The sequence below is a fragment of the Talpa europaea genome (assembly GCF_964194135.1).
Source record: "Talpa europaea genome assembly, chromosome: 15".
Taxonomy (NCBI): Eukaryota; Metazoa; Chordata; class Mammalia; order Eulipotyphla; family Talpidae; genus Talpa; species Talpa europaea.
Genome location: NC_140083.1, coordinates 23,424,909 through 23,496,997, shown reverse-complemented (window position 1 = coordinate 23,496,997; position 72,089 = coordinate 23,424,909). Strand labels below are relative to the sequence as shown.

General features: G+C 35.1%; 1 protein-coding gene across 1 annotated transcript; it reads right to left on the bottom strand.

The window, feature by feature from the left end:
- Positions 1–53,646: 53,646 nt before the first annotated feature.
- On the bottom strand, positions 53,647–62,050 carry MGAT4C (MGAT4 family member C; the record flags this gene model as incomplete). Its single annotated transcript, XM_084254523.1, has 3 exons — positions 53,647–54,788; positions 58,038–58,185; positions 61,904–62,050. The coding sequence occupies 3 exons, from the start codon at positions 62,048–62,050 to the stop codon at positions 53,647–53,649; spliced, it is 1,437 nt and encodes a 478-aa protein (XP_084110649.1).
- Positions 62,051–72,089: the final 10,039 nt, after the last annotated feature.

Sequence of the window (72,089 nt, the reverse complement as noted above, 5' to 3'; positions counted from 1 at the left end):
CTCTAAGTGTACAAACACAAGAATAAGTCGCATGATCCTCACACAGCCTCTTACCTCCTATCTCTACGGCCCTCAAGAGCACTCTCTGCATTTACAGTGATTCTTTTCCTTCTCTTCTTTGCTCACAAATCTTCTAATGCCATTTCTTCTACTTGGGGTTTACTTTTTACTCTTGTCCAATTGACCATGTCCATTCTTTTGGAAGAAATGCTACTTCTTGGGAGTATTTTCTAACCTACCAACTCACCACTCAAAGCTCAGTTAGACCTTCTTTGTGTTTCTCCCCTGCACCCCGATCAACAAATTGGTTCCCACTACTAGGCATTGCAACCCTGACCAGGAACAACACAAACCAGTTTTTCTCTGATTAAGAACATTTTAAATGCAGTTGGGCTTTCTGTGACAGAAAATCTTTCAGCGCTTTGAAGTATTTCGTAAATGACTGCATCTGATTTTTACCTTGCTCCCATTTAATTTACTTCAGACTTTTATAGAGCATTCAATATGTGGACTTTCAGAAGAATTGAGGTAAATACTGAAATCTTAGTAGCAAGTGAAACTAAAAAGGTTTTGAGTGTTCTCATAGAAGAACTGAGGGAAAAAATTAAGTGAGGGAATTTAAGCCAATTTGTGTGGTGTTAGTATTGGCAACTTTTAAGAGGAAGCAAGAAACATCCATAAGGTGTGGCTGCATGCACAGGGCATAGCCTAATGAAAGACAAGGCATCTGACATTTACAGGAAAGGCTTCATGTCCCTGGATTTAAATTCAATGAGTGTTAAAGTACACTTAGTCTCATGCTTGTAAAACTAATTGCTGTTCACTTAAGAACTTACCACCTCTGTAGGAGCTAGAAGCCTGCTGTTTAACTGTCTTTAAGGCAGCACGCTGACTCACTTGTGGTTCCTAACCAATTTTTAATCAAGAAAAGCTGTCTACAGACAGAGCAGCTTTGAGATGTTCACTTTATTTCTTCCCGAAATGTCTCCCTGATACCGAAAATGTGCCAAAATGAAACCGACAATGGGCTGCCAAAATATTTAGATGAACTCTCTGGAAAACCATCATAAAGACACCAGAGTAAGTTCCAGTGCCATATTTGCTCTTCGAGAACGTCATTCTTTTAGGGTTAAAGTCAACATTTTATTTCATTTTCAAAATATTTTCCAAAAACTCTGATCCTTATTTCATCAAATCAGAAAAGTGTCTACTCTCTGAGTAACTGTGCATAGCACTGGAAACACTATTTCTCACTGTGTACAATATCTTTCCAAATCCATACTATGTATATGTGACTAAATACATTTCCTAGAATCTCCTGGAACATATTACAGATGCAATTTTTTTGCATCTTATATTTGATATTTCCTCCATCTTGTCTCCTGGAACACAGACACCATCTTAGAAAAAGACTAAATGTGGCACAAAAGTGACCTGGCGGGAGTGTAAGTCCCTGAGAAGCTGAGTCAATTTTCTAGCTCTAGGTCATGTCCTTCTGAATTTTTACATGAGGAAGAAATAAATGTTTATGCTTTGTTAAACTGCTGGTAATTTTAAGGTTTTCTGTCACTGCAGTTTAAATCATGATCAAATTGATGTCCAATCTGTTCTGTTTTGTAAATTCTTCATGATGAAGGCCAGAAAACAAAAAGGAAAAAAATTGACAGGGAAGTTAAGAAATACAGAGGATTGAGAAAAAAAAAAAAAAAGAAGCAATGAAATATTTGAGATTTCCAAGAACTTAAATGAAGTTTAATGTAAAGGTAAAGTGATTCCCAAGATAAAGCAACATTTATATCTACGCAATTATTAGTGACACTTCCAAACACAAAGAGAATATTTTAGGGGTACAAACAATTCCTACCTCTACAAAATCTAATTCACTGAAAAAAGAGCTGAATTCTTGATAGCAACAATAGAATTTAGAAGATAATGAATGTCTTCAATGTACCAAAAGAAATAATTCTGGGCTAAACTTTCTATGCTCAATAGTAAATTTCACAATCAAGTTTGAAAAAAAAGATAATATATTTAATTTAGAGAACTTGGCACCATAGAAAATTATTTCAGAAAGACAATAAAAAGGTGAGTAGATATATCAGAAACTGTAAATGTGTAAATCAAAACACTGAGACATTATAAGAAGAAAAGTAGTAATATATATTTGAAGAACTAAAATTATAATAGAACAGAAATACTGGTAAACCATATTAGATTAGAAAGGAGGGGGCATGGGTTAAAACATTTAAGGTCCTTGAATCTTTGAGAAGTAAAAGAACACTGATAAATGTGCAATTTTATTAAAGTACACTCTAAGGTAATAGGTATAAGGAGGGTAACTTCAAAGCTGAATGAAAGGGGGCTTACTGAATGGTAGAAAATATTTGCACATCATCCATCTGACAACGGGTTAATATCCAATATGGACAAGGAACCCATATAACTCAACAACTAAAAATTTAATAATTCAGTCAAAAATGGGCAAAAGCTAAAATAGATACAAAGTAGGAACATAACACAGGCTGAACTTTACCCTTTTGTCTATTGTTATATGCCTTCTCTCTCATTCCAATAACAACTAATTAAAAAATCCATTTCATACATAACCCTGTGTGGCTAGAGTTATAGAGGTAAAGATCTGGAGTAATGGTATTTGAATGGAAACATGTTTTAAAACTTTAAGTAAATGAATTGCTGGACTTATTCCAAAATAATTTTGTTTTCCATTAGTCACCAATGAACTTTCAATTATGTGTTCAGTATTTCTGTTCTACTTTAGGAAATAATATAATAAGTAAACATGCTGAGACCAGAGTCAGAATCTCTAAATATTTATGAGCAAAGAACCAACATTTATTTTAGACATTTATATGACAACAAAGGAGCCTCAAAACCTCAAAAAAAATCTGTGATTTGATGCAAGAAACTGTTATGAATCTTATTTTTCCCTCTTCCCAGGAATCCAAACAGTCTTTGAAATAAGTACACAGTTGTATTTGCATCCTTCAGCAAAATACAAAGATGAAAGATACCCAGGACATCTTTGTCTACCTCTTTGAAAGGAATCTCTTCATCTTTCTCTGGTGGGTTATACTTGGAGCTCGTTTTTCCTGTGCTTTGGCTATAGATGATTTCTGAGAATCATTCTCACTGCAGTTTTTATTGAAGCCATCAGCATGCTGTACCAATCTAAAGGAGTAATTGGTAATCATGCAAAGTCTTCTGTAGCTTCCATTATTTGCGGCTAAAAGCTGGGAAAATGGCTCCTAAAAGCATTCAGTCTCTGTATATAGCAAGGTGTCACCCTCATTAAATGGAAAAGGGGTGGGATTATACATTTTGCTGAATGCTCTGGCTTGTGGGTCAGAAAGGTTGCCATAAATATGTAAAGGAAATAGTCTCTGTGATTTTATAAGGGAGTAAGAAAATGTATGACAATTTGGAGTGACAGTAAAAGGCTTTTTTCCTTACTATAGTTCTATGACAGAAAGTGATAAAATAATTCAATATCAAAATATCAAAAGGGAATATCAAATCAATGCCTAAAGGAAAATTTAGTGAAATATGATTTTTTTCCTTTTAGGTTAGGATGACCTGAATACCAAGTTAACTAATATGATGATATCTATATGCCACCTACATATATACATGAAAATTGAAACATTGTCAATGTATAGTTATCCAAGTTTTAAATAGAATAAATTTTCAGCAAAAATATTCAATGAACTACGCATTTATTAGATTGCCTAGCTGAGTGATCCCCATTTACATTAACACTAGTTCCCTGAGATATTAATTTGAAAATGAATTTTCTCGATGGAGTAAGCCACATGAGCCCCAGTGGGGTAACTGCCTTCAAGATATTGAGCAAAACAATTGCACATTTCCTAGGACTGCACATTGCATTAGAGGTTCAGTGGAATGACACAACCTTGATGCCTGGTCATTATTATAACTGACCTCTTACCTTACACCTGGTTCCATAGGAAGCAATTATAGCTCAAATCTGGATGTAAGATCCAGGAGCTACAGTTTGCAAAAGGGGTTTTTGCAACCATATATGGTGATTATACTCAGGTTTAACAGTGACATGTTTAGGAAGTAAGAGATAGGGAAATACCCACTGTGTTTCCTGTGACCTCAAGAACCTCTCCCAGGGCAGGTGAAATACTATAATGGTACTTCTTTTTGTCTTTTATAAGCAAATGAGAACTTGAGAAGCCATTTTTACCTACTATCTCCATAGCCTGATAATTCCTGTATGCTGTGTGAAGGCTTCAGGATTTATTGGTCAGGCTGCTTTATTATTATTATTATTATTATTATTTTCAGCTACTCTGAGGAAATATTTCATAAAATCAAAGTTTGGAAAATAGCCTGATAAGCATTGTTAAACGGTTTACCTTAGAATTCTTTATAGCCCTTAACGTGCTAATATACATGGAAAATTACCACAAGGAAAATATAACATATAGGGTTCCCTAAATTTATTGAACAAGAGAACTCCTTTTACTGGAACATTTCTTGCCAATGTTCATGTACACATTTGGAGAAAAATCATCTCCACCAAAACTAACATAATGATTTCCTACACTCCTAGTATATGCCAAGAACGGGTGCAGGGATTAGGACTGACTGGCTGTTCTGATCTTGTGTTGGGATTCAGAACTGCACATCACCAAAATGGCGGCCAAGCAGGTTGCTTAAGTCTAGCAGACCCACAAAGAGTTACATTTGCTGCCTTAAAACAGTAATACAACATCTTGCACTTTCTGCAATCACCACCTAGTTGGAGAAAGTGAATAATTCCAGAATGCAAGAAGCCACAGCCATGACATTTTTCCAAAAGGTAATCCTTCTGGTAATCACGTTTATTTTTTTCTTTATATCTTTATTACCAAAGTATGTTTCATTAAATTATATTGTACCTTTGCTGAACCTGTCTTATACATGGAATCACACACAAAAAACATGTGGTTATATGATACTATGATCCATTTACACTGAATTTATTACCACTTTCTTCCATATGTTTTTATGGCAGTGAAATTGGGTTAAAATGAAATCATGGATGTAGGGTAAGTAAATGATATCAGGCTTTTCTGCCCTCCTGCCATTAGGATTGTTGGTGGATCCTTGTGGTCCTGAATACATGCCTGATGGCGGGCACCTGGAGTAGGGTGTGGGCATGTGTAGATGGGATACACCTGGGCTGAGACTGGGCTTATAAGGGCGGTGTCATGGGGATGCCAGTAGAAGAACGAAAGAGAAGCAGAGAGAATGAGAGCGAAAGAGAAGCAGAGGCCACCAGAGAATGCCGGAGAGCCCAGACAGAGTGAAGACTTGCTGGGGGCTGGGTGGCCTGCCAGCCTCCCGGCACCCCTGCCTGCTGTGTACCTGGTAAATCCCAATAAAAGCCTGCAAAAGCCACTGAGGGCTCCAGGACTCTTTCCTCCTTTACTTCATCTGCTCGGATCATAGAGATCCTGCCCTGTGGCCTTTCCTGCCCTTACAATGGACAATTCCAAGGGGATAATAAACAATTCAAGTAATTTGAAGAATGTTGGAAGAAATGTGAGAACTATCCAAACATCTACTTTGTAGGTTAAGGATCTTCACGTAGGTCAGTTTAAAGCTTTGAACTTCTTGACTGTGGAGCTCAGTTGTGGGCCTCACTCAATTGACAGCTGTTTTGAATATTGTTAATCTTGAGGATTAATTCACAGTCATCCTGAAGGATCTCCAAGACACCCCTCTAGAATAAACAAGATGAGTTAAAGGAAAGACTATTCTTATAGCCTTTTAGTTATCTTGAGAATAGCCATATGTGTTTACTCTCTCAGAAACCAAAAATACAAACTTCAATTCTTTATCTTACTAGAAAAGATAGTCTGTGAGTTATCGCTACCTATTCCAGTATTATTTGTTAGATCATGATATATTCCATATTAGTATAACTTTCTATTTTATTGCATATATAAATAATTACATATTCCAATATATAAGGCAGATAGATGGTCTTTTTTACATATTTCATAATTTTAAGAACATGCCCAGAAGAAAAAAAAAGACAAATATGGCAGCATTAATTATAAGATCTTATTCTTGAATTAAAAAGTAAATTACAAGGGGCCTCCCTGGTGGCATAGGGTCTAATGTCTTTGTACTATCAAACTCTCACTAGCCACTGTGGCGTGAGTTCAATCCTCGGCCAGGGAGCTACCCACATGGCGCAGCAGACCTCTCCTGACTCTCCCGCTCCTCCCCTCAGCAGTGTATTGCAGTCAAATCCACCTATTCTGGTCCCCACTCTATCTCTGGTCAATCCTCTCACGGCTCCCCCCCAACACCTCTGGCATGTACCCCAGTTCTTATATGCAAAAATAAATAAAAATAAATCCTTGTTTTGATTTATGTATCCTTTACATCATTGTTCATTTTTAAACAATGTTTGCTTCCCCTCCCCCCCCTCAGGTGTAGTCCCCATAGACTTTCCTTCACCAATGCTTCCATGCACCATCACCTCAGTCCCCTGAGCTCCTCCCTCCCTCCCTCTGATCCCTCTCCCTCCTCCTCCCCTGCAGGATGTCTCTGGTTTATAATTGTTTGTTTTTGTTTTGTTGTGTTGTGTTTTGTATTGTTATTATTTTAATAAAAATAAATCTTAAAAAAGAAAATAAATTTCAAAGCACAGAACATATTCCTAAGACTGAGGAAAAGCCAATCTAGCAAATCCTGCAACTTTTTAAAATTTTTTGCTTGATACTGCCACCTCGTGGTTACAAGTGGTATAAAAGTAAAACGTTTAAAACACATTCACATCAGGATGTCAGTAAATACTGAAAAGAGATATGTATAATATCCAAAAATTAATCAAAGAATAGTTACATGTTTCCATATTTGTTGGAGAATGATTCAAGTTTAGACTACACACAAATACAAATATATTTATGAATATGTTACTGTGTGCCCAGCTCTTAACTATCATAATAAAACTGGATCCTTGAATCTTAACCCAATACAGGAAGGAGAAAGATAAATAGATTAGAGGAGGTTGAAAACATGGTGATACTGCATTTAAATTTTAAATGCTTTTCTGATCCTTTTGAAATACTACTTCACTCAGTGAATTGCCGTGAGCACTTCCATATTTTAGCAGAGAATGAAACACATTTTAAGATAAACTCAAGCATTCCCGTGGAGAGCATATTAGTATAATTAAAGCCTATAATCAGCATTCTGTTAACTTTTTGCATATTTGCCTTTTAACTTTCTTTTGCTTTGCATTTAGAAAAAATGTCATTTATGAACCACTGAGACTTGTATTTTAGCTTAAATGGACCTGATCCAAAGTTTTATGACAAATTGTGCCACAGAAATATTTTCACAGTTACCCCTAAGAGGATACAAAAGGGAATTTCAGAGAATGAGACTTAAAGATTCCCAGGCAAGGTCTTCTTTCCATGGGGATCTCTGAGATCCTTCTTGCTCAGCAAGATACAGAACTGACCCTATGGTTCACCAGCTGCTGAAGGTGAGCCCAACTCTGCTGCCTGCCTCACCCAGCCATTCCTCACAACTCTTCAATCATGCCATGGTCTTTTGAGTACGCCATTGCTCTTCACATCGTAAAATGGGACCCAGTCTCATGTTCCTCTGTGGGTCTGCTAGATTTAAATGGCCTGCTCAGCAGCCATTTTGATGAAGTGCAGTTCTGAATTCTAATACAATATCAGAACAGCCTGGTCAATCAGTTATATAGCTTAAAAGAATGTAGTATACCAGACCCTACAAGGATCCTTTCAAAAGAAACAAAGAAGGATGTTTGATCACCCTGGGATAATGGGCATACATCAGGAAGTATCACCCAGAATGCCCAGGGGCCTTTGACTGGGGTTGGCTTTGCATTCCAGATACTGATCAGTGGAGCAACTTGTTGATTAGATTGGAATCTTGGGTGAGGGTTTTGATTACAATACCAGATCATCAAGGAGATAAAAAAAAATACCTGGTCAGCAGACTAATGATCTCCCACTGTACCCCTAGATTACACGAGCACATTTTCAATTTTCACCCATCCTTTCTCCTTGTTCTTCTACTGATACCAAAATTTCAGGTTTTCAGGCCTAGTCTGCCAGCCAGGACTGGGTAGCAGCGGCAGCGCTGAGTTGCAGCCACTAGACACCTCGGGTTGGTGTCTCACGAAGCCACAGCAGGAACTTCGCTGATGCTCAGGCAAACAAGGGAAAAGAGGCAGATTTGTTTAGAGAAAAAAAGTTTATTGAGGAGGAAAGGAATAGAAATAAAGTGGGACCCCCAGCCCAGGGAGGGGCAAAGAAACTGGAGTCTTGTCTCAGGGAATATACACCTTCTTCCCTAATTATTCTAAAGCTCCACCAGTCCCTTTGTGATTGGTTAGTTCTCAGTGGTCTCACTCACTGCCTAAATGTTTCTGTGCCCAGAACTAAGTCTCTGTGTCCCAGCCCTTAATCGTCCTTGTCCAGGAATGTCCTGTTGCTCCTAGTCCTGGGGTGTTTGATTAGTCCCCTTTGGAATTTGTTGCCCTTATCTCTGGAGCCTTCCTTAACTCTCCTGAAGTCCGTGCACTGCCCTTGAAGCTGCCTAATTATCCCTAATTTCCCCTAGGACTCACTACTCATTGTAATGGATACTGTATGAAAATTCTATCAATAAAAAAGCCACCATCTTGTTCTTTTTGCAGCATCCTGAATTACACAGCTTGCCCCAGGATGCCCATTTCTTTGTCAGTGCAGTGTTGTCAAGGAAACAAGTTGCACCCAAACAGGGACCCCACACCCTATTTCTCCAGCCTGGAGAAGGGAATTGGACGTCCAAATCAGCCTGATCAAAAGCCCCGTAGACCCAGAGTCTGGGGCTAAGCAATAAGAAGGTATTTATATTTGCCACAATTAAATTCTCCTTTCTTTTGTGGCATCTGTAAGGTTTTTTCATAAATGTCCTTTTTCTTTCCTTTCTTCTCTATCTTTCTAAGAAACATGGGTAATATCCTCACATCTGCTCTCTCAGAGCAATTATGAAGAACAGCTTAGAGCTCCTCTACTAACCCAGGGATGTGAGTGCTGATAAAGAGCTCGCTCAGTTTTTTTTAAGGTTTTTTTTTTTTTAAGATTTATTTTATTTATTTATGCATACAAGAGCTGGGGTGTAGTCCAGACGTATGCAGGAGGAGGGTGAGAAGATTCACCAGAGACAGAGTAGGGAACAAAACAGGCAGATCCACTGAAATACACTGCTGAGGGGAGCAGCAGTCTTCTAAGGGACCTAACCACGTGGGTTAGCTCCCTGGCCAGGGATCAAACTTGTGCTGCAGTGGCTGCAATAGCTTCATAGTGATGGAGTTTTGCAGAGTGTGGGTTGGGGTCCTTGTATTCACTTTGGGAAAGGTTTCACCAGAGCTCCCGTTTCAGCATCATGCGGCGAGTTTCCCAGGCGAGTTTCTCCATGAGACAGAGATGTTAATGATTATAAAAAGGCAGGTTTGTTAGAAAAGGGAAAGGGACAGGTTTTGCTAAGAGAGACCTGCATGGTTGCAGGCAGGCGACCTTGAGGAGAGCAGCCTCCACTGATGGAGGTCAGTGAAGAGAAGCCACAGCATTTATAGGTCATGGGCAGGCAGGAGGCTGCTGCCCTGCAGAGGGAAAGAGTTGGTGAAAAGAGGCACCTACATAGTCACAGGTGGGCAGTGGGAGTGCTTCCCCAACCCTGTGCAGAGACTGTACTGATATAGTCCTTTTCTCTTTGGGAGGGGTCACTTCTCTGTGGAGTGGCTGCTTGTTGCTGATGTTGGGTAACAGGCAAAACTAGAAAGGGGCCAGAGATTCCTGGGTGGGCCCAATCTCCGTATCTTTCCCCGCAGGCCTGTGCTCCACTCCCTATAGCATCTGATCCTACTTGGGTCTCATGCCTTGTGATAAGGCACTGGCACCTAAGGGTCCGACCTCTACAGCTGGGTTAATGGTCATGTTAACCCACCTCCTTGTGTGAGTCAGGTTTTAGTCTTGCGAGGCCTCCTTTCCAGTTTTTCTGTTCTTGTCCTCCATCAGAACCATGGTGAGGGTCTTGGGGATGGTTTTGATTACAACACCAGATCATCAAGCAGATAAGAAATACCTGATCAGCAGACTCATCTCCCCCTGTTGCCCTAGATGACATAAGCACATTTCTAATTTTCACCCACCCTTTTTCCTTGTTCTCTTACTCCATGTAATTAATGTTGTTTGATTATTCTATCAATAAAAGGGCCAGGATATTTCTCTTTCTGCATCATCATGCACTGTGCAGCTTGCTCCATGATCCCTATTTCTTTGTCAGTGTGTTGTTTTCATCACAATGCCCCTCCTTGTCCCTCCTAATCCATCAAAATTAAATTATCTACACCAGAATTACAAGCCAAATATAACAGGCCGACATGAGTCATCTGCTTTAAAGAATGATGAAGGAAGTCTAAATATTTTTTTTAAAAATTTATTTATTTATGCATACAAGAGCCGGGGTACAGGCCAGAGATGAGTGGGGGTAGGTGGGGGGGGGAGAGGATTCACCAAAGACAGTGGGGAGCGGAGCAGCGGGTGTCAGGAGAGGTCTGCTGCGCCATGTGGGTAACTCCCTGGCTGGGGATTGAACTTGTGCTGCAGTGGCTGCAAATAGCTTCATAGGTTGCACCGTAAACCCTTGTGCCATCAGAGAAGCCCAGGAAGTCTAAATATTTTTGACCACTAGGTGGCACTCCTCACCCACAAAACTAATAAAAAGCTCTTGAAACATTTATTTTGGAGGTTTAGTCTTTTTATTATTTTTGGTCTAATTTTTATTTTATTTTTTTTTAACAATTTTTTTTTAATAGAGGCATGTTTTATTTATTTATTTATTCATTTGTTTGTTTTGTTTATACATGCACTGGGTACAGTCAGAAGCGCGGGAGGGTGAGAGAATTCACCAGAGCCAGAGCGGGGAGCAGAGCAGGCAGAAGGACCGAAGTACACTGCTGAGGGGAGCAGCGGGCGGCAGGAGAGGTCTGCGCACCATGTGGGACCCTCCTCCAGTGGCTGGGGAACAGCCGGGGATCGAACCGGCGCTGCAGAGGCTGCCGGCAGCTTCGCAACCCAGCGCTCAACCGCTGCGCCACCGGGGAGGCCCCCTGGTCTAATTTTTAATGGAAGATTTAAATTAGACAATAATGACTTATTACATATCTTGTCATTAGATTTCAGTATCACATACACATAATTTACTTTATTCAGCTTTGCTTTTAAAAATGCAGAAATATAACAGTGTTAGCAATATTTCCTCAGTTTTTCATTTTAAGTTTTTTGTGAAGTATCAAATCACTGTTACTTCAAATGATAATTATCTAAACTCATTTTAAAAAATATATAAACAAGTATCAATAGAGAAAAATTTATATTTTTTACTGAATGATATCCATGTGCCCAAATTTTCACACTAGTAATAGATCTCAATATCATTAAGCATAATGATTTTGTTGTTTCAAGTGACTAATTTAAAAATCAGACCATAAAATATATAGCATATTTTCCCAATGCTGTCACAGCTTTAAAGTAATACAGGACCATCATTTACAATAGGTCTTTGTACCACTATTAGAGCATTAATTATTAACATTGTATATATGTAAATTATAATAAACTTAGTTCATGCAGAGGCATTTAAGCTAACATGTGCCTTAGAAGTCAGTGCTTATCCTCAGGACTCATCCTAACCTTTCTTTTTCTTTCTTTTTTTAAAGGATTCATTTTTATTTATTAATGCATAGAACTGAGGTCTAGGCCAGAGGTGCAGGGGGTGAGAGGATTCACCAGAGACAGAACTGGCAGATATACTGAAATACACTGCTGAGGGGAGCAGAGGGTGAGACAGGAGAGGTGTGCTGAGGCTTGTGGGTTAGCTCCCTGGCCAGGGAATCATGACACTGTGGCTGGTGATAGCTTGATAGCCCTGAGACTTTTACCCCTGCATGACCAGGGACACCCCCCTAACCTTTCTTCTGACCATCATATCCATAACTAAACTAAACGCTCACCAAGATCTAACTGCAGAATCTGGTACCTGGACTAGGTAAAGGGTGACAGGGATATTATGCCAGAGAGACTAGCAGACAGAAAATATGTCTAGAAGTGGATCCTGGGGTGTTGAAACAAGGGGGCATAATATAAAGCTACATGAGAGAACTTATCATTATGTGGGAGTCTCTTATGCCTGAGAATTCATTGTTATGCAAAGGCCTAGCTTTGCTTGCAAAGGTCCAGGGTTGCTTCTAATTTGCTGCTTGGAGAATTCTTGAAAGCATGAAAAAAGAGATGGTTCCCCTAAAAGATAAACAGATGCCAGGACTTCCATGGGGAAAAAAAAAAGGATGAAATGCCTCAAAGAGGCACACTAACATAGATCTAATATAGAAGACCAAAAACCTCACCTGAATCAATGTTCCTTGAGATGGTGCTGAGAAGGATACACCTTTATGAAGGTGTTAAAGTACATTCTGTTGAAGAGGTAAAACATTCTAGCAGAATCCCTGAAAAGCTCAGGTTCAATTGTACTCCCATCTGGGGCTGGTAGAGAGGATACTGTTAGCACACACTGGCTCATAAGCAGCAAGGGGGATGAGAGGGTCCAGGCGTAATAGAGGCCAGGTGGCACCACTTAACTATTAGCAAAAGACTTGGTGTAATTCTCACAATAATCAGCAAGTCTGGAGAGGTGATTAGACGGACACATGGTGTCCATAAATAGAACACTTTTGGAATAAGTACTGGGGACAAAATAGATGAGAAGCCAACAGTCTGTTATTTGAATCTCAAAAGAGATTCAAGATTGGTGAGCAGAGCCTGAGATAGGATTCCACAATAAAAATTCATGATCCCATATCTCCTCTAGACCTCAAACATTTATCAGACCCAGAATCTGTCCCTAAACAAGAACCACATGGCAAATGGCAATGTATATATCTCTTCCCACCCTTCCTCAAAGGGTTTGCAGGCATTAATTCATGTGATCATTGGAAAAAGAGAAATACCTGACTTCTGCAGATGATTTGACACAAATCTGATAGGATCATGTGTCGAGGGTGTTCAAAGCACTATCTTTTCTTTCCTTGTTAGATAAGGATGTGAAGGGGCCTGACCCAGGATAGCATGTCACAGTGCGTTCAGTTGTTCATGTTGCTGGTGGTGCTTTTGCCAATTGTCAAGTGATAATCTCAGTGGGCACATTCTGCAGTTGGCAGAAATATCACATTTTTTCTTGCTTTAATGCAGTAGAAGTTATAGCAGCTCTAAATGTCTAGTGCATGCTCCTGGATCTGCAAAATCAAGCTGAAATGGCAAATCAAAAACAATATTGGAACCCATAAAAATGACACACATCGGTCCCACCCTCAAAGTCATAAAGAATACCAGGATGGCAATTCTCATCATAACTCTCTTTAATTCACCAGATAGGTCCCTGTAAGAATTGTATGGATTGTGGCAGGTAAAAGTGGATTATCACAAACTCAACCACGGAGAATCTTCGATCATAATTGCAGCTCTGGATGTGGTGTCTTAGCTAAAGTACATTAAAACAATTTCTGGTATGTCTTATTGATTTGTTATTTTCAATCAAAAGTTCACATTCACTTGGAATGGACAACCCAATTGCCTTTGGGTTATATTTAACTCACCTGATCTCTGTCATGATATTGTCTAATGGAACTGGAACAATATGTATGTTCTCTTGAATATTAGGTTTTTGCACCCAACAAGTAGTCACAAATACTCTGGCTGCCTTGGTAACACATAACTCTGGAGAGGGAGGGAGGTAAACCTTTAAAAGATTCAAAAGTCTGCCTCACTGATGATACTCTTAGGGGTTCGGTTATCTAGGATATACTGGGACCTCAATTCTAAGTTAAAGGCATATTACTGAGCCTTGAATCTTCTACTTATAAGAGAGACGTACAGTGACCGGTAGGTCTGTTGAAATTTGGAGTAAGCATACTGTATTCCTTGATTACCATATAACAAGGAAGGTTAATAGATCACTTACAAATTGGGCCTCCCTGGTGGCACAAGGGGTTAAGTCTCAGCACTATGAACATATCAGCAGCCACTGCAGCATGATCCCTAGCCAGGGAGCTAACTCACATGGTGCAGCAGACCTCTCCTGTCTTGCCTGCTTCTCCCCTCAGCAGTGTATTTCAGTCAGTCTGCCATTTCTGCTCCCCACTCTGTCTCTGGAGAATCCTCTCAACCCCTCCACCCCACTCTCTTACCCTCCACCCCCACCCCCACCTCCCCGCCACCTCTGGTCTACACCCAGCTCTTGTATGCCTAAATAAATAAATATTAAAAAAAAAAAAAGAACAGATCACTTACAACAACAAAGCATGAAGCGGCATGACCAGAAAGCTGTGTAAGCACTTCTACTACCTGGGTCATACAGCTGTGTGGATCTCCTGGTACTTGAAGTGCCTTTGTTAGAGGACCACAGCATCAGAAGCCTCTGGCAAACTCCACTAGGAAAATTGTAGATTCTTGGGCACCTATTATCCAGCAGTCAAGGCTTGATGTCCTCCATCATGATTACCTCCAGCTACACATTTGTAATTTTGCAAATCTTTGTTTTCTGTTCCTGTTTTGGCCTTTTGGTCAGAAAGTCCTATACCCAGGGAAGAAAGCTTCCAACATGAAACATAGTAAAAGTGCAAGTCAAGTTCTGATTAACAGGGCTAACTTTGGGTTCATTGGCTCAGCAGCAGGCAAAGTACATCAGCAGGCAATGCTGCCATATCATGAGAGATAAATGACTGCACTTTATGAGGTACCAGGGATGGATCTAGTTAATGCATGGTCTCCGTGGGACCTCTCAATAGTCCCTTGCCCAGCACAATGTCGGCAGCCATGTATTGACAGGAACAGGGGAATTAGGATCTTGGATTCCCTACCAGGTAGGTCCTCCTACCTAGTCATCCAGTCTGCTGAATCCAGCGAAGTGTCAGTAAAAGGGGAACTTATAAAGGTAGAAGAAATTAAATCAGTAACCACACTGACAGTTGCAGGTGACAATAAAAGGGAAAAATTGTTCCATACTTTTCATATTTGGATACCTAATTTCACTAATCTGCAATCATATGTAAGTTGAGAATATGAAGTTATGTTTAACAGAACATAAATGGGTTTATTTCAAGGTGGGGGATATCGTGAATTATAGGAAGATGGGTAAATAAGACTTGATAAGACATTTAAGTAGAGGAATAACATGATCTGGAAAAATAATATATATTGTGTTTTAAAAATAAGGGTTTTAAGAATCTTCTTATAGAAGCTTTTATGTCATTATTCAATAGCTCAACCAAAAACATCTAATGAATCAGTTTTAAAATAAAGGTCATATTTAATAAATGTCTTAAACATGGGATTTCATATTGCTGTGTAGGTACATGATATTCTAGTCTTGAAGGGAGATAAACCCTCTAAATACATGCCAGTAGTTTGAATAAACTGTTAAGACATTTTGGGCAGGCAGGGTGATGCCTAAAGAAAATTAAATGGTCAACTAAACCCAGGAAGCCAGGAAACATTTGTCAGACCTGATAACGTTCAGGGAGAGGCATGAAATATCCAGGGGGAAGAAAGGCAGCTCCCCACCCCAGGTAGGGATAAAGCCAGAGGAGAGCAAGAAGCAGGCAGAGAGGGGATTCCTTGAAATTAACTTGTTTTTGGACTATAAGGCATTTCCTCTATACAGGACAAGCAATACCTTAAAAACCCCTCAAAGCTTTCCCCTTCACAAGTGAAGGAAGTTGCTGTTTGACATCTGGGCAACTCAGACCATACGGTCTCCCTTGCCACAATCTGCTGCCTGGGCTGATAAAACTATACCCAGGGAGCACAGTAAAAGGGGGAGCGACTTAGAAACTGCTGCCTGGAGGAACCCTTGTGCAGTGCACCCCAGGAAGGGGCAGAGTGAACAGTTCTCAGCAGAGACCCCACAATTCCCTTGTAGTTGTCCTTCGGACTGTTCGCCTGCACCTCTTTCCAGGCGTCATTTCATCCTGTCTCTAGATAAACTTACCTTTTGCTTCTGCTAAAAACATGACTATGATTTCTTTTCACACCATAGTCAAGAACTGAGGAACCACTAAAATCCAGGAACCCCCAAACTGGCAACAAAACAATGTATATTAAATATTCCTGTCATTTCTCCTTTGAGCATGCATGACATGGTTTCTAGCAAGAGTATTTACTTCCCCTCACTTTGCTTAAATATTTGTTATTTAAAACTGTTATTAATATGCTATTTGAATCTTTTCAAGTGATTAATCATAATAGTTGTTAGACTAGTTAACTAAGGTAAAGATTGTAGTTGCATATGTTGAAATTAGAGTAAAATTCTAGATTTTATTCACTATCAGAGTTCACTACTAACCTAATAATTATCATCCACTAATTTGCAGTTTTATAAATGTAATGAGGATGTTTTGTGGATGATCACTCAGTAGAAAAAACACTGAGAATCTTATTACTTCAATAAGGCTTAGTTATTTAAAACAGCGATAACTAGAACAAATTTAATATTTTTTCTTCCTAGACTGAGACGTGGACATTTGAACATGCTTTTCTTGAAATGAACATAATTTAATATGAATGTGTAATTTACATGTCATTTCCTCATGTAATGACTTTGTCTTTTGTTTAAAATTTCAAAGGGAGTTTCCAAAGAGAATATAATTAAAACAGTGGCAATATTTCAAATTGAGAAGTAGGTCGGCTTCAATTATCTACATTTCAGGGTAGATGTGTAGTAAAAGGACTTGGTTCTCTAATCATATGTGAAAGATGGTGAACTGTCTCGGAAGAATTAGTGAATAATGAGGTAGAAGCTGTTTTGCTGTTTATTCTCAAGTGAGCTCTGTCTCTGCTATCCATAATTCTTGAACTCCTTTTGATGACTCGCTCCCTGCTGTATTTATTTTATTTTATTTTTTTTTAAAGATTTATTTATTCATTTACACAAGGACCGGGGTGCAGGCCAAATGCCCGGGAGGATGAGAGGATTCACCAGAGACAGAGTGGGGAACAGAACAGGCAGACTGACGAAATACACTGCTGAGGGGAGCAGCGGGCGAGACAGGAGAGGTCTGCTGTGCCATGTGGGACCCTCTTCTGCCCGGCCGGCTGGGATCGAACTGGCGCTGCAGATGTTGCAGATGCTTCACAGTGGGGTTCTCAAGTGCCTGTGCCACCAGGCCCTCCCTATTGTATTTAATGAATACTGAAAGCAACAATAATATCGAAAAATAATTTTTTGTTTGTAGATTAACTCCGTTCTGGTTAGAAAGTAAATTCTGGCTCAAACTCTAGACTCCAATTTGGTTAGACTTGATTTTTGTTTTTGTCAGCCTATTGTTAATTCAGTGAATGTTCCACAGGAAGTTGAAGAGAATATTTTGCTCTATATTTGTTGTCGGGAAATTTTATTAATCTAACCATGAATCAGAAGAAACAAGACACAATTTTGCAGGTATTGATTGATGTTAAGTGTTCTAATCCTACAAAAGTATATCAGGAGTAAAGTTTTCAGTCCTTGTCTCTATTTTTTATTTTTTTGTATTTAACAGTTTACGATGCTTCAATCATTATTAAAACATTTGTCCATTAAACCATGTAGAAATAAGTATTAAAAAGTCTGCAAAATAAAACATACTTTAAACATGTTTAAGTAGAGACACTATTTAAAATCTCAGAGGTTTTAGTCACTTCATTACTACGCTGTGGAAGCCAAGTAATTCTTAACTTCCAGTTAAGAAGGTTTCCTAAATCCAGCTCCACTGCACATTCCCACTTCTGTCATCTTCTGTCACTTCAAAACTTTCATTAAGATGGCTGTATGAATTGCATCCTCCTGTTTCAGATCTTCATCCTACCATTTTTTTTTTAAGATTTATTTATTTATGCATACAAGAACTGGGTTACAGGCCAGAGGTGGGGGGGGGGGGCGAGGGGTGAGAGGATTCACCAGAGACAGAGTGGGGAACAGAACAGGCAGACTGATGAAATACATTGCTGAGGGGAGTAGCAGTTGAGTCAGGAGAGGGCTGCTGAGCCATGTGAGTCAGCTTCCTGGCCGGGGATAGAACTCGTGCTGCAGTGGCTGCGGACAGCAACATAGGTTATGTCTTAAACTTGTACCACCAGGGAGGCCCTCATCCTATCATTTCTCAAGGAAAGTTTTCCCATCGACATAGTTCTTTGCCATGTCTGTGGTTTTCTAGGCAAAGTAAGCTCTGGATGGCTCTGACTGAAATAAATATGGCTGCTTCTCCAACCACAAATAAGTAAAGAAACTCAAAATGGTGGACCACTACGCGAGGGGCTGTATGCTTGCATCACAGAAGCTGCTCTGTACCCGCTGAGCTGTGGGCATGGGTTCTTTGTAAACAAGATAGTATTGCTGAGCTTGTTTCTTTGTAAACAAGATAGTATTGTCATTCTGCCTCTATGACAAGCACTTTGCAATCTGGGCTCTCTGCTAGACACCAAACCTGTATGCTTGGTAATTGGTTCCACTTTGTGTACACTTTACTGTCATCAAACACCATAGATTTCTCTTTCTTTTCTTGCTAATACCACTCCATGTGCGGCTTCAATTCCCACTAAAGGGGCTCCTCCAGCTACATGCCATGCTTCGTGTGTACAGTGTCATTCTCAAGTCCTCTTTAATATTTTAAAATAATAAAGATTATGCTAGAAAGAAAGTGATAGGGACTGAAGCATTCTTTATTAGTATGGTGAGGATCCCTAGGCCAAAAGAGCTCTTTGGTTCCATAGATTGAATGTCAGAAACCTGGGTTTGAAATTCAGGCATTTTAAAGAGAGAAAATGAAAATTTATGTCAAATTCATAACATTTAATCTGATTTTGCTTTTATCATCAAGGAAAAACATTTACTGAGGGATTTCTATTTATTGAGTTAGGGGAATCATCTTAAAAATAACACTGAAACACCTTTAGGTATTTTACTTTTTAATTTACCTGTCAAAAATAAATTTCACTTTAATGAAATAATCAGATTTATAAAGAAATATACCATATGGAAGTTAAGGAAGCTGCATTATAGCAAATATTTAGCTTTCTGTTGACACATTCAAGATACATATTTTCTTGCAGTAGTCATTTTGAGGCAATTATCTAGGATTTATTTAGATGCAATAACAGTGTCTCAAAGTATATACAAAAACATCCATAAAATCATGGGTCTATTATGAAGTGTATCTTATGACAAGGATGCCTTTAGATGATCAGTTGTATGTGAAAATTTATTGATAGCACAGTAAAACTGCGCTGTTCAATGTCTGCTACATATGTAAAATATTACATAACAAAAAATAAGAGATAGGTACATTATTGTGAATCTAGGAAAAATATATTTGGTCGTTTAGATGACCAGAGTATGTATTTCTCATATATATTTGGTCTTTTTCCAAAGTACATGACTCAGCTCCCAAAAACCTTGCAATTGCCTAAATGTTAAAGGTGTCTCCTATTATGTTAATGAGGTAACTTCTGGGGAAGTATTTAGGGATGGGGCTGGTTGCCAGGGCAACCAACCATGTGATTAGAGTGTTAGAACTTTCTTTACCACCCATTCACTGGTTTGCTTTGTGGTATTTTGAGTATTGCCATTTAAAAATCTGTTTTGGGGCCTCCCCTGGTGACGCAGCGGGATGCGGAAGCTGCCTGCAGCCTCTGCAGCGCCGGTTCGATCCCGGCCACAGGTGAGGGTCACACATGGTGTGCAGACCTCTCCCCTCAGCAGATAATTTCGTCAGTCTGCCTATTCTGTTCCCCACTCTGGTTCTGGTGAATTCTCTCACCCTCCTGCACTTCTGACTATACCCAGTGCTTGTATAAATAAATCTTAAAAAAAAAAAAATCTGTTTTGGATTGTGGAAAAACTGGATATAAGAAATTACCAAGACTATGAAGAAGAAAAGCACATTAGAACTCTGTGGAAGACCTCCCCTGGTGGTGCAGGGGTTGAGCACTGGGCTGCGAAGCTGCCCTCCCCGGCCGCTGGTGAGGATCCCACATGGCGCGCAGACCTCTCCTGCTGCTTCTGCTGCTCCCCTCAGCAGTGTATTTTGTCAGTCGGCCTGCTCTGCTCTTCCCTCTGGCTCTGGTGAATTCTCTCACCCTCCCGTGCTTCTGACTGTACCCAGTGCTTGTATAGATAAAAAAATAAATCTTGAAAAAAAAAAGAACTCTGGAACTGTATTATGGATCTAGTGTCTGTCAATAACTATTGCACATTTATTCATGTACCAAAACATATGTTTAAATTTGTGAGTGGAAATTCTATTCATCACTTAGGTTCGCCTTTCCTTTCTCAATCAATAATTAAGACATTATGAAACCAGTCTTCATGATATACTGTCTCCTATATTGTGAAAATAATGTTGATAAAACTTTAGACCCTCAAAGTTAACTTAGTTAACTTGCTTCTAATTTGATTTATTAAGTCACAATGCAACATTAGAACAATAGAACATTTCAGGACTGATAAAATATTTATTACCATGATTCACTGAAGACATATACTAATGTTTCCTGAGACTAATGCAGTGAGCAAAGATAGAAATCATTCACATCTATGGGAAATCATCAAAATACAAGGAAAAGATTACTAGACTGAGGATCAGAAATTTTCTTCAGAGTCTACTCTAAAAACAAACAAACAAAAAACCTCTTTGTGAGTTTTTCTTTCTCACTTTTATACTTCTTTTTCCAAGGGAAAAGGAAGTGTAGGCATTGAATTAATGCCTATTTGACTTTCAACAAAATATAAATTTTCTTAGAATAATTTCATTTAAATAACCATAATGATATGAACACAAAACTTAATTCCAAATACTCTTACACTTATAATGAAAATGTAAGAAATTTCTGTAAGAACTAGGTATGTGTAGACTTTTCCAACTAGCTTTCTTTATTAACATAGATCACTACTTTTAATCTATAATAACCCATGAACAAATTATATGAAGAAAATATTACCATCCTTATTTTGGAGATGACAAATTTGAGTTGCAGAGACATTAGACAATGTGCTCAAATCTGATTAACAGCACTCAAATGCAAGCAATACAACTCTAATTCCATGCTCTTTCCACTTTAATACATCCTTTAAAATATTTAGAAACAGTCCACTCTTTCATTTTTTGGTATCTGAAAGGACAGGAATGCTTTACTGAGAAAATAGAACAGATTTTTAATGTGTTCAGTTTAATAAGCTTTGACAGTTCTATACACTCCTGCAGTTCTACTGGGAACATGACAAAGAATACTTATTTCCATGGCCCCAGGAAGTTCCCTCAAGCCCTTTCCTAGTCAATGTCTCATCTTCAAAAGAATTCACTTAATGACGACCATCATTGCAGATTAATTTTGCTTTTTTTGTACATGATATCATACAGAACTTATTTTTTTGTTCTCGATTTGGGTGCAGTCATCTAGCATCTTTTTTTTTTCACATAATACTCTTAAATTTTATCCATTTCACATGTATGAATAGTTCATTAGTTTTTACATTGCTGGGTATGATTTTGTAGTATGCATAATCACAACCTATCTATCTGTAATCTTTCTTGTTGGTGACATTTGATTCTTCCAGTTTTAAGTTATTTTAAATAGTGTGCCAAGGATATTCTTGTACAATTATTTTTGAAATCAATGCTTTTAAATTTTACTCGAAACAATTAAATTTAATTTATACCTAAGAACAAATTTAATCTGTCAAAGTTTAGAGGTATTTTGGTTGCAATTGCAGCAACTCACCTTGAGGAAAAAAAAAAGTTTCTCTTTCTGGGACAAAAATCAAGCTTGCTTACTGCTTTCCATAAAAGTAGTGGGTCCTTTAGCTGCTATATAAACCTACTACATAAGCAACTTCTACTTGGGTCCTTCCATTTCAGTTCCATGATGACATGGCAATGAAGGATTTGCCAGGAGCCCAAGGCCTCCATGGCCCCAGCAAGTCTTCACTCTGGGCTTCTCTCTCTCTTCTAGCTTTCTTCTCCTGCTTCTCTCTCCTGCCTCTCTTCCTCCTTTTCTCTGTGACTATCCCAATACTCCTCCCATGGCCCAGAGAAGTGAATTAGACAGTTTGCAACAATGTAACAACTGCAGGTACCCCATCAGCCAGGGCAATCCTAATGGTGGGAGGGCACAAAGGCCTGAAAACCATTTACCCTACACTGTCCCACCAGATAAGCTCTCCCACTTCCTTTAGTTACCCTCTTGGCTTAACAAAATTTGTTTTCTTACATTCTGAGGGAAAAAGAGCATCACTAGGAAGATAGCATTTCAATTGCTGGCAAAAGCAAGATGGCGTCAACCAAAACCTCCAGAGGTTTACGTTGCAAGGATGGGCATGCTGACACTTGTCCACTCCCCCCTTCTCCCTTGTAACCTTGGATAAATACCCTTGTCCTCTGCCAAAGTGCAGGCCAGTGGTCTCTCAGACACAAAGATGCCCTCCTCATTATGTTGACAAAGTAAACTACTTTCCTTCTCCTCAAACTGTTTCCTTTCATTGACTAAGGGAACTGAGAGACCAGCAGCATTTTTGTACCAATTGGACTTGGTGGGCAAGGAAGGCTGGTGTTCACACTAGCTGTTATGCTTTGAGTATAAAAACCCTTAGTCTCTGAACTGGCAGTTTCATTCTTCTTGCCATCATCCATGAAGCAATTAGCTAAGATTAGCTAACTTGGTCATAAGGAAGCTAAAATCAAATTTCAGCCACGGACAACTAGAAAACATTTGACAAATTTCCCAAATCTAACCATTATAATTTTTAGAAGAAATAAATAATAGAGTTACTAGCTTTCTAAAGATATCTGAACAGCCAGAATCTTTCTGGATACTTTCCTTCTAAAGTGATGCTATTGTGTATATCTAAGCAATTGAGCAAAATTTTACAACAGCCATTTTCTGGATGGGAAGACAATTCAATGGACTGCCTAGAAGCCCAAATACATACCTTAGAAGCGATTTTGAAGTTGAGGTTAAGTTGAGGCTTTCAGTGTCTCTACTACTTTGCCATATAAAGTTGCTTATCTCTCAATGGCTTCAGATTCTTTTCCCAAAAGAGGCACATATGTTTCTAATATATAATCAAATCCATTGCTTCTTAAAAAATATCGATAATTAGCCTCATACAAGTTTTATACATGCTCATAATCCCAGGTTACTTTGTTTAAGTTTAGCTAATAAAAACCTGCAACATGCAATTGTATGGGGAATATAAAAATAAAATTTATTATTTAAAAAAAAAACCTGCAACATAGAGAATGGTCACAGGTGAAAGTCTTAAGTGATGCTTAAATGATTTCTAAAAATATTAACAGGGAAATAGAAAAAGTCATTTCTATCTTTGGTGCTTAAAATATGGCATGCCTAGTAGCATTTTGAATGTGGACAGAATTCAGTTAAAGATATAAAGCAAAGTATTATAACAAAGAGTTGAGAGAGAGGAGTATATAAAAATGATATATAAGGCAGGTATTTTTCTTTAAGAAAGTTAAGATTATTTTAATATATCCCCATATAAGATAATTTTAAAACATGCTATTAAAAATTTAAGAGCTATTTATTAACATTACACATTAATGATTGCAGTGAGAATTTAATTATAAGTAAAATTATTTTGGATTAGAAATACTGATATTTTGAAATTAGACTAAACAGTATTTTTCCAATTAATTCATAAGAGGTTGATCCACTTTTAATAACATAATTCTTTTATCTTAATTTTCAATTAGTGGAAGTATACAAAGTTGATTTAATTTTTTAAAGACCAGGAATAAGCTCTTTGTATTTGAGTTGATGTTACCTGCTAATTTACAAATATGATGATATGCATGTTCATTATAGTGAGGGATTTATAATTCAGAAAGAACACAATCAGAATAAGAGCTACACCCTTAAAGATTATTTTACATTAGGATTTATGCTATGATTATACATGATTGTATTAAACTTCAAACTGATAATAGCATTTACTTTTCCCATGGATAGTTTCTCCACTATGTTTTATATACTCAGCTTACAGAAACATCATGGCATAAATATTCCAGAAAAAAAATCAATGTAAAGATTTTACTGTAAAGAAAGATTCTTTGTAACTTGAAAATGAAACAAAACAAAACTTAAGGATCCAACCTGTCTTAGGAGCTTTTGTTCAAATGTGAATGTCATTTTAACCTATATACATATCTTGTGACTTTTTTCCCCAAATAATTTTTCGTGGTCAAGATTGCCTCTAGATGATGTATAATGCTTTTTATCTATCAGGCAGAGGAAAACCGATTAGCCACATTGGTTTAGCTTATGTACTTAGTAGATTTTCCATGGCACTTACTGAAGTGGAAGAAAAAATGAAAAAAACAGAAATGAAAATAATCTTTGACCAGTTACTCCAATATGTTGTCACTATACAATAAATCACAGCTACGCAAGTAATAGAAATAGCCCTAATGCCCCCAAACAGGTGTCACTTATATGTGGAATTCAGAAAAACAAAATAAAGGGTCAGATAAAGTGAAACTAAAAAACATAACCTTTGAAACCTAACAGTGGAAAAGAAGGCAGGTGGACTGTGGGGTCTTTGGTGGAAGTGCACTGTGGCAACAATACCTGAAGGGGGGAATCCTACGCTTCTATTACAGAAGCAATGATGTCAACCAATATTAATTCAATAAAAATATTAAAATTAATTAGTTAATTAAAATTAAAACTAAAAAAAAATCATAGCTACTTGCAGTGGCAGGAAGGGCACAGTGCTGTTTCTCTATGATTGGAGCAGACGGGTAAAGGAGTCCTGGAGCCCTCGGTGGCTTTTTCAGGCTTTTATTGGGTTTTTGCCAGGTACACAGAAGGCAGGGGAGGGGTGGAGGGTGGGGGATGGCTGGTGGGCTTCCCAGCCCCCGGCGAATCTTCACTCTTTTCTGGGCCCTCTCTCTCCCCTTCTGGTCTCTGGTATCTCTTTCGCTCTACTGGCGTCCCATGACGCTGCCCTTATAAGCCCCGTCTCAGCCCAGGTGTACCCACCTACGTATGCCCACACCCTACTCCAGGTGCCCGACATCAGGCATGCATTCAGGACCGTAGGGCTCCATCATCAATCCTAATGGTGGGAGGGCAGAAAAGCCTGACAATCATTTACCCTACACTACTGAAATTCTTTCAACCTGTAATAATTTCAGTGACCATGCAATTAACTTTCAGTAATAGCATATAGGAATTCTAAAATCTGTAACCAACACATGGGAATTACAGGTACCATACAAATATTACTCAATAAAAATGCTTAAGCTCCAGGATCCAGGGATCTTAGAATTTATACTAACAAAGAACATAGCTTTTTTGGATAGGAAAGAAATCATACTGTTACAGGACAGGGGAGAGGGGCACCCCAGAACCCTAAACCCACCTGCTCTAAATAGATTCTGCCATCCAAATATTAAGACAAAACATGCTCTAGTGCGTAAGACCTTTAATTGAAAGGAACTTTAAAACAGTTAATGTGCAACAAGGAAGAGACAAAGAATATAGTTTCCAAATCAAGCACCCGAAGTTTTCCATCCCCTTATAGGTAAATGACCAGCCAAATGGGGTTGGCTCAAAGCAGGGCCACTGAGGCCTGACAGCCTGCCACAAGTCTAAATCACCTTCCTATGGGATCCATAGAAAAGGGTTGGAAAGAGCCAATCTGGGAGGAAAAGAGCAAAATCAAAATCAAGGTAAAACCTGCCATTGTTAACATCCCCACTGGTCTCTCACTCACATCTGTTTCAACTAGTCCAGACCAAGAAGCAAGTGCAGCTTCTGCACATGTCTCTCCACTCCATGTGCCTCCTCCAGGTCTCCTTTTGGCTTTGCATCTGCTTCCTTCTGTCTCCAGTCTACTCTCCAGCTTCCTCTCCTCCCTGCTCAGCCCCACCCTTCTTTGGGTGGGGCAGGGAACCTAGAATCTCCTCTTTTCCTGGGTACCACTGTGTTAGAGTTCTGCCATCCATTACATCCAGGCAAAACATACTCTAGTCTGTAAGACCCATAATGGAAAGGAACCTTAATACAATTAATGTGCAACAAAGAAAAGACAAAGAATATAGTTTCCAAATCCAGCACCTGAAGTTACCAATCCCTTCCTGGGTAAATGTCCAGACAAACAAGTTTCACCCAAAGCAAGGCCAATGGGGCCTGAAATCCTGTCACAAGTCTGGTGGAGACCCATAGAAAAGGGTCAGAAAGAGCCAGACAATCTGGGAGGAGAAGAGAAAAATCAAAATCAAGATAAAAGCTGCCATTGTTAACCTCCCCAAGAGTCTCTCACCTACATCTGTTTCAACCAGTCCAAGACCAGAAAGGAAGCGTAATTCCTTCAAGTCTCTCTGCTCCATGTACCTCCTCCAGTTCTCCTTCTGGCTCCACATCCTTCCTCCTCCAATCTCCTGGCCAACTTTTCTTCTCTCTGCTCAGCTCCCCCCCTTTCCTGGGTGGGGTGGGGAACCCGGAAACTTCCCTTTTCTTGGGGACCATTCTATTACATTCTGCAACGTCAAAGGAAACAGGGGATAATTAGCCTCCTGTATTGAATGTCCTACTACTAAATACAACGACTCATAAATTATAATCTAAAATATTCTTCTAATAATGTGTTTTCCTCAAAGGATCAGGCTGGAATTCTTGTCTCAGGAGTTATTTGGCCAGGGAGAAGCAATGTGGGTTTTCATTCTTTATTTTATGACCTTACATTGTTTTCCAACCAAGAATTATCCAACTCAAATGAATTTGTTAGCAAATAACCAAGCATTTTGAATATTTAGGGATGTATAAGTATCAAACCTATCAAATCTAAAAAGATAATGAAAATATAAGTACAGAATAAAATTGTTTGTATTTTTGTATTAAATTGTCCAAATAATGCTGTAAATCAGGTAATGCTATACTGAGATGTGAACTAGAACATATATTAGCATTTTATTTTGAACATAAAGTAGAAACATTGTTTATTGATGATACACCATTTTCTCCATTAACATATTTAATGCCTACCAGGTGCTATGTGCTTTGGATAGAAATGTAGATAAGTAAGAACTTCTGCCCTAGAAGAGCATATTTTAAGGGAATAGATAATAAAAAAATTTTAAAATCTAAAATATTTAATATTTTAAAATACAAGTACAGTATATATAAAGGAAGAAAGATGGAGTAAATGAAATTCAAATTTTTAAGAGTAACTTGCATACTCATTCATTAAATCTGTACAGTCATACAATTTACATGTTAATTTTCTAATATTTGCAGATAGGAAAACACATCTCCTTATTTTAGAAAAGAGCCAGGGATAAGTTTCTATATAATTCTAGCACACACTTCTACTATTCTTCAGATTACAATAGTTGACCTTGAAATAAAAAATTGCAAATAGTGAATTCCTGTTGTAATCAATTACAATAATCGATTCCTGTACTTTTTATAATACAAGACAATTTATCCTATTACGTAACATACTTAAAAGACATACTAGGAAAAGAGTTATGAAAAACAGAGCTCTATTTATGAGTCAAATTCACAAGATAAAAGTAAATACATGTGATGAAATGAAACTAGAAAAACAATTCACCAAAAAAAAGTGAAATTTTTTTGGTCTTGCTTTTAATTTGTGTTATAGTGCCATCTAGTGACTGAAACAGATATTAAAAATAATATTATAGATAAAAGGCTGCTATCCAAAATTGATAAAGAACTAATATATATCAGCTAAAAGAAAAAAATAAAAAAACCCAGTTGGAAAATGGGAAGAGTTGCTAATTAAACACTTCTGCAAAGAAGACATACAAATGGCCAACGGGCTCATGAAAAAATGCTCATCATCCCTTACCATCATGGAAACACAAACCCAAATCACAGTCATTTTACTTCATATAGTAGATCTTTTTTAAACATTTTGAGAAATCTCCATATTGCCTTTCATAGGGGAAGGACAGTATATATTTCCACCAACACTGTATGAAGTTTCCTTTTTCTCCACATCCTTACCAACGTTTGTTACTGGTCTTTTTGATGTGGGTTGTTCTCATAGTTGTAAGTTGATATCTCAGTGGTTTTGATTTGTTGATTGCTGGTTCATTTATTGAATTGATTCCCCATTAGTTAGCAATTATTCTCAGCCCTAATTATTCTTAGCCCTACTCTCATATTAATGAGACTAGACAATTTTTTCTGGAATATTAAAGCTGGTCTTTTGAGAATCTCCCAGAACATTTAGAACATCACTAGTAACATACGTCTACTTGAATGTTATAAGATAGCCTTGAGAATAGTGAATCTTTTGCATTTTTTGGATGTTGCTATTTACTTGTGCTGGTTTTGCTTACACTAGTGCAGTAAGTATCACTTGTTATCTGAAATATCAAGATGAAAAATAAAATCTGAGGGCAAGTGACAAGCAATGCTATTGTCAGGATATGGGACTTTAAGGGTGTGAGTGTGTTTTGTCTTTCTCAGAACTAGGTGGCTTTAACCCCAGTTGCTAATTCCATGAAGGTCTCCGTGATGTGAGAAGTTGGAGTCTGCAGACAATATTTAAGGAATAGGACTAGATATGCCTAACATTCGAGTTGGCAGGATCTGAATCATTGGGCCATTTCTTTCTGGAATATGTTAAGAAAGTGTAATACAACTTTATCATTAAGAGAGAGCTAAGCTTGTAATTCTGTTAATAATTGAAATTTCTTGAGGTAGGTTTCTTAGTTAAAAACAATGTGCATTTTTTTTTCTGAAACATTGATGATGAAATTTAACCTTCAGTTTAAAATTGAAAATATTACTGATGATACAGATTCAATTTTGTCTGTTTCTATATCTACTCAGATATATAGTTCTATATCTACACTTTCAAAAAAGCATCCACAGATTCACAAATGGTTAGTCCATGATGTGTAAAAGAATCACTTTAAGTAGCATTAACTAATATTACTATCAAGGAAAAAATGCTTTTTGAGTTAACTTATTCTTTTTTTTTGAAAGATTTATTTCATTTATACAAGAGACAAGGTACAGACCAGATGCGCGGGAGGGTGAGAAGTTACACCAGAGACAGAGCGGGGAACAGAACAGGCAGATCTACTGAAATACACTGATGAGGGGAGCAGCGGCGAGACAGGAGAGGTCTGCTCATCATGTGGGTTGCTCCGAGGTGGGTGGGGATTGAACCGGTACTGCAGAGGCTGTGAACAGCTTCACAGAGCTGTGCTCAACCACCTGTGCCACCAGGGAGGCCCTTGAATTAACTTATTCTTGACTAGCACAATTACCTTAATGAAATTTCATACATAATACCGTGATGTCAAACTCCACTAGTATTTTGTTTAAACTTTGAATCGCACATGCTAGTGTTGTATGTTATTAGTGTTTTCAGGCCATACTCTTTTCATCTTTCTGGTATTTTTCTTTATTAATATGTAAATGAGTAAAGTGGAATGAAACAAAACAAAACCTTTGTTTTACTTGATGCATGCTTTTCTCTTTTTATATGTAACTATGTGTCCATAGGATTTGAATATTTTGGGAAACTTTTACAGAAAATTCAGACTTTGGAAGTGATGCATGAAAAATGTATTCAAACTGCTAATCTGGGAATAGGATCTTCAGGGCACTCGTATTGCGAGATGTGAAATCTGGGCACCAGATGGCGCACGTAACCCACGTATCTGTGATTGAATAGTCTGCACAAACTCTACCGTAATTTTTGGAAGTTCAGTCAAAAATAATAACATTTTTGAGTCAACTTTTTACCTTTTATTTTAAAAACAATTTTATTCAGAATATTAGCCATTTATAGCCATATTTTCCATCACTTTTAACCTCAACTGAAGTGTTTAGGTTTATATGTCCACACGATTTAAATGGAAAAAAAAAAAAGAATAGATATTTTCTTCCATTTCAATTCGTAAGATTCTCTTACTGATCACCTCTAAAATTATGCTTATGACAAATGACTTTTTTTTTCTTCTGCGTACAAGATTCAGTTGATGAAAACAAATTTTTTTTAAAAATGTGCACAAAGTTTCCATGCTGCTTAGTCTCAGAATTTTGAATTATTCTCTATTTACTGCTTCAAATGAATAAAAAATTGCAAGCACAAGTATAAGGACTGCAAGCATACCACTTTACAATGTTCCAGACACTAAAAATACAGGACCAAGATTTACAATAACTATTTGTGCTTTCTAATGAAGAAACATCTGGATCAATAGTTTTTTAAACATGTTCTATACATATATATACATACATAATTCAATCCATAAATATTGACTTTGAGTTCAGTATGACACTCTGTAGGGCACCATGAGTATTATTATTTTTTTATGAAGTACAAGAATACAAAAGAGACTTTTTCAATTAGCTTATCAGAGGCCTGATTTTTACAAAAACAGATCCATGTAAAAAACAAAATACAAAATTTGTTCTCCCAGATGATAAAGGATAGATTTAAATAGTGGGTAGTTCTGATGAATTGCATATTTTTTCATAATTTGGACATGATCTTCAACTTTGTGTGGAGAAGAACAGTGGGAATTGCAATTATTTTCTCTGAACACTCTGGTTATACAAACATAAAGCATCACATTTTCCATCAAACCAATTGGGTGCCATCTGTGACACTGGCAGAGAACTGAAAATATGGATTGCTGTATTACTCAGCTTTGTAGAAGAAACTAGATGAGTTGTTGACACCAACTTGGGCATCTCTTTCCAATAGCCTTACTATTTTGTTTGTACCGAGAAAAGAGAAACAACATATGCATGATGTTTGCATTTTAGTTACCCCAAGGTAAAATTTTTAAAATTGTTCAAGCAATTTGATGACCTTACTAAAATATGATTTTGAGATTTGAGACTATTCAGAGCCCTGTTCTGGTTATACATAATCATTAGGAAAAATCTAATTCCATCAAACGACAATCCTTGAAGTTATACAGAAAAAACAAAAGTTTCATTAACATTTTCAGATTTCAGCTTATTGTATAAGATATAACTCAAACTACAGGGGGCAAATGATATAATTAGACAATGAGTCATGAGATCTAGTACTATCCTCAGTCAATGCTAATCATGCAAATATGAAACATCATCAAAGACTGGGAAAACACATAACTTATGACAAGAGATTAAAAAAGATTCTGAATCACAGAGGTTTTATTTTTTGTTACTATTCCCCAAATTATACTTGGGGAGCTTTATTAAGTTGACACACAGAAAGCACAGAAATATACTCATAAGCAAATACCAAAATCAATTTTGAAATAAGTTACAAGATCACTCAGTGGAGGTCTTATTGTGAAAGCTGATTTCATGGTTATAGGTCTGTGAGGCAGGCGTGGAATCATTGGTTGGTCAGACAAAATGATGACAGAATGTAGGAGAAACACTTGGTCAGTGTCAAAGGTCAAGAAATATAAGGTGCTATTTTGTTGCCATGTAAATTACCCTAAAGCAGTCTGCTTAAATCTTGTTATTCAGAATTCATTTATTATTCAAAGAAACAGTAAATTTCATTCTACCAGGCTCAAGGCAGGGGGAGGAACTATCTTTATGCTTAAGTTCTATTTTTTTTTGTTTTCTGAGTTATGTTTGAGAGCAATCCTTATTTAAATTCTCTCTTCATCTGTCACTGAAGGTATATTATTTGTAAAGGACCAAAGTCAAAAATATGCAAATTATTCTGTAATCTGGACATATCACTATATTCATTGCAAACACTGCAGAAATTAGTTATGTTTAGGTGTTTTGGGATGACTTAGGTCAGAAGTCTGTGCACAAAAGCTGTCCTTCTAGTCTTTCTCACCACACACGTGAATTTCAGTAGCAGCAAGAAAGGAATGAACTGTTTTGGAAGTTGAGAACAGTCCTTAAGAGATACGTTTAAGTGTCCTGCAAATATCAGTTAGCTATGAACGCAGAAGAAAACGGACCTTCATCCTAGTATCCTTCCTCTAAATATAGCTGAAGATAGCTCTGTTGTGTCAAAGAAAACCATGAATTTTCTTTTTATTGCAGACTTGAAGGAGAAAGCAAAAAGCCTATCAATCATGTAAGGAGCAAATCCAGACAGCTCATACAGTAAAGATACAAACTGAAATTCCACAGCTAAAGATTTCATCAGTTCAGAGAGGTGCAGAAGCTAAAAGACTGAAGATAATCTGAGGAGTGCCATCGCAGTGGTGATGTTTATTGTTTCTTGGCTTCTATTGATTTTTTCCATGTAAATTTGAACTTCTTCAATTGGCAGAAATTATTTCATTTGAATTATGTGTATCCAACTGTGAGAAACTTGTCATTAGCCTATGGCAAAATCCTGAACTCAACATTCTTCCAAATATCAGATTGAAACAAGTGTTCAATTTTTTAAGATGTTTTACAACATGTACTTTAAGAAGTCAAATATACTCATGTCACAAATTTATTTAATGTCTCCTAGGGATCAATCATTTATTTCTTCAGAGATTGAAATGATCATAACACTTCATATTGAGTGTCTACAATTGACTTTCTACAGAAATACATATGAGGAACAGTTGATATTTTAGAACTAATGAGTAAATATCAAGTTATTTAATAGCTCAATAAGCAAGGAGAGTTCTATTGTCCAGTGAGAGTTGGCAAGTAAGAATTAATCTGAAAAATTTATTTGGAACTAACAGCTTTAAAGATTTTACTAAATGGAACCACTTTCAAAGCTGGTGCTTATATTCATGAGACTTAAAAACAAGTGTCAATGCAGGGATATTCAGTGTAGCTGAGCTTAATAATCAAGTGCCCAAACTGTCAGATTTTAGATGTACATAACCTTACAAAACCTTTGTTTTTATATATACTAATGTTCCTCAAAATTTAGAATTAAAAAAAATACAAGTGAATGGTCCTGAAGAGAAAGTTCAGTTACTTTTATTGTCGTTAAATCTCTGCTGTTCACTTACCAGAATATTTATGGACTCAGTTTCCAAGCTATCGTCTTATTCTTCAAGTGCTACCTGGTAATGTGGTAGATAAATAATAACTTCTCTATCACTTTATACTCACTTGATTCATAGTCAAGTAATGAGAATGTATAAGCAGCTTGAAATATCAATATAGAAGGCAGAAAAGCTGGAAAATACCATGAGGATGAGAAAATCTACACGTCTAAGAAATTCTTTTGATTTCTTTAGGTATGCTTACAAAAGAAGGGGCATGAAATTTAAAATTTGGCAAGCGTATAAACATCTTTCTTTTTTAGGCTTCAAGTTAAAGATTTTCTTCCTCTCCAGCTCTCTTCTCTCTTTCCCTTCATTCCTATGTATTTTTTGCCATTTCTTATCAGGAAGCCTATAAATTTTACCCTTGAAATCAAATTGGATTTGTGTCTTTACGCAATATTAATTTTACTGTTTAGACAAAAAGAGAAAACTTTATACAAAAATTTTATTGAAGCCATATATTTAAACTTCACATTGACATTTGAATACTTTAAGTCATGTCGTTTCTCAGAGCAACCTCTGACTGTCCCTCATTCACCTTAACTATTTCTCATGGTTTCTGAAGTTTTTTTAGATTTGTTTATTTATGCATACAAGAGCTGGGGTACAGGCCAGAGTTGTGGGGGGTGAGAGAATTTACCAGAGACAGAATGGGGAACAGAACAGGCAGATAGACGGGAAGTACACTGCTAAGGGGAGCAGTAGGCAAGTCAGAAGAGGTCTGCTGTGCCATGTAGGTTGCTCCCTGGCTGGCAGGGGATCGAACTAGCGCTGCAAAGGCTGCGGACAGCTTCACAGGCTGCATCTTAACCCTTTGCACCACCAGGAAGGCACCTGGTTTCTGAATTTTTTTTTTAAAGGAATGTTTCTTTTCTTTCTTTCTTTTTTTTTTTAAAGATTTATTTATTGATATAAGAACTGGGGTACAGTCAGAGGCGTGGGAGGGTGAGAGAATTCACCAGGACAGAGTGGGGAGCAGAACAGGTGGGTTGACTGAAATACACTGCTGAGGGGAGCAGCGGGTGAGACAGGAGAGGTCTGCCACGCCATGTGGGATTCTCCCTGGCGGGTTGGTAATCTAACTGGCGCTAGGGAGGCTGCGAACAGCTTCACAGCGTGGTGCTCAACCTGCTGCGCCACCACTGGGGAGACCCGGTTTCTGAATTTTAAAACAATTTTTCCTTGCTGACTTTGAGATCGTAATTTTTTCCCTTTTAGGCTAACTCTCCTTAAAGTTAACTGAAACAATTTGGACTTTGTTATATTATGGAATTACTTTCAAGTAATTGTTGATGTTGATTTATTAATTCTATTATGCCTTGAGCTTATTAAAGGATTAAGATACACCACTAAACCACTTTAGCTCAGCACAAATTTTTCACTACTCTTTGTAAAACTGTAAAAATAATATCCCACTCTCCTAATTTTACATTGTGAAGATCAGTGTAAAATTACTATATAAATTGCAATTCAGTATGGAAGGAAATGATCGCACTGATGAGGGAGTGAGGTTAGTGAAAAACAGCTTGTTTCAATTTTTTTTATTTTACTGTGTAGTGGCAGGATGAGCCAAGAGCAGGTTTTCTGATCCAGCAGATGGGGCAAAGGAGAGTCCTGGGGCCTCAGTGGCTTTCTCAGGCCTTTACTGAGCTTTACATGTAGTGTGGCAAACAGGTACACAGCAGGCAGGGGTGCCTGAGGGCCAGGAGTCCAGTAGGCCTCCAAGCCCCCAGCAAGTCCTCACTGTGGGCTTCGCTGGCTTCTCTCTCTCCTTCTCTCTCCTGCCTCTCTCCTACTTCTGCTTCTCTTGGTGTCTCTCTCAGTACCCCTCCCATGGCCCACAGACGTAAACAAGTTTACAACAATGTAACAACTGCAGGTGCCCCATCAGGCAGGGCAATTCTAATGGTGGGAGGGCAAGAAAGCCTGAAAACCATTTACCAAACCATTTACCCTACATACTGTTTCTAGTTGCCACAGCCTATCACTAGCTAGCGTCATAAAGACTTATGAAGGACTACCCGTTGAGCACAAAGAGGTAATGCACCTGAAAGATATTTTCATCCGATGTCTTTGTCCTATTCCCTTATTATGCAATGACAGCAAGGATCAAAAAAGAGGTGATTTTCATATTCGGTAACAAAATTAAATGAAGCATATAGAATATCTCACTTTGGGAGAAAATTGACTGAGGAAGCAGGTAGAATCTTGTATTTGAATTCCGCTTCCATTACTAAGTCCTCCTTGGCAGAATAAGTATAACGATGCTATGTTAAACTTCATTTTATTATTTTTTTGAGGACAGATGCACAGAGAAAAGACTCCCTTCCCTTCTCCTCATGAAATCCTGAACACGCTCCATGATATCTAGCCTCTGCTGCATTGTTACCTCAATTTACAGAAAGAAAGAAAGAACCCCCCCCCTAAAAAAGGGCTAACAATACTTACCACATAAATTTGTGGTTTCAATCAGTTGAAAGAAATAGCCGAAAAATCTAGAACCAGATACATTATAAGGCAGATTTTCAAGAAATGATCCTTTACTCTGTTACTTCAATGAATTTAGATGATGGCTGTTTTTCTGTATTCAGTCCATAATCACATGTAGAATGAGCTGCATTGTTCTGTATTTGGAAATATTTTGCAAAGTAATAAGAGAAACTACTTTGAAGACTGTCCTGAACTAATTAGGTGGATAACTTAGTCACTGCTGTTTCTTTTACATTTGGCATGAACTTGCCTACATGGTAGACTCTTACTAAAATGAATTGCCAAAAATTAATAATTTGATGTAAAAGTGATGCAGTGAAGAATTCCTTCTTACTACTGGTTTCATTTTCACTGAACCTCTAAGCATTTATTTATTTAGATAAGATGTGACATTTTATAAAACTACACTTAGAAAAGCTGAAATTATTTTATTCACATTTCCTTCTGGGACAAGATGCATTTTAGAATCAGACATTAAACTTATTATCAACTTAAAGAACAGAGTCATAGTCACGCCAATGACTTTCTGACTGTAAATTGGAAAACAATATTCTTTCTGCAATATACGTGCCATCAGGGCAAGAGTTACAAATCAGAGCAGGTAGGGAAATTGGTTGTTGACTTTTGTTAGTATTCTAGTTCCGCTGCCACCAGATTTGTCAAATGTGACCCAAAGCATCAAATTCACTGTTTTCTAATCACCCATGAAAATGTCATCTCTATCGGCATTGTTTAGCAGCATCAAAACTCTAAGATTTTTATTGTCTTATTATGGAGAAAAGCCAATTAAAATATAAAATAAACTTTCATGAGTGCAGGAAAAAAGACACCTAACACGTGCATTTAGATATCACCTTTTCTCTGATTATTTCCATCTCAGAGAGTGAGAAAAGCTAAAAAACAATGAGAATGGGTCTGGTTATGACACTAGTGAACAATAGAATTATACAACTTAGATTATAATCAAAAGAATATGTTGGTACACATATACACACATGTACATATATATTAAAAGCTAAATCAGGTATGTATATGTATACATATATATATTTAGTTTTTAATTTAAAATCAACATTCTCCACCAAATAGTTCCTCCCATATTCTCTTTTTATGGCTATATCTTAATACCTCAAATATTTCAAGTGCTTGTTTCTATATAATCTTTACCCGGCTGATATTTCTATGCCAGATACAATAAAAGTTGTTGAAGTAAAGAGCAAAAATCCTATCTCCTATTTTCTGGAGTTTCTTATTTTTAGATTGACCTTGCTTTCATGCAAGTTCCTCCTTCATTCTATGTGTGGACAAATTGATACACACATTTCATTCACCCTAAAATGTTAGTTTAACACAGCCAGGATGTCAGACTTGACAACATGAAGCACAATTTGAAGTCCCAGGAATTTATTACGTCTCTATAGTTTTTCTGTGATGATGTATCTCATGAAGCAATAACTCATTACCAATAGTCAAAAATCATTTCCCATCATCAGAGTAGTAAGTCTGTGAGCTATGCCCAGTTTTATTCACTCTTTTTGTATACACAAATGATACATGTGAAAAACACAACAGTAGACTATATGGACGATCCCCTTAGTAACTCAGAATTGTAATTTATGAGTCATGCAAAGCCCTTAAAAGAGTTGTTGAGGAAACAATAAGTTACCATGTCAATGAATTTCCTATATTCTAACTGGTATATATTGCAGAGAATGTGGAAGGTTTTTGAGTTAGTATAGCACTAAAGTATGTTGTCTTAAGACAAATATCAAGTGTCTTCTGATTTATGCTATTAACATACATTTTCTGTTTTAAATATTCCACCATATTATCTCTGTGTGTGTGATATTCAGAACAAAGTCAGTATCTGACCTTAGATAAGTTTGCTCTAATATTTTAATTCAACATGTAGTCACTCAACCAGTGGATTAAATCCTCAAAATAATTTGCAAGGTCCAAAGAAATAAATTGCAGTATGCAATTAAATAAATTGCAGTATGCAATTATTTAGATAATGAAATATTGAATCAATTTGGGATAAGCTGTAAGTTGCATCGTAACATTCACATATCTACATTTTATAAGGGGTGAAAATAAGATATCATTAATTAATCCTAAAAGATTTGATTTCTTCTTAGAAATAATATAATTTATTAATTATAAGAAATTTTTACTTGTTTAATTCAATAAAATTTTTTTTAACTGTCATGGAATTAACCAAGTAAATTAAAATGTTTATCTGTTTATATTAGCATTGTGAAGCATTTATTTGCTAATTAAGTTCATTACCTTCTGTCACAGAAATGTATAAAAAACAAATATTTTACTATAGTTAAAATATTGATCCTGTCAATAGCAAAGTGTTCTATGAAAAGGGAATTAATATATATTTAAAAATTCACTAGAGCAGTTTGTCTACGTGCTAAAGAAATATTTATTTTGCATCATCACTGGAAAAATAGTTTTGCTTCTAGGGCTGTAAACAACTTTTATTATTTATATGCTTCCAAATGGTTTTTATTACAAAAATCAAATCCTGAAAATTTTAAATGGAAGATTTGAAAGAATTGAATTTTGGATTTTTCATAATTACTTGAAAAACACAGAATGTTCCATTGGGTTTTGTTTATGAAATAAATACAGCATGTCTGTGTAGAAAATATTTGTTATGTGATTACATACCAGTTTTTCCACCATTTTGGGGTTCTAAAAACTTTTGCAAGTGGGATGGAAATACATTCTATCCTCTCTGTCTCTTTGTCTCTCTCTCTCTCACACACACACAAATACACAGTTTTCTTAAAATTTCAATGAGTTTAAAGATCCACTAACCACTAAATATTATGCGTGGATTTACCTTAAGTATAAACACCAGTCAAAGGTCTTTGGATTTGATTCTTAGCAAATACTTATGGGTAAGTAGCTGTTAGAATATTGATTATCAGTACTCAAATGTTGCCAGAATATAGTAATCATGAAACAATGTCTGTGAAAAAGATATTAATAGAAATTACCAAGGTTCAAAGTTGTTTGGTGGCACAAACAATAAAATTCAGATCATGGTCACAGAAATAGCAAAGGAAACCTTACTTTAATGTGTATGTGAGTGCTGGCAGAGAAAATGAACTAAAATGTGTCTTAAATCACATAAATAGCAAAATCATCAGAATAATAAAATAGGAGAAAGTGGTCAGCTAGGGGGGAATTTGTTTAAAATGCACAGTGGTGTGTACAAGAAAGAGAAAGTTACTGGATATAAAAGGGGAAAAATCATACTAGAAATAGACTAGTCATAGCAGTTGCCCCAATGTAATCCTCTTAAAGTCAGCATTGTGTGTAGCTTCCAAGTTTTAAATAACATTAGAATTTAGCAAAATTAGTTATAAAATTGAACTATGGCAAAAAGTCAAAGTAATATAGAAGAATTAATAGTGTTTCAATAGAAAGAAAAGAAATATCAATATTTATCAAATATATGAAAATTATAAAAGATGGCAAAAAATTTGAAAGATCATAAAACTCCAATGGTTAGATTCTGCAATTATATAAAGATGTTACAAATAGATACTAAGTAGTAGGGCTCTTCATCTGTTGCACCACTGATAAAATTTCTCATGGTAATTTTCAGATTTCAACATTAATTTAACTCCAAGATATTCTATCTCCATTTAATTTCTAAGAAACAGCTATTTCCTGTTTGGTCACCATAGAATCACAGAATTCTAGTTATGAAGGTAATTTTAGAGATTTTTTATACTTAGTATGAACTAAAAGTATCTTCTTTTTCAGGACCTTAAGCAATATTCCCCAAGACTAGACATTTATCTTGAATAAACTATGCTTTTAACCACAGAACATTTATCTTGAATAAACTATTCTTTTAACTATGCTTTTAACCATAAATCCAGGTGAACAAAATTTACTGGATTAGGGCAAGTAAATTTACTGAATAAGAAGGTATTTGCTATTCACGGAAGGTCATAAAGCCTTATTTGATATATAGGCCAGAAAAACTGCTTCTCTTCCAAAAACTACAATTTTTCCCCTATATTGTACCTTGATTTTAAACTTTCACCTCCTATTTCTTCTGAGACTTCTATGATAAAGCAAAAATTATTACTAGCAACAATTTTTTCCCCCTACAGTCAGCCATATGGATAAGTAGAATTAGTTGCCACCTAGGTAGTGTGATTTGTTGAAAGTCTTCCTTCCCGAAATAGATACCCCATCTGTGGACTGATGCCTGAAATTCCAATTATTAAACTTACTTTTCAGGTAAGAGAGTGAGGCTCCAGAAAGCCCTTGAGAAATGCAAATAAACCATCACTGATCTTCCTTGGATTATTATGTAGATCCTTGGAGCCTTTTTTGCTCTGTCAAATGTAGAGGTCATGAATCTTGCCTGGCGCCTACGGTGCAAGCTCATGAAATGTGCATTAACCTCTGGAACATATTTTCTTTCAATTAAAGAGGGTTGTGGAATGTTGAGAGAGTATGCGTCATAAAATCTACTGCTTTTAACATTTCTTGTTGCTTTCTTACTATGACAAGAATGATGAACTTGGGAAAAGGACACTAAATGCGTGGACAAGCACCACACTGTGAGCCAAAGAAGGAATAATTATGAATAAATGTGATTTTCATGAAGTGAAGACTTGAATTTGAAATGGAACTTTACCTAGATTCTGAACATTTGCAAATTTCAGCTATGTCATCACTAAAATTGGGCAAATTAGGTCCAATTATTTGAACATGGATTTTTATTTTATTTTATTTTTTTTTTATAGAGGCATGTTTTATTTATTTATTTATTATTTGTTTGTTTGTTTGTTTATACATTCACTGGGTACAGTCAGAAGGCGGGAGGGTGAGAGAATTCACCAGAGCCAGAGCGGGGAGCAGAGCAGGCAGAAGGACCGAAGTACACTGCTAAACACAGCGGGCGGCAGGAGAGGTCTGCGCGCCATGTGGGACCCTCCTCTGGTGGCCGGGGAGCAGCCGGGGATTGAATCGGCGCCCCAGAGGCTGCGGGCAGCTTCTCAACCCAGCGTTCAACCGCTGCGCCACCGGGGAGGCCCTGAGCATGGATTTTTGACAAACCCACATATCTAAAATTATCAGAGTTATCACTTTACTTTTACTGAGATTTCCTACATATTTTCATAAAACATCTCTAACTAATAAAGCTGCCCAAAACTGGCTTATAAGATTTTGGTTAAAAAGAGGATGAGCCTGATAATACAGGTGGCAATAACTAAGTAGTTGATAAACAACATTTAGTAACATTGAACAATTGAAAGTGTCAGTGCTTATATTTTCCTATTAATCAGACATTTTGTATTATGGTTATATCATCTATGATTGTATCCAAAATCATATACAAAACATTCATTCTTTATATTATCAAAAGTCTAAACAATAATATCAAGAAAGAAAGAGGTGATAACCTCTTAATTAATTTTAAGAATATTTTCTAAGTGTTTGGTTATATTTACCCCTATCTGATTTGGTCTCACTTTCTCATGGTCTCTTATTTTTGCTAAACACATGAATGGAATGGAAGCTTTTATATCTTTTTTTCTGAAATTGATGTGTAACTATCTCTATCAACCATTACCCATCTTCTACTTAATTTGCAACTTCTGGGTTTGCATAAGGACAAGTGTACTTAATCAAGATAAACTTTTTATCACTTGCTTGTAAAACTATTAAGCCCAACTATGCACCATAATTACACAACTAAAGATAATTAAAAAAATCTTAGTGTTTTAAATGCATCTTTTTTAAATTTATAAACTTGAATGGTAGAAGAAACATCAATGGATTTGGGTTTTTGTCTTTCATATTAACTAGCCATAAAACTTCAAACAAATTTGTTAACTCTATTGGCATTTAAGTTTCATAATGTATCAATTGAGAGTATTCAACTACACATCCCTCGATTTAAATGGTGTATGACAAAGAACAAGTTTTGATTAATCTTAGAGGAAAATGTTAATTATTTTATACTAATCAATGGAACAATTAAAGATATAATTGGTTATCTTGAGGTTATCAAACAACTATATGATATATATTACATGTTAAGTATGTGAAATCCACAAATTCAAGCTTAACACTGGCATTCTCAGTGATGTTTAGAAAGAGCACGTAGGTGGTACACATGAGTATTCCTGAAATTCTAATTTATGTAGATCAAATCTAAAAATCATGTGAGTTCAAAGTAAAGATTGGTCTCCGTATATTATCTATGTGATATTTCCATTCACAAAAAATACTTCATTTTAGCTAGAGATCCTGTGCAAAAAATAATTGCATTTTGGAATATGGTAGAAAATATCAAAATATGAATGCATTTATTGGTCTCATTAAGATTAGGTGGCAAGTTTGAATTTCTACAAGGGAATTTAGATAGATTTGTTTCTATTTTGTCTGATAACACTGAGAATTTGTAAGTTGGAATTGATGTGGTGGATTTTTTGAAATTATGTGAGAATATAAATATGTGTAGGTACATTATTTATTCTAGTCATTGTCTTTGCTCTTTTGACTCAGCCATCATTAAGGTAACAACATTAAACACTTTGATTCGTCTGTCAACTCTCTAAACACTCAGCAAGTCACTCTGTTCTCTGAAATTTGAAAACTTGAGAAGTAACCATTTTCTGGAAAAAGAAAAAAAAGTCAATTTCAGGTTTAGCTAATACAGGATATGACTGCAAGAGTAAAGATATATATCTTGATATCTGGAGGTTTTGTGGTAACAAAAATGTCCACTAAGAAAAAGCTAAAACAAAGCTTAAATAAGTGCCAGTTTTTCTCCCTCCTTTTTGAATAAGTTTATTGAAATTCATGGAGGTAGAAAGATACTTCATTTTATACATAACACTGCTGCTATTTGTATTCTAATAAACTAAAAGTTTGTATTTTAACACACTAAAAATATGGCACCATTAGATTTTGTGTATTAAAACAAATACTTCTAGATTCTAATTATTATAAAGATGTTTATGGGAAGACACATTAAAAAAAAAGATTACTTATTCAGTGCTCCAAAAAGTAAAATTCCAGGTTTAATAATGCATGTTTAGACATCTTCATAGGCCTACAAATCCTACAAGGAAGTTGATGGCAGGTTTTTTTTTTTTTTTCCCAATACATCACTAACAGTATTGAAAAAATCTAAAAGTGCAGAGAGTAATAAAAGATAATGTATAGCTTCCATCTCATCTCCTAATCTATGCTCTCTTCAGCTTGAGTGAGAAACTGGAATTTTACTGTGGTAAAGTGATTTTCATTTGTACAGTGGTTCCTAATTTTGTTTGCATAGAGCAATGACTTTTACTAATTCCTGGAAACTCCAAAACAGTTAGATTCTGAGAGTAGAGTTCAGGAGTGGGTAAAATGTCCCCTCTGATGTTAGCAACCAGACAAAACTGCTAATTTAGATGAATATGAGTGGAGAATAATTCTGATGAGATTTAGACTTAGAATTTTATTAATAAAATCAGAGCTTTGCTGAATTTCTACTATGTGGCCTTAAGCAATTAACGTAATATAACCCTGAGAAACCTCATTTGTGAAGCAGAAACAATGTCATTTCTACTTGATAGAGCTGCTTGAGGATTTTATGCAGTATTTTTGAAAGGAGTTCTTGATACCATCAACAATCACGTTAATTGAAATATAACATGTTAATTCCTAGACATCCCAATTTGTTGTAAGAATCCAATGATCAGATATATACATTTTCAATAAACTAGGTGATTCTTTTGAACGAATTGTGATAACCATTATTTTAAGGGGTAATAGATACCCATCAAGAGAATATCCACTGCTTATTAAGCATTCATGTAAGCAAGTAAGCTACAAGCTGATAAATTCAACTTTAAGGTTTGTTCGTTTTTTTCACTTATGTAAGTTATTAGAGGAAAAATTTTAAATTAAGTAAATCAAACAAAAATGTTGCATATATCTTGCTAAATTATCAATTTGGCAAATTTGGGGCTGAGTTATAAAAGACCAATATTTAATATATTCAAATTTAAAATTTTTGGAGTCTTTTAAAGTTTTCAAGGTCTATAAATTTTGTCTCTTCTCTTAAATAACTGAAATTAGGGGAAAAAGTAAGATCTTACAAGTTTCTAAACTCATCCTATCAGCTCTTTAGGTTTAATCGTTATTCATACCTCATATGACTGTTTTATTTATTAAGTACGATAATGAAATGAATGTGAAGCCTTTCTCATGTCTTGTAACTGCTCCAAACATATTTATGTGCAAACACTTTTCTACATAGTGAGTCTACAAAAATGATCTGTAAATTAAGAGATGATATTTTTGCCATCTTGTAAGTTCAGTTGACTTTTCTTTGAAAGTAGATAATTTAGTTTCACTTTATGGGTTCCATTTCACCTCCACTAGCAAGAATTATTAGCATTGTGGTCTAAGTACTCAATTTCTAAGGAAACATTATTAATTCATTACATTAATTGTCAATAGATGGAACCAAATAGCTTTCCATTCAGGTCACTCCAACTGATAAAATTCAATAATTCTTTCAATGATTTTTATTTGCAATGTGACCAACATCTGATTTATTATATTTTTATTTCTCTCTAATAGGTTGATAGGAGAGTTCATTAAAAAATGAATTAACTGGTATATTTTGAAACATCTGATATATTCACAAATGTAATTCATAATGTAATAAACTTGAATTTTTCTGAAAAATCTGACAAATTATTTTTTGTTTTATTTCTTTATTTTCTTGAAACTATAACCTGAATTGCTGGATCAAGCCTATGAAAATGTGGATATAAATGTCAGACACCTAAAAATCTGCCTAGACAACTTTAAAATCCGCGCATGTTTAGTCAGTAAAATCCAGCTATGACATTACCTTATATTTCTTGGTATTTTATGTGTATATGCACATAATGACTTTCATCTTGTACACTCATTTTAATTATTTTTCCTGAACATACTATGAAGAAAAATAGTGATTTAACTAATCACATTTATTGTACTTAGACCCAAATTCATAGTGCTCTAACTTCCCAGATATTATTTTGCCTTGCAATTAAATCAAGAGATTTTAAACAATTTAAATAAAAATGATTATTGTTTGGGATAGTATTTTATATAGTAAGACCAATCAATTGACTAATCAAGAATGTTGACATAATATAGAGTTGGTTTCCTAACTTGCTGAAAACATATTTTTGTATCTATGCCATGTCTATCTTCTTGACTCCCAAAACAGAGAAGAAAGCAAAATGAATCACATAAGATTAAAATAAGATGAAGCTGTGGTGTTGTAATTGTTGTTTGTGTTAAGTAAAGCTGTGCCATGAAAAATCTTACATTGTGGAGGTATGGCACAGTTTTTGTAACAATGATTAAATTTGTTGGTGAAAACCAGAAAAATGGTAACAAGTTCATATATCTATAATAACTAACTATCGTAAAAAAATTACAGTAATAGTAAGTGTATTTGCAATAGGTGTTATCAAAATAATTTAATATATATCACTTTTTTTTTTTTTTTTGGAAAACCAAGCACTAAACCATTGGGTAATACTGACTGAATGGCATACATGATAGCTTTTTTTATTAATGCATCAGATCACTGCTTATAAGCACCTGCTTATTTTGTGGACTGGATTCACAATGTATTGCTTTGTCTATATTTAAGTATTTGACCAGTTGAGAGATTTGTTAGAAAAAAAAATACAAAATATCTATTAACTTTTAAAAGATGATCAGTTTGTGTTGCTTTAACTAGAAAAGCACTTGAAGTTTTATCAGTGTTATAGAAAAACATGACTCAGATACTTCATTTCCAAATTACCTCAGACATCTTGTGGTAGGGTCCCAAGTCAGAAGAGTTTATCCATTTTGTAGCACGTCAAAGAAAAAGAGCATCAGGTGTAATCTGGAATTTTGACTTCTTTAAGTGTAAGCTTAATCCATTTGGTCAACTAAGTAAAAACCCTAAGATGTGCACCTAAATTTTCACTTGACACTCTTCAAGAATCAAATTTTGGTTTGTTGAATCAATTTGAAGGATGCAATAGACTAAAAAATTGAACCACAGTAACTTGTAATGCTGAGAACAAAGGTAAGAACTGCTTTAGGCAATATTATGAAGTAAAAAGCTCTTCCTTCTATGTCCCTCCAGCTCACGTATGTAACATTTCCCCTGTTATGATATTTGCGCTCCCTGGGAGCTCAGCAAGTGCTCCTTACTACAATATTTGAGACAAGTCTCTCATCAGCATTCAGAGTTAAATAAACCATAGGTTGTTATGGCTCATTTGATAGTGATTGGAAATGATAGGGGATATTCAGAGTGGGTGTTTTTTGCCTTGTCTGTGTTTAGGAGTGGTTACAGTAAATCAGCAGAAAGTTAAAGGATAGAAATATATAATTTGGTTTATGGACTTAACTGAACATATCTCCAACCATTAAATTATATATATGTCAAATACACATTTATGTCACAGAAATTTTCTTGACTATTAACAAAAATTTCCAAGTATTTTCCCAAAATAATTGCTTTCTTTAAGTGATTTTAAGGACATTAATGAGGTCATGCTTGATTACCAAATTGGGGTGGAAAAGATGTCACATGTAATAAACACATTTTTTATGCCCAGTTACTTTTGATTTAGAGCTTAAGAAATGTTGAGGATAGAAGCTAGCTTTACATTAACAGGATTTCAGAAAAGTTAATTTGGCTATTTACTTAGAATGGGAAAGCTTCTTTATTGTAACTGCACAAAGTTAAAGTCATAGATGGTTTGTTTTTAGGGGGAAAAAATCACTCATTGTTCATTTTATTAGCACAGATCATTTTTCCCTTTTGAAAATAATTGTCTTAAGTAAGCTGATTTATAAATCAAGGAAATGGCTTTTTATTGCACTCTCCTTTTTATATTTATACTTTTACTGATAGTATAATTTTTGTTGGTAAGGAAATGTAATTTTGGAATAGGTCCAATGCAATATTAAAAGAGAAAAAGGTGTAAAACTTTAACACCTATGAAAATTGCTAATTTTTAAAGTGTAAGATCAATGAAATATTAAGAAAAAGGTATAAAATTTCAATACCTTCTAAAAGTACTAATTATTAAAGTGCAAGATTTAGTTTTAGTTATTGTGTTTATACTTTCCAGTAGTAGTGAATAACTCTTGGCAATTGTTGTGCTCCAAAAATAACCAATAACACACACTTGTAAGATTCCCAGACATAACCTAGACTCAAAACCTTGTTACTTTGAAAGACAGGCAATAGTAAAAGATCCAAAATTATTATTTTAACTTTCTGGAAAAATTCTCTTACTCTTGAAGTAAGTAAACAATGTGAAATAAGACTTTGTGTGGGAGAATATAAATCTATTTAGAAGTAGGAGGGAGCTATACATATCACTAAAGAAAAGAAAATAAGACATGTCAGATAGTTAAATGTGGGTATTGCATGGGGAAATGATGCATGCAGTATTTCAAAAGTTTTTCAAATAAGGACATATTGCGGAGAAAAATGATAGATACTTATTCAACAATAAAAGTGACTCAGATGAAATTACAATAAAAGCATTTTTAAAGTTTGCTTTGTAATAGAGCTTAAAACCTTGGAGACTGCAAATGGGATTGTCATATTTCTTTTGTATTACTTCAGAGATTCTATTTCCTTGGACAGATGGTGAATTAAGGGAGAAGGTAAAATAGAAAAATTCCCTACAACTCCTGCAGACCTTTGAATATACCATAAGTATTTTAAATGTTTGCAATAGTTAGCTATAATGAATACTAATGGCCTCCAGTGCTTTATTTATGCATTGGTTGCTTTTTAAAATCATTTTTGTATACTAAAATTGCACTTATCTGCAGTTAGAATGAATTGTAGGACATGCTGGCCATTTTGGTTTATGATGTCATAGCAGGATATTGAAAGAATAGACAAAATATCTGAATGTTGCTTATTCACGGTCATTGCTCACCCTTAAAAAACATCAAATAGAGTGATAAAATAATTTGTATGCCTTGTGGAAAATTTCATTAATAGAAAAAAAATATTGAGAATAATTATCACAACATATGCATTTACCTATTTAAGAGATTACTATTTAGACTATTCTCAGATAAGACATGAAGTTCAAACACGCTAAATTCTTATAATGATTGTACTTTTCTATGAGAACATATTATTTTCAAATTTTCTCACATAAATAATAAATTTAACTTTTTAATCTTTGGGTAAATCTTTGGATGAAAACATCTAGACAGAGTGAAATTGAAAGCAACTTCAAATAATAACTTCTTTGATCTCAAATATGTATGCTTTTAAGAATGTTCAGATCCAATTGTCTAGAAAATGGCCTCTAATTTAAATTTCAATATTCAAAATACAGCATTTAATAATCTCAGAAGATTTTGCAATTAATGAGGTGAATTCTGCTCTGTACTTAAATCAGAGTAATAATGATGAACAGATTAATAAGGTGGAGGAGACAAGAATTTTGGGAAAGTGTGACCTTCTTATCTTTATATCTTCATAGTTTAGAATGCCATGATACTCATATTTTAACTTTTCATTCTTAATGAATTAAAAAAATAAACTTGACATGTTAAAATTATCATTTGAAATATATGGAATCCTCTAATAAATAAGAGTTTAAGGAAGTGAAAAAATTTAATGTTGCACAAAAATCTCTAATGAAATTCAACAGAGATATGAATTTCAGAATATGTCATTTGTAAAATATGTAAAGGTGTGTAATAAAAAATCCAGTTCAGAAGGGGGGCATAACCAGGAAGATAACGTTTCAGAAAAGTTAAAGTCCAGAATAAGTATCGCTGTGGGATTTCAAAATAATGCTGAAGAACACACAAAACATCTTTCTTTCATCTGTAACTTATATATAACTATATATATATATATATATACACACACATTATATACATTTACACACATGCAAATACCTATACAGACATTAATATATAGATGTGAATGTTTATATGTACATAAACACATATATGTATCACGTGTGTATACACACATGCACACACATTTATGTGTGCTTATATGTACATATGTGCATATATACACACACACACAAGAGAGAGAATGGAGAAAGGGTATAATTTATAATGAGATATTAAGACACATCACATTATACAATGATGCAATGATTTTGGAGAATATAAAAATATGTTAAAATGATCCCTTTCTTTAGCGTAGATAAAAAATGTTAAAAGCAAACAAAAGGGAAGAACTAATCAAATTATGTTGTTACTCTTAGAGGTGTTATTGCTTTTTTCTTTATAACAAGAATAATGCTAAAATTAACAGAGATGAAAGTCAAAACAGCAGAAATCTAAACATTAAAACTCAGCATAGAAAGGATATAAGCTGCCTGTTTCCAAATTTGAATGTCACAGTTCCAGTAATATTTTTCAGTGATGAAAGATAGTGGAGAACAGGAAGTTTACATTAAAATTTTTTTAAAAAAATTCAAAAATTGCTGCTCTGTGAGTTTAATGTTGATTCTGGCAAAATTTTAAAAATGAAAAGATGCTTTCTTTTTCTTTGCTTTTCAAAATAAATGGAGTTAGAGTTCTTAAAAAAATAGAAATTATTAATGTTCATACTGGGAACTTGATAACAAATGTTATACATTTTGGATAAAGTTTCTATAGTAATTGATGAGAATGACAGGAATATATCTTGATTTTAGGAAAGGATTCACATAATTTTATGTGATTTTTTTTGGATAAAATATCAAAAGTGTGCTGGGTGACATTCTTAATAGGTAGTGAAGTTAATCATTGTTACTGGTCAGGATGAAGTGTTTTATGGGGACATATCTTTTACATATACATAACATGATTAATAAAAAAGGAAATATATTTCTTGATGGGCTAGTTCATGTTATCTCATTTCAGTTTATAATGCAACAACTGATAATGTAAAATTATTACAATTTCATAGATGCTGAACTGAGTTTCAAAGAGCTTAAGTAACTTGCTTTATATTTAGAGGCCAGTAATTACAGCTTGAGTTCCAAAGTCAGGTGTACATGACCCTTCTGATACATGTACCATGATGACAAAAGGTGTACATGTTGAATTTGTGGTAACATAAAACTGGGAAACTGTTAACATACTCAATGACAAGCCAAGACCTGCAGTGTGGGATCATGGATGAGAAGAAACAAGATGACATTCTCTTGAAACACTGTCTTCAAAGAAGCCTTCAAAAAATCAATTGAACTTGTGCAGAATAGTAAATCATATTTTACTAGTAGACCTTGTAACAAATACCATAAAGTGTTTAACTGGATTTCTATTAGCCAGTAGTACGGTGATAGAATTAAATGTAATCTTAGGTTGTATTAATGCATGTACTGGCAAGGCAAAGGGAGAAAAGTGCACTGTTTTCTTATTTCTTTAGAGGACAGAAAGTAGTGTTTTCAGTGTTAGCCATGGGTTTTATGTTCTAAAGGACGTGTTGACAAATATTGGCAAATCTTGGCAAATATTGGGTAAAGTCTGCCATATGGGCTTTGAAGATTAAGTGCCTTTCCTGCATACCTTATAATTTGTAAATCTTTGTTATAGTTATACGTAATTACTGTACAGCACAGTTTTTCTATGGTAGCTTTATAAGAACTTCCCAAGAAACTGACTTAGTAAGATATGGAATATTTCTGATTCATAAATGTAGCTATATCAGAGAAATAGTTCTACATGACACAATCATTTCCACATTATATTTTTATAACTGGAAAATATCTAAATAAATTGCACAAGGCTATAATTTTTCAATGATAATGCAAAAGTACATGAACACCTTTTATACATTTTTATATCCACATTTGTTATTGCTACTAAAATGTGTATTTTCAAAAAAATGTATATTTTCCAAATTTTTATTGTGCTTTTTACTTTTCTGTGCTGTCCATAAATTTTGAAAAGATACCCTTAAGGAAAAGAAGTTTAAAAGTAAAAACATTTTTGGTCTTAACGTATACAAATTGAGATACTACTTTAGATAGATACCACATGTTGTGCTTCAGACCGGTCAGTATCTTACTTTCATATCAATAAAATATCTTAATTATTTATGTCCTATTCTAGTTTTTTTCAATATCTATTTGTAGCAAGGAAAATAATGTATATACTAAAATAAGTATTGTAAAGAGATATAATGCTTCCTAGAAGATTGAATATAATTATTTTTTTGATTTATGCCTCGAGATAAGGTTACTGGAATCTTATTAAATATTTTTTTAAATGTATGAAATACGATATTGAAACATGTAAGGAATGTTTGGTCAGATTTTCTTTTGAAAGAGAAAGGTTATTCACCACCTTCACCCCCACTTTAATGTAATAGAGAAGTTCTCCTTGTCAAATATTTTTCTTAGAAAGTTGATCCACAGCCAACTTTTAAAGAAAACATAAATATAACCTAAGTGATTGATAAGCTCATTCAAACCTGGTCTCAGTAGTGAAAGGATCAAATTTAAGATGAAATGTGACCTTTTTGGATCACATTTTGGATTATCATTTGCATTTATAATTCATTAGCAGACATTCAACTTCACTGTTATCCTCAGTAATCTTTCTTGAAGAGTTTTCCAGAAGTAGATGTCAATGACTGGCCTTTGGAAACACTCCCAGAAAAATATTTAAAATTTTATAACTCACTCAAAGAAGTCTGCCTACATCCTGACATTATATATTGTTGTTGTGTAACTTTTATCATTGAAAGTGCAGAGATTACTTGTAATTTTTGAGATAAATAAAGAATATTATGCAACTAGACAGTTAATAAAAGAGAATCAGAAAAAATATGAAAATACAATATTTTTAAGTCTGTCAAATATCCAAATCAAAACAAAGATAATAACTTAGTGTCAGTGCTCATAATTTTGTATGACATTAAGATTTTGCTGGTCCACAAAAAAATTTATATTTATAGATTTATCTTTTTTCTACTTAACATTAAAGCAACTGTGTACAAAGAAAATACACAATAGATTTTATATCAACAAAAGAAAAATATTCCCTAATTTTTAACCTGAGTTTCTAATTTAAATGATTTGGACAGAATTAATAAAATATTTCCTAATTATTTTTGGACTGCAACAATTCAGTGAGTCCTAAGGATTTTGTTTCAGTGTGTAGGGAGGAGCAGGAAGAATTCCCCCTTCCTTCTCAATATCACAAGTCTAGTCTTTAACACATGTAGACGTTCACAGTATTCATTCATATAAAAAGAACTGAATCTCCCCGTCAACACTTATGAAATATTCTTCATTTCTCTTTGTAATCAAATATTTCATTTTGGTTGTTTGTCAAAAATAAAAGGAATGAGGGGATTTTTAAAGACCAATATTTTTAGGATGCACTAAGATGTCCTAAATTGCTTTAATGGACACAGGGTATAGATGCAATTGCCTACTTTTATATAAAATTGCGGGGCCCTCCCTGGTGGCACAAGGGGTTAAGACATAACCTATAAAGCTGTCCACAGTCACTGCAGCAAGAGTTCAATTCCCCGGCCAGCCAGGGAGATAGCCACATGGTGCAGCAGACCTTTCCTGTCTCGCCCGCTGCTCCCCTCAGCAGTGTATTTTGTCAGTCTGCCTTTTCTGTTCCCCGCTCTGTCTCTGGTGAATCCTCTCACACACACCTCCCCCCCGCCCCCCACACACTTCTGGCCTGTACCCCAGCGCTTGTATGCATAAATAACTAAATCTTTAAAAAATTCTTAAAATAAAATTAGGCATTTACTCTCTAGTTGGGTACATATATCACCAGAGCATTACTCAGGACACATGAGGATTATTCCACAGAACAATAGCATGACTTGTGAAAGAATTATACTCGCTATTTCAGATAGCATAACTTAATATCTGAGACTCATATAGTAATAGAGAACAGAAAACATAAATTATGTGAGGGAAAGAACATTGTCCTGATAGCAGAACACATGATCTCTCATTTTGGCTTTGCTCTGAACCTTCTCTGAGTGTAAAAATGTCAACTAGTTTTTATGTTTTTTAATGTTTCTCCTTTATGAGATGTCCAATTGAACTCCAAAAAAGTATATGCTAAATCACAATGATTTCAATCACATGAATTTTAATACAAAACATATAAAATCAATTTCAAAATTCTTCTGCATATACTGAAAATGTAAGAATGTACTAACTACAAGCCCTCTCTAATTTTTTTTTCTGTTAAATGCAGTTACCCAATGTAACCTGAAAATATTGAGCATAACTACTTTTTTGCAAAAGGGAAACTAGAAAAAGACTGCTTCCCACAGAAAATTTATTAACAATAGGTGCTCAATTAAATTTTTTTTATACAATGAACAATGTCCCCTTTAATATAAATAATCAGGGGAGAGATACTTTTTAAGTCTTTTTTTTTTCTTTCCATCATCCACCTACACACACAATCCTTTTGAAAAGACATCACTTCTATGAGGAGGTATTCATTGTAGAGGAACAGAAGTCTATAGAAACCTAGGTTAACAAGATAAAAAAAAAACAAATTATCATTCTAACTAACTGCATATTCACATAGATACTTACTAAAAGCTATCTGATGATAACTTAAATGAGCAATTCTTGAGGAGGTGTGTACAGTTGGTAGTTATTATTCAAGACTCACCATCCAATAAACTAAATGTTCTCATTTTAAATCTCCATGTCACAGTTTTGACATTCAATTGAAAATTTGAAACTAATATGATAACATTAAAAATATAAATAACAGTAGCAATAACTATGGACTGATATTAAACTTCAGATGTAAAAATACAAATGTGTATCAGTGTAAAATTAAGTTGACCATGTTTAACTCAAAACTGCCGAGATTACTGATGTTTCTTTTAAAGTATCCCATCTATTGCTTTCCCTCCAAAGGGCAAAGGTAGCAAACAGGAAGGTAGCAAGAAAGGAAACAGGAAGACCTGCTTCAGTTACTGATTGTATGGATTTAATTAGCTAAGAAGTCCAAATGCTAATACTCCTAATGATCAGCCACTCTTTTTGTGTTTTTGTAACATATATCCTTATACAATGGATATCAAATGGAACTTTCTGATTTACATCTGACATTTCAAAGTTTCCATTTTTGAATTCCCCTAGTCTTAAGTAAGTAAGACATTGTCTACTTTGTTTGAAAGGTACAACATTTTCCCCAACATCTAGGGCTCCATGATGTAAAATGTCATTTTGCCGATCTTCTGTTCCAGTATTCACTTTAATTTTTTTAATTATAACTGGATTTTCAAATATAATCACAAAGACATCTCCTGTTAATGGTGGTTTTCCCCAAAAGTACTCATCAACACTACTATAAGCCTTGCTTGCTTCATAATTTTCAAAAACATTGATGTTGGTATATAGACTTGCAGGAGGGTTATCAGGAATGTCAAATGACTCATCTTCAAAATCATCATCCTTCAGCTTATTCTCAGTCCCTTTGTATGATGAATAATAGCCCATGTGTTGAAAGAGAGATGGTTTAAAACGAATCACATTTTTCTGAGCCAACAAGCCCCGGAAATGAGTCAATAGCCAATCACAAGGCATTTCTTGATAAAACATTAATAAAAAATGTGCCAAACGTGGGAGATCATGAGAATGATAAAGTTTTCCAATGTATCCAAGCTTGGAGAACTCAAGAGTGACCCAGTAAGTTCCTTCTAGGGAGGTAATGACTTTTTTGATGGCAGTTAAGAAATTTTTTGAACATCGAACATCATCTTCAAGCATTACATAATAGTCCGAAGTATTGGCACAAAAATTAAGCAGAAAAGCATAATCTACATTTTGCTTGGATCGAAATCTCACTCTATCTTCTGGATCATTGTAATTTCTTTTAAGGCCATCCAGAATTGGGTAATATTCCTCGGGAGCATGTATGACCATTAATCTTCCTGCAATAATATGGTGGGCAAATTTTTGTGTAATATCCTGGACCATGACCTCACGCCAGGATGAATTAAACTCTGCAAGATGAACCACCACTGAAATTTCCTTCAGCTCTTCGTAGCTGGATTGCTCAAAAATTGACTTGATTGTCTCAAGTAAATAGTTTCCTTTTTTTCTTTTCACAGATGAAAGTCCAATTGTAAGAAACCCTGAGCAAAAGAATTCAAAAGGAAGACAAATTAAATGTGAATAGGTTTTGAATAACACTGAAAAAGGAAAAAAAAGCTATTTTTACTTAGGCCTGCTACTATATTAGATGAACCTAGTGAATGTTGATGAATAGAACATTTTGTGATTAAATTTTTATGCTAAAGATATAAAGTTTATAGGACCTTGTACATAATTTATATTTTCTATGGAAAATACATTGCATCTTAAGCACAATGATGCATGAATCTTATAGCTGTTAACATGTTTATTAAATAAAATATTTAGTGTCATGCAGTTTAATATTCTCATATATGCCCATTAGAAAATAGCCATACTACAAATATTTAGATAATAGCCATACAACAAATATTAAAAACAAAACCTGCAAAAGGAAAAGGATATTCACAGTAGAGGATGACAAACTAGTCTCAGATGATGAAAAGAAAATTAGGGTAACTCATTCTTTTAAACAAATTAGAATTTTTTATAGAAAACATGTTTTCATTTCTCTTTGATCACTTTCTTTATCTTATACAAAAATAAATAACAATTGGACTTCATAGTTATATTTTGAAATTTACCTCGAAAGTTAGAATGCAAAAATATAAGTTTTTTTAAAAACTGTAATTGTTGAAATACATGATACATTGTTGCAAGACATGAATATTATGGTTTTATTTACCTTAAATCACATTTTATAATAATTATGTTGGGAGAAATTTTTAGTCATGTTCTTAAATATGCAATTAGAAATTGGATATTTTCAGGGAATAAAATAAAACCCTGTGAAATGACAGTTCGCCTGTGAAAAGTGTTAGATGAGATATCTTTCTATTGAAATATTTTCACTTTTTAAAGCTCTCATTCTTACTGAGACCCAACTGAATGGAATTTCAGAAATACCATTTGGAAAATAGAAAAGATCACTGTAGTAATACAGACACCCACTTGATGTGATTTATATGATATTGAAAAAGCCCAGACCAAGAAACATCTTTAGATTTTTTGAGTGGTATTTATGCAATTCATTTAAATACCTAGGCTTACAACCTTGGCTTCTACTGACAAGTATGCTATCTGATTGCAACAGACTGAAGTCAGCAGCTTCCACATATATTATATAAAAGCCAATACTTATAGAACACATATTAAATAAAAGGAGTAGTCTATGCATTTTACCGTGTTCATTACAGTTTTGGGGGGAAAGGTTTATTCTCTGTCATCCCTACAATATAGGTGAGGAAACCAAATAACAGTGAGGTGAAGCAACTCTGGCAAAGCGTAACACATTGTATGGTGCTGAGATTCCAACCTCCTTGTTCTTATTTTCTGTTTTCTGTGCTACATTGGCTCTTCAGTATAAAAGCAGATGACATACTGTACCATTACATTTTTGTAAACTTGGATTGGAAAAGGGGAGTTAGTAATGTTTGCACAATTATAATGGTTGGAGAAGAAACAGTAGCAGTCTCATACAAATGGAAGAAAGCTTAAGAGAAGTAGACATTTGAAAGGGTTAAAAATGAAAATGAAAGATCTAAAAAACGCAATATGGAAATGACAATTTCATCAAACTGGTGATCACAAACTCACTTGCATAAACATTTTTTTTAAGATTTATTTATTTATGCATACAAGAACCAGAGTACAGGCCAGAGGTGCGGGGGATGAGAGGATTCTCCAGAGACAGGGTGGGGAAAGAACAGGCAGATTGAAATACACTGCTGAGGGGAGCAGCAGACTAGACAGGAGAGGTCTGCGCCATGTGGGCAGCACCCTGGCTGGGGATCGAACTCGTGCTGTGGACAGGTTCATAGGTTGTGTCTCAACCCCCTATGGCACCAGCGTGGCCCCATAAACACTTTTAAACAGAAGTTCACTGTATTTCATTGATTCTAAGAATCACTTTTTTCCCCACAGAAATATTTTAAAATCAGGTTTGCATGTTACATTTGATGGTATCTAGCCATTAAAATTGGTGTATTTTCTTATTGGCACATCATGATACTGTCAATAGTCCAGTGTCTCAAAATCCATGAAATAGTTTGTTACATCTTGAATTTAGACTGCCTGCAGAGAATCCAATATCTTCCTCCAAAAATACATGCTTCCCTGGAACCTCAGAATGTGACCTTAAGTGGAATAGGGTCTTGGCAGATAGTATTAGTTAAGGATCTCAAAATGAAATCATATTGGATTTAGAGTGGGTGTTAGAGTTAATGACTGGGGTCCTTATAAAAAGAGTAGAAAACAGGGAAACAGAGGAAGAAAAGCCTGAGAGGATGGAAGCAGAAATTGTAATTATGTTGTTATAAACCAAGAAATGAAAAAGAGCTACCAGGAGATGGAAGTGGTGAGGAAAGATTCTTCTCTCAAACTTTGAGAGGGTGATGCTGCCAGCAACTTGATTTCAGACTCTGGTCAAAGAAATGTGAGAGAACAAATTTCGGTTGCTTCAAACCACCTAGTTTGTGGTCAATTGTTATGGAAACTAATAAATTGATTTTCACTACTTCATATCTACTGGCAAGTCATAAAACCAAAGCATGAGTTTGAAAATAATTAATAAATGTGTTAATCATTAATAGGGGCATAATGATTCTATTTATTTATATATTTATTTTTTATTGGGTCAAAATTTTAATTTTGGAATTATTTTATATTTACCTATTTACTTACTTTCCAAAGCTACTAAAATTTTAGATTTACAATTTCACACACCTCAATATAAACATATCTCACCACACCCAATTCCTACTATCAAGTTCACACTTTTTACACCTTCCTTCCACTCCACTTTCCTTTTCCATCTGATAACCACCAGATTTTTAGTTATTTTTGCTGTATTTTATTAGTTCATTTGCTTTCTTTATTATATTACACATATCAAAGATACTATCCAGTAATTATTTTTTACTTTCTGTGTTAACATAATCATGGAAATAGTTATGTTTCATAGATGATTTTTAAAAATATACTGTCTTTTTTTAGTCCCTCTGTATGATTCTACAACAAACTATTGTAAGTTCATGTTATACTTAGCCATTTTATTTATTTTTTTTTCTTACTAATGGAATTGAACCAGGGATTAGTCACAAAAGTAAAGAAACATTGAAATATTTACCAAAGACTATACTATATTAACAAAGCACTTAAACTTTTATTACTATACAAATGAAATAAGTTATTCTTTAAAACCAAAATTTTTTTTTAATGTATTCTTGCTTTAAAAGTTTAAGAATACTTACGTTTTCTTTGTAAAGGTGTGGCAGCTAGGTAGCGATAAGTAACATTTATGGCTCCTGAAAAATTAGATAAATCTTTGAAAGTGTGCACGTAACGTTCTGAATTCAGTTGATGTGTAGATGTTTCCCTTATAAGTTGTTTATCTCCTTCCTAAGTGCCAAGGAGGCAGAAAAATATGTATTAAATAAAGTTTTTCCTTACACAATAATATATGGTGTCATAGAAGTCTCAATTACCTGTACTTCAACCTATAAAAATCATTAACATTTTAAAATAAATTTAGGATTGCCAAAAGTAGACGGGGAACTCAGTTGCACATTGACTACATTTAATGTAACGGTGACCATAGGATCTAAAAGAAAAAGCTATAAAAATCACAATACTGAATTAATTTCATCACTCTGTTCTTGTGTGATGTTACATTTTAAAGAAAGTACAGGATATTGCATATCTTTTTTTTAATTTTTTTTTTATTTTATAGAGGCATGTTTATTTATATTTATTTATTTGTTTGTTTGTTTTGTTTATACAAGCACTGGGTACAGTCAGAAGCACGGGAGGGTGAGAGAATTCACCAGAGCCAGAGCGGGGAGCAGAGCAGGCAGACTGATGAAGTACACTGCTGAGGGGAGCAGCAGGCGGCAGGAGAGGTCTGCGCACCATGTGGGACCCTCCTCCGGTGGCCGGGGAGCAGCCGGGGATCGAACCGGCGCCGCAGAGGCTGCGGGCAGGTTCGCAACCCAGCGCTCAACCGCTGCGCCACTGGGGAGGCCCGAGCATATCTTTTTGATAATTCTAACATGGACACATAAAATTTCAATTTTTTTTTCAGTGATAAGACAGAGTATATTCATTCTGATTGAAGGATGTAACAGAATATAAAATGAAACAAAACTTATATGAAAGCACTTTATTAAATTCTCAAGAACAAGCTTCTACACACTTTTCAGCATAAATAAATAATGTAATTTTTACTGGATTCTGTCTTATTGGCTGCTTTCCAGAGGTATCTACCTGAACAGTGAGGTTTTCCCTGGATACCTTCTTCCTGTAGCTACTATACAACAGTGAATTTTCTCAATAATAAAACAAAGCTTTATGACAATCATTTTCTGGATCAGAATGCAATTCAATGGACTAGCTACAAACTAAATATATACTCTTGTGGCTACTTTGAAGATGATCACATTTGAGGAGCTAAGTTGATTGGGCATGTAGCATCTGTTCTACTTAAGTTTGCCTTGTAATAGTATTTGTCTCTTACACTGAACCTACTTCTGTTCTCACTGAAAGATACATATATCCTTAATATGTATGTAATAGTCTTAACTGTTATATGCTCAGGATTTCAGGTCACAATCGATTTTTTTTTTTCAGCAAAAAGAGTAGATTAGAATGTACTAAGTAATTCCAGAGACCTTACTACTTGTAATTTTTTATCTGATTTCTCTGAATTATAACTATTATTTCTCCCTGAAATAAAAGAAATGGAAAAAGAGGAACCTACTAATTTCTCAATAATGTCTATACTGAGAAAATTGCACACATTGTGCCAATCTGCAGCAAAGAAAGAAAATCAAGCCAGATAATTTTATGAAAAGTGAAAATAAGAGGTTAAAAACATTAAAAAGAAGCAAATAAGCTGTATTATATCCTACAAGGGGGGCAGTTTTACATGATATGAAACATTTTTAGAAGACAATTTTAAATTTAATTCTACATTAATGGTTTAAAAATTTTAAAATCATCATACATATTAGTCCTTGGGATAAATTTACCTCAAAAATGCAATTTAGGTAGAATACATCATCTAGTAAATAGTGAAAAATTAAACTAATAAAATACTGTCATTGAATTTACAAAAATGGGAGTGGCTATAGTTGACAATCATTTTAAGTCACTTTTTCCAAGTTAATGTATGTATTTAAAAATAATTCAATTTTACATACTTCTGTACACCTGTGTCAAATTGCAAATTTAACTAAATATATGCCTAGTATATTCAGAGAAAATTACATTGAGAAATTACTCTTTAGCAAATGTAAACTTCATTTATATCTTTTACATTTGATGGCTAGGACTGATGTTCTAGATAGGAACATATAAAATTTCACAAAACAGAGTAATGGTATTTGATCTTTTATGGATATATACTCTATTACTTCCTACACATTTTACAGTGAATTTGATGAGGCTCTATTTCAAGACTGTTTGCTGCATACAATGCTCTTTTCTGTTTAATATGACAATGTTGAAACTGCACTTTAAAGTGTCTCATAAATGCAGAAAGTCATTGAACAACAAGCATCCTGACAATGCTATGTGTTTGATTTAGAAGATGTGATTTATTTCTACTGGTAAACACAGATGTGAGAAATAAATTTTTGTTACAAAATTAAATCATTAATCAAGAACCTTCTAGTTAATTTATGATCTCTAACTCTATAAAGAAAAGAATAGCTGAATCACATGAGACTTATTCTGTTGTCCTTACATATCATAAACTTAAAAGTTGGATTCTTGAAAATCCAAAATGCATATCATTAAGTTTCTTCAGTTGGCTATGTTTATGTAAAACATGCTTGGTAAAATTCTATTAATCTATGGTGATTTTAGTCATTGTGGATTGACAGTAGATGGAAGAATAAAAGGGTCACAAGATCAAAACCTATAATTGATGTACAAAGCCAAAGCAGAGTCAAGATCTAGGAATCTGAAAGAATTTCACCATAAAAGATCAATGTTAATGGTAAGCAAGGTGTTTGACAGATCTCTAAAAGGATTTGTATCAACTAAGATTATATAGCTGGTCCACAGGATATATAGTAGCATCTGGCAAATACTAGGTAGCTAATAAATCATGTTCAATTAATAAAATAAAATATTGTATGGGGAAACATTATTTGTGGTGATTGTCAAATTTCTTTTTTGCTAAGACAATAATTAAAACTAAGACAATAATTTAAGCATTTTGCATGATGGAAAATACTTCTTAGTCCTCTGTGAATCAAAAGGTTTTGATTTTTGGAAATATGTGAATAGGAATAATCACATAAAGGTTAGGATTTTTCAGCTACTTTAGTTCAATTCAGATAGAAAAAATAATATCCATTCATTCTTATCATACATGAAATGATGTGATAATTATAATGACAATAAATAATAGCAACAAATTAATTTCTCATGATTTTCCAGATTGTCCTAATAGTTCCATAATTCCCTTAAAAATCATTCATATATCATTATTTAGTAATTTTAATATTATTTCTAACTACTGAATAGTTTCCACATTAATAACAGCTTTAGTTTTTGAACGTCTAAATTACTTTTCAGTGACTATAAATATGTATCCTGGTTGTGATTTAGGATTATTCAAAACCAAATGGGGTGCACACATTATAATAAAATATCACATCTTAACAAATAGCACGATCAGCATCACTAATTAGACAATGGGATTGTAAAAATTTTTATTACATAGAAACATAGAAAAAGTAAAAAGAAATACCTTTAAGTTTATTTTATTACATATATTTAAAATTAAAGCTCAAAAATGTTTTTGCATAATATTAATTCAACAGTCATAGCTCTTTGAAATTATATACACACATTTAAACCAGAATATATATATATAGCATTAAAGAAAAAAATTGTAACACAAATTAAAACACTTCTGATATTAGTGATATATAACTGATACAAAAATTAGATACAAATTATACAAGTTATAACTTTGCTCAAACTAATGGATGCTATTCAACATCCTCAATTTTAATTATATTACAATTAGGTTGCAACTAAACAATCTAAGCCTAGTTTTATTTAAAGCCCTATTTAAAACACAAAATAAACAACCTCAATTACTTACCAGAACATAGCTATCTTCAATGTACAAGTTCATAAATAGAAGGAAAATGACAAGAACTCCCAAGAATGATACTGTAGAACGTTTTCGCAGGCATCTCATTTTATCCAGTATTTCAAAGATATGTTTTACTTGATAAAATTTAAACATTCTCTCCTGTAGATAAGAGGCACAGAATTACTAATAACTAATTTTAGATTCAAAACTTTCTTTATCATATATATATCAAAAGGCAGACCTTTCAAAATCTCACTCTTCAATTGTTTGAATTAAAATTCAGTTTCCAATTTCACACATAAAGTTGACAGATTATATTGTTAATATATTAACATAAGATCAGTGTGGTGGTTCATACTGATGTAGAGTAAATGAAAATGAAAAGCAAGTCTTGTTAGTATTTCTGAGCATATGGGTATCAGCAACAAGAGTAGAAGAAAAAAACTCTGGAAAAAATAGTTCTTTAATGAGAAACAAAAAGAAAAGCAAATGTTAAGGCATTATTATAGTTATAGCATTAAAGTTTAGGTTATGAATCATATTAAATTAATTTCCATTATTGTGTGAGGAAGAGATTAAGTTATCTTATAGATTTATCCATTTGGTCAACATTACTGATAGACTGGTGCTTTATTGAAAATCAACTGGATGTAAATATATGCTTGCATATTTATTATATATATGTAACCTCTCTTTCATACATTAATCTATTTGTTGATCTTAATGCTAATACCACACTATCTGTATTTCTGTGACATTAACATCTATTTATGGTAAATCATTTTTTTTTAAGTTGAGGAAACATTGGTTATGGTAAGTCTTGAAATGAGATCATGTGAATATGCTAACTTAACCCTTTTTTTCAAGATTCTTTTGGCTATTTTAGGTCATCTGTATTTTAATATAAATTTTACAGTAACTATCAATTTCGACAGAGATAAATGGATCTTTACTATAAATCTGTTGGATCTGCAAATAAATTATCATTAATACATTATAATCAACACAATGTCAATTGAAACATAGCTATATAGTATGTAGAAATTTGTTGAATGCACAAATTATTTAGATCTACGAATATAGTCTTTTGAATGAACACTGATTGCACTTACTCATTTTTCAAGATCATCTTTAATTTCTGAGAAATGTTTTTATTTTATCGGCAATGTTGATGCCTTTCCTATTTTCTCTAAAATTCATTCCTAACAGGTTTCTTCTTGATGTTATTACAAAGAGTTTTTGGAAACTTCATTTTGAATAGTTTAATTCAAATCCATAGAGAAACAATGCATATGTAAATGCTGATACCTTTAATCATGTAATCTTATTAAGCTAAAGAGTCACTGCATCTGTAAGCAGTTTTAAAACTTTTTCCAATTTATAAGCTATTAATATTTGTTGATGCTGCAGCTGCCTTACTCCATGGACATGAGTTGTTGTCTATGGAAACACTAAATAGAAGGTGTTAAAGCAAACATCTGTGCCTTGTTCTGATGTTAAAGAGATGCATCTAATCTCTCCGAATTGTTCCCTTCTGTTCCTAGATGTTTGAGAATCTTTGTCATGAATGAGTGTTGAATTTCATCAAATATACTTTCTCCATCTATTGAGTTGATCATATGAAGTTTTTATCTTTATTCTTTTAATCTTTTGGTATGCTGATTATGGAATCTAAACCGAATATAATTATATATTATATTTTAAGTAATTCTACAATGAATTTTATACACTATCGGTTTTATTTGCTAACACTTCTGCATTTATAAGAACATGGCTCTGAAATTTTTCTTTCTTTTTTAATATCTTCGTCACCTTTTAATATCAGAGTGCTGATCTCAGAACAGCCTTCATTCTACAACTAATTTTGCCTCACTGCTCAGGCAATATCCTGAGTACTCTATCAGATGCTCAATATATTACAAAGTTTTTCCATTCTGGGTAATGGAAACATGAGTTATTACCATCTTTACATTCCAGGAATTGTTTCAACTGTGATTTTCCAGGGATTCTTTACCAACCCTAAAGAGTTTTCTCACACACATCACCTGATGAGTGTTCAGATGAAGACATGAGGATAACCCTTTGTACATCTCTGGAGTTTCTCTCTGTTCATCTGTCTCTGTCTGTCTCTTCTGCAATTGTGCCCTCCACCTACCTATGTAGCTTTTTCCTCTCTACATGTGAACTCTAGTCACCTGAAGTCCAAATAATTTCAATTCTATCAAAAACTAGTCTGGAAGTTATTGTTTCCCTTTTATCAGAGATCATTGTCAGAATTTGCTTGTTGTTCAATGTTTGAAAACTATCATTTTACATATTTAGTTAAAAATTTTAGGTTCTTGAAAAGGAATGGATAAATCTGCTTCCAATTTCTCTATCATGATCAGAAAATCTGGGTCATTTTAAAATTCTTTGTCCACATTTTCTATATTTTTTGAAAAAAATTGTTGCCTTATTGTTTTGCTTGTAAAGTTAGTGCTGAAACACCAAATGCAACTTGCTTTTCTTTCTATTATAAATGACTTAGCAAAGGTAAATGATTTGTCTGTGTTGCACAGATTTACTATTTTCTTTACCTATAAGATTGAATTAGAAATGTCTTGAAATTATCCACATGTGGTCACTGGCCAAGGTTACTGACTCAGGAATTATTGGGGAAACCAGAAAAAAAACCAGCTTTTGATCACTTGATATATTTAAATGTAGATCTAATATTTAAATAACAGTAGAGAATAGGTGGAAGAACAGTGTGCAAATGTCATTTACTCTGACAATGCAAAAATAAACCAAGTAATAATGAGAAAAGAGAGAGGAAGGTGTATATATAACAAGCTCATCTATATCTACACTGAGGGGTTAATAGATGAGCCATAGTCTTGATTTAAAGAAAACAAAACACACATAAGAATAAAAAATAAGGAAACGGACTGTGGAATAATTAGAGTTATTAGAGAAAACAAAATAACAAAAATTCCTAAATACCAACAGAAGTTATAGAAAAATATCAGTAAATAGGATTAACTAATTTTGATAGAACTATGATTTTCAAATTAGTGTGGGAGTATGCGAAGGCACATACATACATATGTAAACCCTAATGTAAACTGTATCAAAAATATTTAAAATAAAGTGTGAGTAGGTGTTCTGGTGAAAGTGTTAAAAAAAAAAAATACAAACTGGGAAAAGGCCTCTGCCTCAGTCATTACTCTACCCTTTAAAATACTCAGTTGCGTCTTAGATCATCTACAAATTAACTCCCTTAAAAGGCCTTAAGAAAACCTCCATCATTCCCTGCTCCATCATTTTTGTTGACAGATGAATCTTGGAGAAAGGAAACCAGACCACCCATTCCAATCTAACAGACTGGCTGAAATGGAAATTTGCAAACAATGGCTAAAGATAACAGAGGGAACTTGCTGAAACTCTGCTTTTTTCCTCAAGACATCCTTACAAAAACCCTATCAAAGCTCCAAGATGGTTTCTCTAGGTTGTGAGGCAGCCATCTCCCAGAATAGCTCTTATCTCTTGTGTTTGACTTCTGAATGGTTTGAGACTGAACTTGGATACTCAACACCAGGACTCAAATTTCCAACGTGTGTGGAGGGGGATTTCCCACATCACCAACAAGCAATTCGCTTGTGTTCTATGATTCAACTCAATTCAAAAACCATTTACAAAGACACAATGACAGACGACACAGGTTAGGGGTTTAGATCTACAAGATGCTTCCTGGGATAACCTTCTTACACTTCCATACCTTTCAGTCACAGTTACCAGCCTGGTTATTTATTACCGTGCTTTTCACTGACCAGCTGTAAACTGGAGATTTTAATTGCAATCTTAAGCTGCCAAATCTAAGTTCAGGTTGTTATCTGTATCTCTGATGGACTAGTTAAAAATGAGAGGTTCCCACACTCCCTCCTTTGGTTCCAATACTTTTCTAGAGTCACTCAAAGAACTAAGAGAAACATTTTACATAGGAGATAACTGAACTCTGTCCTTTTGCATTTTTTAGGAAGTTTCATTACAACCATTGTAACAGGGTGGTCCCCAGGAAAGAGGGAGGTTTCAGATTTCCTGCCCCACCCAAAAGTAGGGTGGAGCTGAGCAGGGAGAAGAAGCAGCTGCCTAGGAGGCTGAGGAAGAAAGGAAGCAGGATGGAGCCAGAAGGAGACCTAGAGGAGGCACATGGAGCCAAGAGACACGTGAAAAAAATACTTGCCTCTTTGTCTTGGACTAGGTGACACATGTGGATGAGAGACCTGTGGGGAGGTGATAATGGCAGCCTTTGCCTTGATTTTGATTTTGCTCTTTTCCTTCCGGACTTCTCTGGTTGTTTCTGATCCTTTTCTGTGGGTCTCCACTGGAAGATGCTTTAGACTTGTGACAGGCTCCGGGGCCTTGTTCTGGGCCAATCCTACTTGGGTGGACTTTTACCCACGAGGGGACGGTAACTTTGGGTGCTTGATATAGAAACTATAGTCTTTGCCTTTCCAGTATTGTTTCCTAATTGTATTAAAGTTCCTTCTGAGACAGGGCAAGCTAGGGTTATTAGGCAGTTTTAGGGATAGTGCAGGAGGGGACCTCTGAAAAATTTAGGGAGGCTTCAGAGATAAGGACAAGCAAGGGAAAGTAACCCATTCCATTAGGAAAAACAAACATGCCAGGACCAAGGACAACATTGTTAATGCTGGTCCTGGTTTCCTTCAGGTGGTAAAAGGAGGCGGAGATTGGAGAAATGGAGAGTGGTTTAATTTATGGTCACATTAGAAGGGCAGCTGTTTAACTTCAATGCAGGGATGTCCATCCAGAGGACTGGGCCATAAATTTAAAGATGCAACAAATGGGGAAAGAGAAAGCTGTTAGATAAGGAACGTGAAGATCCCCCTACTCAGTAGCAAATTAAGTGAGACAGCCGAGAACTAACCAATCACAAAGAGACTGGGGCAGCTTTAGAATAATGAGGGAAAAAGGTATATATTCCCTAAGACACGACTCCACTTTGGCTTCCTTGCCCCTCCCAGGCCTGGTTCCCTGGCCTGGGAGTCCCACTTTATTTCTGCTCTTTTCCTCCTCAATAAACTTTTTCTTTCTATAAACGAACCTGCCTCTTCTCGCTTGCTTGCCTGAGCGTCTGCGAAGTTCCTGCTGCGGCTTCGTGAGACACCAACCCTGGGGGGTCTAGTGGCTGGGACTCCCCTGCAGCCTGAGATCCGTTTCTGGCTGGGAGACTAGACCTGACAATTCCGGTATCACTTCCAATTAAAGTCTCATATGTTTTGTTGATGCAGCAGATGGCAGACTCTATTTAGAGCTTACAGGTTTGCGGGGTTTAGGGTGCCCCTCTTCCTGCCCTGTAACACCATGATTGACTAAATCATTGACAACTGATTTCACCTTCAAACCTGTCCACCTCGAGATGGGGGGGGGGTTGTTACTTAAAGTTTCAACTCTCTAAAATCACATGGTTGGTTATCCTGCCAACTGGTTCCAATGCTCTTTAAGATAAAACACACCATTATCTCTCTTGACACTTAAAAATTTCAAGAATTTGGGAATCTGGGGGCCAGGAACTCTGAAGAAAGAACAAATATTACGAGCAATATATTTTGGTCACTGAATGACTAACTTATATGTTTTCCTATAGATCATTCAATTATAAAGTGACTTATAAAGGGTAATGATTTAAAAAAGGCTAATGATAAAATGAACTAAGCATGTTAAGCAAGTTCAAACAATGAGATACTATAATTTGCAATTCTGATATAAAATGCAGGTGGATTTAATTTGGGCCATAAAAGCATATGACTACACAATTAAAATCACTTTATACTACTATATGCTAAAATTGTCAAGAAAATATGACCAAATTGTACAATAAGTAAATTCAAGATATGTCAAAAGATCAAAAACTGTCAAAATTACAGTGGAAAAATGTATTCTTCTGAGCAACTCAGAAACGTAAGCACACGTTTATGGATCCACAAACACAGTGCGAGATAACACTATTTTGCTTCATGGAATAAATGATAAAAAAATTAGAAAGAAAATAGATTCTGAATAATTCTATGTTATCTGTTGATTTTTTTGTTTGTTTTAGTCAACAAAGTATATATGATAAGCATGAAGTTTAAAGGATGTTTCCTATCTCGACATACATCAATATACTTAAAAATCATCCAATAAAGGGAGAAAGAACAAGATTCTTTCACAGGCGCTGGTGGCCTAAAATAGTAAGGTGCACATTAAATGGAGAGAAATAAGATTAAAAAGCAAGGTAGTTCCTAGATATCAAGAAAGCATTACCAGGTAACTACTTACTCCATAATTATTTACTCTAAAGATGCACTTGGAAAAGCACAAGTCTCTCAGGACCTCAGTATTCAAACAAAGCATGTTAATAAAGCCCAATAAATACTAATTATTTGTTGACAACCACTAATTTGTACATGCCTGACACAAATCACCATCCTTTACACTTGAAAGTATTAAAAGAAAGTAAAATTTTGGTTTCACATTTTAAATCAGTTGAACACAACCTGATAATAATCTTCTATAGCATATTCCTACTTAAAAACTACCAGTTGTGAACAACCAAACTGGCTCTTTTCCTCATGCTAAGAAAGCCAAATGATAATTATAAGAAATGTGTTTACACAGAGGAATTTCTTGGAGATCATCATCAAGGTGGGACAGCTGGCTCCCTGAAGGGCAGGAGAGCTGGGGTTATATTAGAGGTGAAAGTTGTGAGGGAGGTGCTGGTTTTCACATTTCCAAATCTGAGGAGGTGCGTGAGGTCCAGGTCACGTAAGTTAAGGTGTCTGACTTCCTAGCAGTGTGTTTTCTCAGCAAACAACAGACATTTGTTTCTGATGCCACAGCAACCTCAGAGGGAAACGGAATTCTATTATGGATGTAACATAATTTCCCAAATTCCCAGGAACGCAGGTGAAGCCATTTAATGGTTAATCATGAGACGGGTGAAGAGGGAAGAGGGACCAAAGGGTGGTTAGAATTTAATTCCATTTAACAACAAAAGTTTTTTGTTATTATTGCAAAATGGAAAGGATTCAGCTAGACAGTCATGTAAATGAGAACAAATTACTTGAGCAGTATTTTGGATCCAAGTTCAAACAGTGTATTATTTGATAGAAAATTTCTACTTAGTCTTGGAGTAATTTTAGAAAGAGTGAAAGGTGTTTTTCAAAGGTCATTGGTTGATTAATATAGATTAGGCTGATTCAGAAAAATGATAACTCATTTTATAGTTTGAGTGAATTATTTGGTTAGGTTGACATATCATCTGTATAAACTCTAAATATCATGAGATTTATTTGCTAACAACATATGTTACAAGGCAGTTTATTACTTACATGAGCAATGGGAAATACTGAACAAGTTTTGTTCAGCAGTTTTATTACAAGTGCTTGAAAAATATCTTTGTCAAAAGTTTATAACACAGCAGTGTTGATTGTGAATACAGTTTTGGAAATAAGGGTATTTAATAACCCTACTCCCCCATCTAAAATATATTCAAAGTTAGCACATCTGGTTCAATAAAGCTTAAAGTTCAAAGTTTAGGTTAGGGTAGAATTACATTCTGTTGAGAAACACAGGTGCTGAATGTTCACATATAATGAAACGGCTATAAAAAAACTTCAAAGACATAGCTATTTAAAATAATTTTTAGATGACATCAAATAATTACTTTTTAAAGTGGAATGAAATAATTTCTCTTTTTTAAGATTTATTTATTTTTTTATGCATACAAGAATGGGGTATAGGCCAAAGGTGTGGGTAGGGAGGGTGAAAGGATTCACCAGAGACAGAGTGGGGAGCAGAACAGGTGGATCTACTGAAATACACTGCTGAGGGCAACAGCGGGCAAGACAGGAGGTCTGCTGTGCCATGTGGGTCAGCTCCCTGGTGGGGGATCCAACTCAGTGATGGCTTGATAATGCTGAGACTTTAACCCCTGTGTTACCAGGGAGGCCCAGAGCAAAGAAATAATTTCACTCAAAAATTTCTTTCATAAAGATTTTATACATGAATTTAAGGCTAAATATATTCACACATATGATGTATATTATATATTCATATATTTATATGCAATTTTGAAATTAAAAATCATGTGACATATATTATTATTCAAATTATACACACAATTACACAAACACACAGAACTCTGTATTCACTAAACAAAGAAACAGGTAAATTAATGAAAAAGTACCATTTTTTCCTCACATTTCCTCACATACTTATCTTACCTGATTTTGTCTTCTCAAGTTTGCAAAACATCACCAAAGAGAAAACAAGATTTTCTTTCTAATCTCTTCTCTCTCCTATAATATTGCTCTTTCTTACCGTTCTATCCAGCCTGATCTTTTTCTCTTTACAACCTTTTGACACTACATGACATTCTCTACAAACACTTTCTGTAAAAAAGTATTAAAAAATTCAATATCTGACCACGACTCTCTTCTGAACCCAATTAAATTTTTTTTTAAATAATGACTGTGAGCTCTCTCTAGATTTCTTGATGACTATTCAATCATAAGGAACCTAAAAGTATGGGATGATTTTTCCTTCCAGCCTCTTCAGCATGTCATTTTTTGAAGGCCTACATTTCTAATTGTCTAGTCAAGTCATTTAAAAAAATGTTTGCCACTTGCTCCCCCACAGAAACATTCTGAAACCCCTTCTCAACTTGTCTCTGGCCTACTGCAATTTCTCTCACTTGTTTCTCACTCTTGTTAGAAGAGTTCACTCTAATACTTCCTTCATCGCTGGTAACAATAGATTACTGATAGTTTTTCCTGCCTTTCAACTATCATTTCTTTTTCCTCAAAAGTACCAGTCCCGGGTCTCCCTGGTGGCACAAGAGCTTAAGCACAGCACTGTGAAGCTATCTGCCCTCTCTGCAGAGTGAGTTCCATACCTGGCTGGTCAGGGAGCTACCCACATGGCACAGCAGACCTCTCCTGCCTCGCCCGCTACTTCCCTCAGCAGTGTATTTCAGTCTGTCTGCCTGTTCTGCTCCCCACTCTGTCTCTGGTGAATCTTCTCACCCCCTACCTCCTGCACCTCTGGTCTGCACCCTAGTTCTTATATGCATAAAATAAGTAAATCTTCAAAAAAAAATCAGTCCCTCAGGACTCCCCAGTGGTGCAAGGGGTTAAGCGTCAGCAATATCAAGCTGTCTGCAGCAGCTGTGGCAAGAGTTCCATCCGCAGCAGGGAGCTACCCACATGGTGCAGCAGACCTCTCTTGTCTCACCCACTGCTTCCCTTAACAGTGTATTTCAGTAGATCTGCCTGTTCTGCTCCCCACTCTGTCTCTGGTGAATGCTCTCACCCTGCGCCTCTGGCCTACACCCTATGTCTTGTATGCATAAAATAAGTAAATCTTAAAAAAAAAACAAAACAACAAAAAACTATCAGTCCCTAAAACAAAAACTGGAAGTTAGTTTTTGAAGTTCTGCTCCTAAACCAGAAGTGGGAAGAACTGCACTAGAGATAACTGGTTGCAATTCCAACCCAGGGCGGTGTTCAGAAGATGCCCACTTGACAAGGTTAGAAGGGAAAAGGTAACAATAGATCCCGCTGTATCATAGGGCAGAAACCAGGAAAGCTGCCTAAAAAACGATCTGTCATCAGAATGATAAATCATGCTCTCAGGCAAACCCCACATTAGCCAGGAAGCACCTCTAGCCCTGCACAGGGCTCAAGGAGTTCTGTTCAGACCTGACTTCACCTGAGGCTTGTTTTACTCCTGATCTTCGCAAACAATAGGGAAAGAAAACTAATGCCTCCTCAAAAGTATTTTACTTATTTATTTTTCAAGTTATAGAATTTGTTTAGTAGAGCTTTTGTTTGTCCTCTGCTTTCCATGAGCAAATGAGGACAACTTGGGCTGGTAGAGAAGGGAAGGGGTCTGGAGAATACTTTTGAATCCATACTACAATGTCTGCACTTTGCACCCTACTTCCGCTTTTACCTTTCCCTACGGTACAAGCAAAGCTTGCTCTGTTTTGTAATAATAACAATAGTTTCATATTAAAGTAAAAACAATTTTTTTTTTCTACAGGAATTTAAAAAAAAAACAAAGCAAAACTGGGAACCACGAGGTGGGAGTCCTAGTGTTTGGCCACTGTCTTCTTTTACTCTCTGCTGCATATACTGATCCTATACTA